The sequence below is a fragment of the Triturus cristatus genome, chromosome 5_1 (genome assembly GCF_964204655.1).
Source record: "Triturus cristatus chromosome 5_1, aTriCri1.1, whole genome shotgun sequence".
In the NCBI taxonomy this organism is placed as follows: domain Eukaryota; kingdom Metazoa; phylum Chordata; class Amphibia; order Caudata; family Salamandridae; genus Triturus; species Triturus cristatus.
The window spans coordinates 132,542,715-132,593,847 of NC_140587.1; the positions used below are offsets into that span (position 1 = coordinate 132,542,715).

At 53.0% G+C, this 51,133-nt stretch overlaps 4 protein-coding genes and 2 pseudogenes across 4 annotated transcripts; all 6 read right to left on the minus strand.

Moving 5' to 3' along the window:
• Positions 1 to 4,914: 4,914 nt before the first annotated feature.
• Positions 4,915 to 5,226, minus strand: LOC146830382 (histone H4). Its single transcript, XM_085603727.1, has one exon. It carries the CDS (start codon positions 5,224 to 5,226, stop codon positions 4,915 to 4,917), a length of 312 nt encoding a protein of 103 aa, XP_085459853.1.
• A 72-nt stretch (positions 5,227 to 5,298) lies between these two features.
• Positions 5,299 to 6,396, minus strand: LOC146830383 (histone H2A type 2-C-like; annotated as a pseudogene).
• An 11,110-nt stretch (positions 6,397 to 17,506) lies between these two features.
• Positions 17,507 to 17,818, minus strand: LOC146830384 (histone H4). Its single transcript, XM_085603728.1, has one exon. The coding sequence runs from the start codon at positions 17,816 to 17,818 to the stop codon at positions 17,507 to 17,509; it is 312 nt and encodes a 103-aa protein (XP_085459854.1).
• Positions 17,819 to 18,566: 748 nt separating this feature from the next.
• LOC146830385 (histone H2A type 2-C-like) lies at positions 18,567 to 18,965 on the minus strand. Its single transcript, XM_085603730.1, has one exon. The coding sequence runs from the start codon at positions 18,963 to 18,965 to the stop codon at positions 18,567 to 18,569; it is 399 nt and encodes a 132-aa protein (XP_085459856.1).
• Positions 18,966 to 43,575: 24,610 nt separating this feature from the next.
• Positions 43,576 to 43,887, minus strand: LOC146830386 (histone H4). The gene has a single exon (XM_085603731.1). The coding sequence runs from the start codon at positions 43,885 to 43,887 to the stop codon at positions 43,576 to 43,578; it is 312 nt and encodes a 103-aa protein (XP_085459857.1).
• Positions 43,888 to 43,959: 72 nt separating this feature from the next.
• On the minus strand, positions 43,960 to 45,057 carry LOC146830387 (histone H2A type 2-C-like; annotated as a pseudogene).
• Positions 45,058 to 51,133: the final 6,076 nt, after the last annotated feature.

The following is a 51,133-nucleotide window of genomic DNA, read 5'->3' on the forward strand; positions in this document are numbered from 1 at the left end:
ATCCCCTTGATGCCTAACACCTGCAAATGTCACAAGTATCAGTAAATTGGTGCCAGGAGGCTGGAAGTAGGCCCAAGGCCTTGCAGGCCTTATTCTGATACTGTAAAGGAGTTAAATACACTTTCCTGAGTATGTGATGTGTTTTATTTTCACTCCTCCAGCCTGGGGCGAAGCCTGAAATCTTACCCTGCGTGGAGCTCCATGACCCTGGGTAGAAGGTGCGACTTCATCCCCTTGAAGCCTAACACCTGCAAATGTCACAAGTATCAGTAAAACTGGTGCCAGGAGGCTGGAAGTAGTCCCAAGGCCTTGCAGGCCTTATTCTGATACTGTAAAGCAGCTAAATACTCTTTCCTGAGTATGTGAAGTGTTTTATGTTCACACTTCCATCCAGGGGTGAACCCTGAAATCTCACCCTGCGCGGAGCTCCATAACCCTGGGTAGAAGGTGCGACTTCATCCCCATGATGCCTCACACCTGCAAATGTCACAAGTATCAGTAAATTGGTGCCTGGAGGCTGGAAACACACCCAAGACCTTGCAGGCCTTGTTTTGATGCTGTGAAGGAGTTAAATACACTTTACTGAGTCTGTGAAGTGTTTTGTTTTCACACCTGCAGCCGGGGGTGAAACCTGAAATCTTACCCTGCGCGGAGCTCCATAAACCTGGGTAGAAGGTGCGACTTCATCCCCTTGAAGCCTAACACCTGCAAATGTCACAAGTATCAGTAAAACTGGTGCCAGGAGTCTGGAAGTAGGCCCAAGGCCTTGCAGGCCTCATTCTGATACTGTAAAGGAGCTAAATACACTTTCCTGAGTATGTGAAGTGTTTTATTTTCCCACCTGCAGCCAGGGGTGAACCCTGAAATCTCACCCTGCGCGGAGCTCCATGACCCTGGGTAGAAGGTGCGACTTCATCCCCTTGATGCCTAACACCTGCAAATGTCACAAGTATCAGTAAAACTGGTGCCAGGAGGCTGGAAGTAGGCCCAAGGCCTTGCATGCCTTATTCTGATACTGTAAAGCAGCTACATACACTTTCCTGAGTATGTGAAGTGTTTTATGTTCACACTTCCATCCAGGGGTAAACCCTGAAATCTCACCCTGCGCGGAGCTCCATAACCCTGGGTAGAAGGTGCGACTTCATCCCCTTGAAGCCTAACCCCTGCAAATGTCACAAGTATCAGTAAACTGGTGCCAGGAGGCTGGAAGTAGGCCCAAGGCCTTGCAGGCCTTATTCTGATACTGTAAAGCACCTAATACACTTTCCTGAGTATGTGAAGTGTTTTATTTTCACACTTCCATCCAGGGGTAAACCCTGAAATCTCACCCTGCGCGGAGCTCCATAACCCTGGGTAGAAGGTGCGACTTCATCCCCTTGAAGCCTAACCCCTGCAAATGTCACAAGTATCAGTAAAACTGGTGCCAGGAGTCTGGAAGTAGGCCCAAGGCCTTGCAGGCCTCATTCTGATACTGTAAAGGAGCTAAATACACTTTCCTGAGTATGTGAAGTGTTTTATTTTCCCACCTGCAGCCAGGGGTGAACCCTGAAATCTCACCCTGCGCGGAGCTCCATGACCCTGGGTAGAAGGTGCGACTTCATCCCCTTGATGCCTAACACCTGCAAATGTCACAAGTATCAGTAAAACTGGTGCCAGGAGGCTGGAAGTAGGCCCAAGGCCTTGCATGCCTTATTCTGATACTGTAAAGCAGCTACATACACTTTCCTGAGTATGTGAAGTGTTTTATGTTCACACTTCCATCCAGGGGTAAACCCTGAAATCTCACTCTGCGCGGAGCTCCATAACCCTGGGTAGAAGGTGCGGCTTCATCCCCTTGAAGCCTAACCCCTGCAAATGTCACAAGTATCAGTAAATTGGTGCCAGGAGGCTGGAAGTAGGCCCAAGGCCTTGCAGGCCTTGTTCTGATACTGTAAAGGAGTGAAATGCACTTTACTGAGTATGCGAAGTGTTTTGTTTTCACCCCTGCAGCCAGGGGTGAAACCTGAAATCTTACCCTGCGCGGAGCTCCATAACCCTGGGTAGAAGGTGCGACTTCATCCCCTTGATGCCTAACACCTGCAAATGTCACAAGTATCAGTAAATTGGTGCCTGGAGGCTGGAAACACACCCAAGGCCTTGCAGGCCTTGTTCTGATGCTGTGAAGGAGTTAAATACACTTTACTGAGTCTGTGAAGTGTTTTGTTTTCACCCCTGCAGCCAGGGGTGAAACCTGAAATCTTACCCTGCGCGGAGCTCCATGACCCTGGTTAGAAGGCGCGACTTCATCCCCTTGAAGCCTAACAACTACGAATGTCACAAGTATCAGTAAAACTGGTGCCAGGAGGCTGGATGTAGGCCCAAGGCCTTGCAGGCCTTATTCTGATACTGTAAAGGAGTTAAATACACTTTCCTGAGTATGTGATGTGTTTTATTTTCACTCCTCCAGCCTGGGGCGAAGCCTGAAATCTTACCCTGCGTGGAGCTCCATGACCCTGGGTAGAAGGTGCGACTTCATCCCCTTGAAGCCTAACACCTGCAAATGTCACAAGTATCAGTAAAACTGGTGCCAGGAGGCTGGAAGTAGTCCCAAGGCCTTGCAGGCCTTATTCTGATACTGTAAAGCAGCTAAATACTCTTTCCTGAGTATGTGAAGTGTTTTATGTTCACACTTCCATCCAGGGGTGAACCCTGAAATCTCACCCTGCGCGGAGCTCCATAACCCTGGGTAGAAGGTGCGACTTCATCCCCATGATGCCTCACACCTGCAAATGTCACAAGTATCAGTAAATTGGTGCCTGGAGGCTGGAAACACACCCAAGACCTTGCAGGCCTTATTCTGATACTGTAAAGCAGCTAAATACACTTTCCTGAGTATGTGAAGTGTTTTATTTTCACACTTCCATCCGGGGGTAAACCCTGAAATCTCACCCTGCGCGGAGCTCCATAACCCTGGGTAGAAGGTGCGGCTTCATCCCCTTGAAGCCTAACCCCTGCAAATGTCACAAGTATCAGTAAATTGGTGCCTGGAGGCTGGAAACACACCCAAGGCCTTGCAGGCCTTGTTCTGATGCTGTGAAGGAGTTAAATACACTTTACTGAGTCTGTGAAGTGTTTTGTTTTCACCCCTGCAGCCAGGGGTGAAACCTGAAATCTTACCCTGCGCGGAGCTCCATAACCCTGGGTAGAAGGTGCGACTTCATCCCCTTGAAGCCTAACACCTTTAAATGTCACAAGTATCAGTAAAACTGGTGCCAGGAGGCTGGAAGTAGGCCCAAGGCCTTGCAGGCCTTGTTCTGATACTGTTAAGGGTTAAATAGACTGTACTGAGTATGTGAAGTGTTTTATTTTCGCACCACAGCCAGGGGTGAATCCTGAAATCTTACCCTGCGCGGAGCTCCATAACCCTGGGTAGAAGGTGCGACTTCATCCCCTTGAAGCCTAACACCTGCAAATGTCACAAGTATCAGTAAAATTGGTGCCTGGAGGCTGGAGGTAGGCCCAAGGCCTTGTTCTGATACTGTAAAGGGGTTAAATACACTTTGCTGAGTATGTGAAGTGTTGCGTTTTCACATCTCCAGCCCGGGGCGAAACTTGAAATCTTACCCTGCGCGGAGCTCCATAGCCCTGGGTAGAACGAGCTACTGTGTCCCCATAAACCTGTAAATTTCAAAATGTCATAAAAAGAACAAAACAAGCGCCTGGAGGCTAGAAATGGGCCCGAGACACTGAAGTCTTGGATCTGATAATGTAAAGGGCTTTATGTACCCTTTGAGTGAAGTATTTTTCCCACCTCCAGTCGAGGGGTAAATCCTGAAATATTACCCCAATTGGAGCACCCTGTGTAGAAAAAGTGACTTCGTCCCATTTGACCTAAAATTTTAGTATTTTTATTTTTATTTTTTATTAAACATTGTTAAAGGGGTGACTGGAGGCTACAAAATGGACCAGATACTGTGAAGGACGTTATTTCATTTTTGGGTGAAAAAAAATAAAAATATATGTATTTTATTAGGATTACGATTTTTTTTTTTTTTGGGGGCCCATCTCCAGCTGAGGGGGAAAACCTGAAATGTTACCCGAAGTGGAGCTCCATTGCCCCGGGTAGAAGTAGTGCCGTGGTCCCCTTGAACCAAAATGTCAACAAAACAATAATAAAAAAAAAAAAGCACTAAAACAGGTGCTTAGAGTCCCGAAATCGGTCACAAAAAAAAATGAGGATCGCACACCCCATGGGCCTGCATGGGAACGCTCTATTTTACCGACTATTAAGCCCCCACGAAGTGGGGGCTTACAGCGCCCGAGCGAGAGACAAAAGTTAGAGGTAGCGCGGCCGTTCCGCCGCCCGGCCATCTGGTCGCGCAGCTCCGTGGGCCATCTGGTCGCGCAAATCGGCGACCAGATGGCCGGCCGCGCGGCCGCCGCCGCTAGCTCGAACCTTTGTCCCTCATTCGTGTTCTGTAAGCCCCCACTACGTGGGGGCTTAATAGTCGAGGGAAATGACCGGCCCTGGGCCGGGCCAAACTCGCCATGGGTCCCCAGTCCAGGGCTCCAGGATGGCGGGCCCCCGGGCCGGGCTATACCCGCCTTAGGTCCCAAGTACAGAGCTCCAGAATGGCGGGCCCCTGGGCCGGGCTATACCCGCCTTAGGTGGCTTCAGGACAGCGGGCCCCGTGGGCGGGACTAGGATGGACGCGGGGCTCCAGGAAGGTGCCCTGGCCCCAGGACAGTGCCTTGCATGGCGGTTTCGGAGAAATGCCCCCCTCACCCGACCGGCTGTGGGCCTACAAAGCAGGCCTGCCCTGCGGGATCCCTAGTGCATAGATACAGCTCTCCCATGACATCGTGGTCGGCTCTTAAAAGAGCCTTTGGGTTGGTGTTTTTTTTTCTCTTTCTTTCCGTGGGCAAGTCGAGAGTTTAACCGCCGAATCCGTAGAGGGTGCGGCCCTGGCGCTTCAGGGCGTAAACGACATCCATGGCGGTGACGGTCTTCCTCTTGGCGTGCTCGGTGTAGGTGACGGCGTCCCGGATCACATTCTCCAGGAAAACCTTCAGCACCCCGCGGGTCTCCTCGTAGATGAGGCCGGAGATGCGCTTGACCCCGCCACGGCGCGCCAGGCGGCGAATGGCCGGCTTGGTGATGCCCTGGATGTTGTCCCGGAGCACCTTGCGGTGCCTCTTGGCGCCGCCTTTGCCGAGCCCCTTCCCTCCTTTGCCGCGTCCAGACATGTTGTCCTGTCGGTACTGTGACTGAGCAGAAATGAGGAAACAGCCAGCGACGGCTGCTTATATGGAGGAGCTGCGGCGGACCGGCTAGGGCGCTCCAAGCGGCCCACGTGACTCAACGGAAGGCGAGGGGGAGCCCGCCCCTGGACCGCCCTCTGCAGGGAGCGGGGGGCTGGAGCGGCCGTTGCCGTTTGAAAAAGAGCGCGCTCCCAGCCGCCTCTTTGTCGTGGGCTCAGCAGCTGCCGCCGGGGCACGGATCACAGTCAAGCACACACACACGCCTCCCTTCCCGGCCCCCACTCATCACCGCGGCCCGCCTAACCCTGGCGCTCGGTGCCCGCTCCCACTATGAACAGCAGGCTCTGAAATGTTTTAATGGAGCCAACACATTAACGGCCTCACCGGCACCACCCCGCTGTGTGCGGCCGCCCGCAACCCCGTAACACTGTCCACAGGTCAGGCCCGGTCGTGGCAAGTCTGTAAACTGCCCCTATAAACACGTATTTATTTATTTTTACAAAAAGATTATTCTCGTCGGCCTCAAGCTCGGTTTTGGGACGGGGGCAGCATTTATGTGTCCGTCCGAGGGCTTGGGCATCCCTCCTATGTAGCGACGGTGCGGGCGCTGCCGCGACTATGAAGCCTGCCAGAGTAACACCTTGGCACGGATACGCTCTTTGATGGAGTCTGTGGTTGGCCCTGAAAAGAGCCTTTGTGTTTAGGGTGTGTTTCCACGGTGGTCTGCGGGCCTTTACTTGCTTGCTTTGCCCCCTGCCTTGTGGCTCTCGGTTTTCTTGGGCAGCAGCACGGCCTGGATGTTGGGCAGGACTCCTCCCTGGGCGATGGTGACTCGGCCCAGCAGCTTATTCAGCTCCTCGTCGTTGCGGATGGCCAGCTGGAGGTGTCTGGGGATGATGCGGGTCTTCTTGTTGTCACGGGCAGCGTTGCCGGCCAGCTCCAGGATCTCAGCGGTCAGGTACTCCAGGACTGCAGCCAAATAGACGGGGGGCACCGGCGCCCACCCTCTCGGCGTAGCTTCCCTTCCGGAGTAACCTGTGCACACGGCCCACGGGGAACTGGAGCCCGGCTCTGGAAGAGCGTGTCTTGGCCTTAGCGCGGGCCTTTCCTCCTTGCTTTCCGCGTCCAGACATGGCGATCGATGCAGGGGCTCACTCACACAACAGAGAGATTAGTACTGCTGTTCGGCTCGACTCCGGCGATATAAAGACTTCGGGTGCGTCTGATTGGTTGACAGCTAGGCGCTGATAGTACTTCTCATTGGAGGGAGGAGGGCTTCTGTTTCACCAATCAGAGACCCAGAACCGCAGTACACTAGGAGGTGGGGGGCTTGCCTTTGCCTGCCAATGAGAAGGGAGAGCAGAGAAGCAGCTACTTTACACGCCCAGCCTATAAATACAAGTGCCGGGCTCGCCTGGCCTTATTTCTCTCGGCTCCACAGGAAGCGGTGCAGATTGTCGACCATGCCTGAACCAGCCAAGTCCGCGCCGGCTCCCAAGAAGGGCTCCAAGAAAGCGCTCTCCAAGCCGCCCAAGAAGGACGGGAAGAAGCGCAAGAGGAGCAGGAAGGAAAGCTATGCAATCTACATTTACAAAGTGATGAAGCAGGTGCACCCGGACACCGGCATCTCCTCTAAGGCCATGGGCATCATGAACTCCTTCGTGAACGACATCTTCGAGCGCATCGCCGGGGAGGCTTCCCGCCTGGCCCACTACAACTCGCGGCGCACCATCACCTCCCGGGAGATCCAGACCGCAGTGCGTCTGCTGCTGCCCGGAGAGCTGGCCAAGCACGCCGTGTCGGAGGGCACCAAGGCCGTCACCAAGTACACCAGCGCCAAGTAAGGCTTCGAGGCGCATCCCCAACTAACACAACGGCTCTTTTAAGGGCCAACCACGTCCTCCCCTAAGAGCTAATGTGCTTCTATTATGACCGGAGAAATAAGTGTTTTAAAAGGTAATGTTGAGCGCACAAGACCCGCTCTCACGGGTCTTGCTGCAGACCGAGGGACGATGGAGCAGGCAACCCGTTTTTAATAAACATGTTTATATGAATGAGCCCTCTCTTTGGGACCAAGTCTCACGTAAGCACTGTAATGTAACGATGACGTTAAATGAGCGAGGGACGATGGAGCAGGCAACCCGTTTTGCCTGTTTAAATAAACCTGTTTATATGAATGAGCCCTCTCTTTGGTACCAAGTGTCACATAAGCACTGTAATGTAACGATGACGTTAAATGAGCCCACGGGCTTATTGTTTTCGGCGACCAGTTTTAGTGTGTGCGGGTGTCACGTTGTGTTTGTACTTTAAGACCAAGGGCAACGGCAATAATCCGCCCCTGGGCAAGCGCTCCCGAAATCGGACACATGAACCCGATGTACCGGGAGCACAGATGCCCCACAGCGCTGGCTTGTGACCAGCGGATCCCAACACAACCCTCCACCCAAACAAAGCTCTTTATTAAACGATGGACACATTGAAGATGCGATTGTGCACTGTGAACACGGAGTGCTCTGGTCACCCAGTGCCGGTATAAGTTACCCAGTACTCGTGGTACTCTCAGCCAGCCCACCCACCCTAACCTGTAGAACATGCCATGGCAGATAAGAGAAGCTCGTATGTGACAGGGTGGTGGCCCTTAAAAGAGCCGTTGTGGTGGTTGTTCGGGTCGGCGTGTCTCCTTAGGCCCTCTCGCCTCGGATACGACGGGCCAGCTGGATGTCCTTGGGCATGATGGTCACCCTCTTGGCGTGGATGGCGCACAGGTTGGTGTCCTCGAAGAGCCCCACCAGGTAGGCCTCGCTGGCCTCTTGCAGGGCCATGACGGCGGAGCTCTGGAAGCGCAGGTCGGTCTTGAAGTCCTGGGCGATCTCCCTCACCAAGCGCTGGAAGGGCAGCTTGCGGATGAGGAGCTCGGTGGACTTCTGGTAGCGGCGGATCTCGCGGAGAGCCACAGTGCCGGGTCGGTAGCGGTGAGGCTTCTTGACGCCGCCGGTGGCAGGCGCGCTCTTGCGGGCAGCCTTGGTGGCCAGCTGCTTGCGAGGCGCTTTGCCGCCGGTGGACTTGCGGGCTGTCTGCTTGGTGCGGGCCATGGCGGGAGCGGTCTCTCTCAGCGACAAGCGAGGAAGAATGGAGTTCAAGCAGGCAAGAGCCCTATTTATGCACTCGAAGACGGAGGGCTGCTCTGGTTGGCTGAAGCGACCGCCCCACGTTTGAAAATAGCCCGCGGTGTGCAATGATTGGCCAATGAACCGGAGGCTGCAGCCTGTCTCTCCAATGAGCTGTGGAGAAAAAGACACCCTCCGATTGGATGATGTACGTTGGAGCCGTAGCCCGCGCTTGGGTCAGCCTTTGTCTCCGTGTCCATCCATAGTCACACGAACCACTCGCCCCCGGTCAACTGGGCGAGGAGCCCAGGATTTTATAAGTGTACTGCCCTTGGTCACCCTGGAACACGCCGCCGTTAACTGCGCTCGATTTCACGTTCACAATCGTCTGCTTTATGCAGACACCACTTCGAATCTGCCCGGATACAGTGAAAGCACCAAGGCACACGTTATTTCACATTTATTATAAACGGAGGTCTAATAAACTCCCAGACCCCCTTCTTTATTTGGTACACAGATTTCAATCCACGCAGCACCAAAAGAGCCGTTTACATGACCAAGATCACACACGGCACTCGCGTGCGGAAAGGTGCGCTATGGATTTACTGTGCCGTTTATTATTATAGAGAAGTGTGCACGCGGGGTGCAAGGGTGGGGACGAACAAGCTCTCTTCTGGACCGGGTGGATGGCTCTTAAAAGAGCCGTTGTGTTTGCAGTGTCTTGGTGCAAGCCCTTACTTCTTCTTGGGCGCTGCCTTCTTGGGCTTGGCTGCTTTGGGCTTGGCTGCCTTGGGTTTGACTACCTTGGCAGGGCTTTTCTTGGCCACTTTGGGCTTCGCCGCCTTGGCTTTCGCTGGGCTCTTGGCAGCCTTCTTGGCGGGGGCAGCCTTGGGCTTCTTGGGGCTCTTTGCTGCCGCAGGCTTCTTGACCTTCTTCGGGCTCTTCTTGACCCCCGCGGGAGCCTTTTTGGGCTTCTTGGCGGCAGGGGCAGCTTTCTTGGCCGCTGGTTTCTTGGTCTTGGCGGCCGCCTTCTTGGCCGCCTTCTTGCCCTCCAGCTGCTTCTTGTTCACCTTGAAGGATCCGGAGGCCCCGGTGCCCTTCAGCTGGGCCAGGGCGCCTTTGCTGACCAGGCTCTTGAGGGAGGCCTTGACCCGGCTCTTGTTCTTGTCCACATCGTAGCCCTCGGCGACCAGCCCCTTCTTCATGGCCGACAGGGAGACTCCCTTCCTCTCGGCAGAGGCGGTCACCACCTTCAGGATCAGATCGGCCACGCTGGGGCCGGAAGGCTTCTTGGCCTTGGAGGCCCCCGCTGTCTTCTTCTGCTGCTTTTTCTTGGGGGCGACCTCAGCGGGAGGCGCCGCGGCGGCTGGAGCGGTTTCGGCCATTGTAATGCGAGTCTCGGCGCGGGCGCTGTCACTGAACAGAAATGTCCCTCCCAAACCCGAGCCCCGTGAATATATACAGGGAGGAGCCGGCCTCTGATTGGTCCCGAGCAGACAGGGCTGTGCGAGGCACACTCGGCTCTTTGCTCCCAGCTGACTTTTGTGTTTCCTACCTTCGGATTATCCACGTTTTAAAACACAATCAGTTAAACACGCGCTTCCACGCATACATGACCAGGAGCCCAGCTTCGGCCCTCTCCCGGGCCTGCCCCCGTTTCGGATCCACCCCTCATCCCTGGCTTGTGATCCGCGGGGAGACTCGGCGCTCCCCCGACGGCGGGCGCCTCCATGCCTGAAATCCCGGGCTCCGGACCCCTTTTCCCCGGTCCTCTCTCGACTCCTGCGGCCGGGAGCGGCGGCCCGCGGGAGGGAGGGGGCTCCTGCAGGGAGCGGGCCCTGTGGCGTCACAGTGGGGCTGCGGGGGCCGCGGGGAGCGCGTTCTGGAACGGGCCGAAGTAACACAGGGCTCCGCCGGCCGAGCGCGGGGTGGAAACAATGCCAGGGAGCCCCTGGCACGGGGGCCAGGGGGCCCTCCCCGCGCGCCTGCACCCTCGGCTGTGGCACCCTCGGCTCGGGGCTTACAAGCAGCGGGGCACGGCCCTGGCTCCAGCCTCGCACGCATCACCAGGCGGCCGTGTGCTGGCAGCTTCACATGCAGGCAGAGAGCATTCACTGCCGAGCGCCGAGCCAGAGGAGGCGGGTGCAGACTCAATACAATAAATACACAGTGACACAATGAAGGAAGGCGGCCGAGTTAGGCCTACATGTTTTAAGACACCCCAAGTGAGAGCAGAGGGTGTGAATGCACCTGAAATGGTGACCCCAGTACCGGCATGGAGGCACTCTGCTGAGCTGATTTTTACAGCTGGAGCTAGGTGTACCTCTGAGGTGACATCTGTAGACAGAGTGAGTTACTGTATGTCAGACGCTGAGCCTATGACCGGGGAGGCCCACTGCGGAACTGAATAGTACAGTACAGAGTGAGGCCTGTGACTACCACTGTTCTACTGAGCCCTATCGCTGGAGTGGGGACCACTCCTGAATCCAATGGTATGTCACGAGGGAGACCTGAGACCAGAAATCATATTCTGCGCACTGTAGCCTGATCGAGGCCTGCTGCTAATTTGGATGGAGGTAGGGGAAGAAAACAAAACACTTCACAAAGTCCAGAACGCACATGAACACCATTCACAGTATCAGATCTTAGCCTTCAGGATCTCCGGCCCATCCCTAGCTTCCAGGTACATGTTTTAGTAATATTTGTGACATTTGGAGGTTTACAGCTTCAAGGGGATGAAGTCGCACCTTCTACCCAGGGTTATGGAGCTCCGCGCAGGGTGAGATTTCAGGGTTCACCCCTGGCTGGAGGTGTGAAAACAAAACAATCCACATAGTCACACCTCCAGCCAGGGGTGAACCCTGAAATCTCACCCTGCGCATAGCTCCATAACCCTGGGTAGAAGGTGCAACTACGTCCCCTTGAAGCTTATCTCCTCCAAAGGTCACAAAGTATCAGTAAAACTGGTGCCTGGAGGCTAGAAACACACCCAAGGCCATGCAGGTCTTGTTCTGATACTGTAACGGAGTTCACACCTCCAAACCTGAAATCGTACCCTGCGCGGAGCTCCATGACCCTGGGTACAAGGTGCGACTTCATCCCCTTGAAGCCTAACACCTTAAAATGTCACAAAGTATCAGTAATACTGGTGCCTGGAGGCTGGAAGTAGGCCCAAGGCCTTGCAGGCCTTATTCTGATACTGTAAAGGAGTTAAATACACTTTCCTGAGTATGTGAAGTGTTTTATTTTCACTCCTCCAGCCTGGGGTGAAGCCTGAAATCTTACCCTGCGCGGAGCTCCATGACACTGGGTACAAGGTGTGACTTCATCCCCTTGAAGCTTAACACCTTAAAATGTCACAAAGTATCAGTAATACTGGTGCCTGGAGGCTGGAAGTAGGCCCAAGGCCTTGCAGGCCTTATTCTGATACGGTAAAGGAGTTAATTACACTTTCCGGAGTATGTGAAGTGTTTTATTGTCACACCTCAAGCCTGGGGTGAACCCTGAAATCTCACCCTGCGCGGAGCTCCATGACCCTGGGTAGAAGGTGCAACTTCATCCCCTTGAAGCCTAACACCTGCAAATGTCACAAGTATCAGTAAAACTGGTGCCAGGAGGCTCGAAGTAGGCCCAAGGACTTGCAGGCCTTATTCTGATACTGTAAAGGAGATAAATACACTTTCCTGAGTATGTGAAGTGTTTTATTTTCACTCCTCCAGCCTGGGGTAAACCCTGAAATCTCACTCTGCGCGGAGCTCCATAACCCTGGGTAGAAGGTGCGGCTTCATCCCCTTGAAGCCTAACCCCTGCAAATGTCACAAGTATCAGTAAATTGGTGCCAGGAGGCTGGAAGTAGGCCCAAGGCCTTGCAGGCCTTGTTCTGATACTGTAAAGGAGTGAAATGCACTTTACTGAGTATGCGAAGTGTTTTGTTTTCACCCCTGCAGCCAGGGGTGAAACCTGAAATCTTACCCTGCGCGGAGCTCCATAACCCTGGGTAGAAGGTGCGACTTCATCCCCTTGATGCCTAACACCTGCAAATGTCACAAGTATCAGTAAATTGGTGCCTGGAGGCTGGAAACACACCCAAGGCCTTGCAGGCCTTGTTCTGATGCTGTGAAGGAGTTAAATACACTTTACTGAGTCTGTGAAGTGTTTTGTTTTCACCCCTGCAGCCAGGGGTGAAACCTGAAATCTTACCCTGCGCGGAGCTCCATGACCCTGGGTAGAAGGCGCGACTTCATCCCCTTGAAGCCTAACAACTACAAATGTCACAAGTATCAGTAAAACTGGTGCCAGGAGGCTGGATGTAGGCCCAAGGCCTTGCAGGCCTTATTCTGATACTGTAAAGGAGTTAAATACACTTTCCTGAGTATGTGATGTGTTTTATTTTCACTCCTCCAGCCTGGGGCGAAGCCTGAAATCTTACCCTGCGTGGAGCTCCATGACCCTGGGTAGAAGGTGCGACTTCATCCCCTTGAAGCCTAACACCTGCAAATGTCACAAGTATCAGTAAAACTGGTGCCAGGAGGCTGGAAGTAGTCCCAAGGCCTTGCAGGCCTTATTCTGATACTGTAAAGCAGCTAAATACTCTTTCCTGAGTATGTGAAGTGTTTTATGTTCACACTTCCATCCAGGGGTGAACCCTGAAATCTCACCCTGCGCGGAGCTCCATAACCCTGGGTAGAAGGTGCGACTTCATCCCCATGATGCCTCACACCTTCAAATGTCACAAGTATCAGTAAATTGGTGCCTGGAGGCTGGAAACACACCCAAGACCTTGCAGGCCTTGTTTTGATGCTGTGAAGGAGTTAAATACACTTTACTGAGTCTGTGAAGTGTTTTGTTTTCACACCTGCAGCCGGGGGTGAAACCTGAAATCTTACCCTGCGCGGAGCTCCATAAACCTGGGTAGAAGGTGCGACTTCATCCCCTTGAAGCCTAACACCTGCAAATGTCACAAGTATCAGTAAAACTGGTGCCAGGAGTCTGGAAGTAGGCCCAAGGCCTTGCAGGCCTCATTCTGATACTGTAAAGGAGCTAAATACACTTTCCTGAGTATGTGAAGTGTTTTATTTTCCCACCTGCAGCCAGGGGTGAACCCTGAAATCTCACCCTGCGCGGAGCTCCATGACCCTGGGTAGAAGGTGCGACTTCATCCCCTTGATGCCTAACACCTGCAAATGTCACAAGTATCAGTAAAACTGGTGCCAGGAGGCTGGAAGTAGGCCCAAGGCCTTGCATGCCTTATTCTGATACTGTAAAGCAGCTACATACACTTTCCTGAGTATGTGAAGTGTTTTATGTTCACACTTCCATCCAGGGGTAAACCCTGAAATCTCACCCTGCGCGGAGCTCCATAACCCTGGGTAGAAGGTGCGACTTCATCCCCTTGAAGCCTAACCCCTGCAAATGTCACAAGTATCAGTAAACTGGTGCCAGGAGGCTGGAAGTAGGCCCAAGGCCTTGCAGGCCTTATTCTGATACTGTAAAGCACCTAATACACTTTCCTGAGTATGTGAAGTGTTTTATTTTCACACTTCCATCCAGGGGTAAACCCTGAAATCTCACCCTGCGCGGAGCTCCATAACCCTGGGTAGAAGGTGCGACTTCATCCCCTTGAAGCCTAACCCCTGCAAATGTCACAAGTATCAGTAAAACTGGTGCCAGGAGTCTGGAAGTAGGCCCAAGGCCTTGCAGGCCTCATTCTGATACTGTAAAGGAGCTAAATACACTTTCCTGAGTATGTGAAGTGTTTTATTTTCCCACCTGCAGCCAGGGGTGAACCCTGAAATCTCACCCTGCGCGGAGCTCCATGACCCTGGGTAGAAGGTGCGACTTCATCCCCTTGATGCCTAACACCTGCAAATGTCACAAGTATCAGTAAAACTGGTGCCAGGAGGCTGGAAGTAGGCCCAAGGCCTTGCATGCCTTATTCTGATACTGTAAAGCAGCTACATACACTTTCCTGAGTATGTGAAGTGTTTTATGTTCACACTTCCATCCAGGGGTAAACCCTGAAATCTCACTCTGCGCGGAGCTCCATAACCCTGGGTAGAAGGTGCGGCTTCATCCCCTTGAAGCCTAACCCCTGCAAATGTCACAAGTATCAGTAAATTGGTGCCAGGAGGCTGGAAGTAGGCCCAAGGCCTTGCAGGCCTTGTTCTGATACTGTAAAGGAGTGAAATGCACTTTACTGAGTATGCGAAGTGTTTTGTTTTCACCCCTGCAGCCAGGGGTGAAACCTGAAATCTTACCCTGCGCGGAGCTCCATAACCCTGGGTAGAAGGTGCGACTTCATCCCCTTGATGCCTAACACCTGCAAATGTCACAAGTATCAGTAAATTGGTGCCTGGAGGCTGGAAACACACCCAAGGCCTTGCAGGCCTTGTTCTGATGCTGTGAAGGAGTTAAATACACTTTACTGAGTCTGTGAAGTGTTTTGTTTTCACCCCTGCAGCCAGGGGTGAAACCTGAAATCTTACCCTGCGCGGAGCTCCATGACCCTGGTTAGAAGGCGCGACTTCATCCCCTTGAAGCCTAACAACTACGAATGTCACAAGTATCAGTAAAACTGGTGCCAGGAGGCTGGATGTAGGCCCAAGGCCTTGCAGGCCTTATTCTGATACTGTAAAGGAGTTAAATACACTTTCCTGAGTATGTGATGTGTTTTATTTTCACTCCTCCAGCCTGGGGCGAAGCCTGAAATCTTACCCTGCGTGGAGCTCCATGACCCTGGGTAGAAGGTGCGACTTCATCCCCTTGAAGCCTAACACCTGCAAATGTCACAAGTATCAGTAAAACTGGTGCCAGGAGGCTGGAAGTAGTCCCAAGGCCTTGCAGGCCTTATTCTGATACTGTAAAGCAGCTAAATACTCTTTCCTGAGTATGTGAAGTGTTTTATGTTCACACTTCCATCCAGGGGTGAACCCTGAAATCTCACCCTGCGCGGAGCTCCATAACCCTGGGTAGAAGGTGCGACTTCATCCCCATGATGCCTCACACCTGCAAATGTCACAAGTATCAGTAAATTGGTGCCTGGAGGCTGGAAACACACCCAAGACCTTGCAGGCCTTATTCTGATACTGTAAAGCAGCTAAATACACTTTCCTGAGTATGTGAAGTGTTTTATTTTCACACTTCCATCCGGGGGTAAACCCTGAAATCTCACCCTGCGCGGAGCTCCATAACCCTGGGTAGAAGGTGCGGCTTCATCCCCTTGAAGCCTAACCCCTGCAAATGTCACAAGTATCAGTAAATTGGTGCCTGGAGGCTGGAAACACACCCAAGGCCTTGCAGGCCTTGTTCTGATGCTGTGAAGGAGTTAAATACACTTTACTGAGTCTGTGAAGTGTTTTGTTTTCACCCCTGCAGCCAGGGGTGAAACCTGAAATCTTACCCTGCGCGGAGCTCCATAACCCTGGGTAGAAGGTGCGACTTCATCCCCTTGAAGCCTAACACCTTTAAATGTCACAAGTATCAGTAAAACTGGTGCCAGGAGGCTGGAAGTAGGCCCAAGGCCTTGCAGGCCTTGTTCTGATACTGTTAAGGGTTAAATAGACTTTACTGAGTATGTGAAGTGTTTTATTTTCGCACCACAGCCAGGGGTGAATCCTGAAATCTTACCCTGCGCGGAGCTCCATAACCCTGGGTAGAAGGTGCGACTTCATCCCCTTGAAGCCTAACACCTGCAAATGTCACAAGTATCAGTAAAATTGGTGCCTGGAGGCTGGAGGTAGGCCCAAGGCCTTGTTCTGATACTGTAAAGGGGTTAAATACACTTTGCTGAGTATGTGAAGTGTTGCGTTTTCACATCTCCAGCCCGGGGCGAAACTTGAAATCTTACCCTGCGCGGAGCTCCATAGCCCTGGGTAGAACGAGCTACTGTGTCCCCATAAACCTGTAAATTTCAAAATGTCATAAAAAGAACAAAACAAGCGCCTGGAGGCTAGAAATGGGCCCGAGACACTGAAGTCTTGGATCTGATAATGTAAAGGGCTTTATGTACCCTTTGAGTGAAGTATTTTTCCCACCTCCAGTCGAGGGGTAAATCCTGAAATATTACCCCAATTGGAGCACCCTGTGTAGAAAAAGTGACTTCGTCCCATTTGACCTAAAATTTTAGTATTTTTATTTTTATTTTTTATTAAACATTGTTAAAGGGGTGACTGGAGGCTACAAAATGGACCAGATACTGTGAAGGACGTTATTTCATTTTTGGGTGAAAAAAAATAAAAATATATGTATTTTATTAGGATTACGATTTTTTTTTTTTTTGGGGGCCCATCTCCAGCTGAGGGGGAAAACCTGAAATGTTACCCGAAGTGGAGCTCCATTGCCCCGGGTAGAAGTAGTGCCGTGGTCCCCTTGAACCAAAATGTCAACAAAACAATAATAAAAAAAAAAAAAGCACTAAAACAGGTGCTTAGAGTCCCGAAATCGGTCACAAAAAAAAATGAGGATCGCACACCCCATGGGCCTGCATGGGAACGCTCTATTTTACCGACTATTAAGCCCCCACGAAGTGGGGGCTTACAGCGCCCGAGCGAGAGACAAAAGTTAGAGGTAGCGCGGCCGTTCCGCCGCCCGGCCATCTGGTCGCGCAGCTCCGTGGGCCATCTGGTCGCGCAAATCGGCGACCAGATGGCCGGCCGCGCGGCCGCCGCCGCTAGCTCGAACCTTTGTCCCTCATTCGTGTTCTGTAAGCCCCCACTACGTGGGGGCTTAATAGTCGAGGGAAATGACCGGCCCTGGGCCGGGCCAAACTCGCCATGGGTCCCCAGTCCAGGGCTCCAGGATGGCGGGCCCCCGGGCCGGGCTATACCCGCCTTAGGTCCCAAGTACAGAGCTCCAGAATGGCGGGCCCCTGGGCCGGGCTATACCCGCCTTAGGTGGCTTCAGGACAGCGGGCCCCGTGGGCGGGACTAGGATGGACGCGGGGCTCCAGGAAGGTGCCCTGGCCCCAGGACAGTGCCTTGCATGGCGGTTTCGGAGAAATGCCCCCCTCACCCGACCGGCTGTGGGCCTACAAAGCAGGCCTGCCCTGCGGGATCCCTAGTGCATAGATACAGCTCTCCCATGACATCGTGGTCGGCTCTTAAAAGAGCCTTTGGGTTGGTGTTTTTTTTTCTCTTTCTTTCCGTGGGCAAGTCGAGAGTTTAACCGCCGAATCCGTAGAGGGTGCGGCCCTGGCGCTTCAGGGCGTAAACGACATCCATGGCGGTGACGGTCTTCCTCTTGGCGTGCTCGGTGTAGGTGACGGCGTCCCGGATCACATTCTCCAGGAAAACCTTCAGCACCCCGCGGGTCTCCTCGTAGATGAGGCCGGAGATGCGCTTGACCCCGCCACGGCGCGCCAGGCGGCGAATGGCCGGCTTGGTGATGCCCTGGATGTTGTCCCGGAGCACCTTGCGGTGCCTCTTGGCGCCGCCTTTGCCGAGCCCCTTCCCTCCTTTGCCGCGTCCAGACATGTTGTCCTGTCGGTACTGTGACTGAGCAGAAATGAGGAAACAGCCAGCGACGGCTGCTTATATGGAGGAGCTGCGGCGGACCGGCTAGGGCGCTCCAAGCGGCCCACGTGACTCAACGGAAGGCGAGGGGGAGCCCGCCCCTGGACCGCCCTCTGCAGGGAGCGGGGGGCTGGAGCGGCCGTTGCCGTTTGAAAAAGAGCGCGCTCCCAGCCGCCTCTTTGTCGTGGGCTCAGCAGCTGCCGCCGGGGCACGGATCACAGTCAAGCACACACACACGCCTCCCTTCCCGGCCCCCACTCATCACCGCGGCCCGCCTAACCCTGGCGCTCGGTGCCCGCTCCCACTATGAACAGCAGGCTCTGAAATGTTTTAATGGAGCCAACACATTAACGGCCTCACCGGCACCACCCCGCTGTGTGCGGCCGCCCGCAACCCCGTAACACTGTCCACAGGTCAGGCCCGGTCGTGGCAAGTCTGTAAACTGCCCCTATAAACACGTATTTATTTATTTTTACAAAAAGATTATTCTCGTCGGCCTCAAGCTCGGTTTTGGGACGGGGGCAGCATTTATGTGTCCGTCCGAGGGCTTGGGCATCCCTCCTATGTAGCGACGGTGCGGGCGCTGCCGCGACTATGAAGCCTGCCAGAGTAACACCTTGGCACGGATACGCTCTTTGATGGAGTCTGTGGTTGGCCCTGAAAAGAGCCTTTGTGTTTAGGGTGTGTTTCCACGGTGGTCTGCGGGCCTTTACTTGCTTGCTTTGCCCCCTGCCTTGTGGCTCTCGGTTTTCTTGGGCAGCAGCACGGCCTGGATGTTGGGCAGGACTCCTCCCTGGGCGATGGTGACTCGGCCCAGCAGCTTATTCAGCTCCTCGTCGTTGCGGATGGCCAGCTGGAGGTGTCTGGGGATGATGCGGGTCTTCTTGTTGTCACGGGCAGCGTTGCCGGCCAGCTCCAGGATCTCAGCGGTCAGGTACTCCAGGACTGCAGCCAAATAGACGGGGGCACCGGCGCCCACCCTCTCGGCGTAGCTTCCCTTCCGGAGTAACCTGTGCACACGGCCCACGGGGAACTGGAGCCCGGCTCTGGAAGAGCGTGTCTTGGCCTTAGCGCGGGCCTTTCCTCCTTGCTTTCCGCGTCCAGACATGGCGATCGATGCAGGGGCTCACTCACACAACAGAGAGATTAGTACTGCTGTTCGGCTCGACTCCGGCGATATAAAGACTTCGGGTGCGTCTAATTGGTTGACAGCTAGGCGCTGATAGTACTTCTCATTGGAGGGAGGAGGGCTTCTGTTTCACCAATCAGAGACCCAGAACCGCAGTACACTAGGAGGTGGGGGGCTTGCCTTTGCCTGCCAATGAGAAGGGAGAGCAGAGAAGCAGCTACTTTACACGCCCAGCCTATAAATACAAGTGCCGGGCTCGCCTGGCCTTATTTCTCTCGGCTCCACAGGAAGCGGTGCAGATTGTCGACCATGCCTGAACCAGCCAAGTCCGCGCCGGCTCCCAAGAAGGGCTCCAAGAAAGCGCTCTCCAAGCCGCCCAAGAAGGACGGGAAGAAGCGCAAGAGGAGCAGGAAGGAAAGCTATGCAATCTACATTTACAAAGTGATGAAGCAGGTGCACCCGGACACCGGCATCTCCTCTAAGGCCATGGGCATCATGAACTCCTTCGTGAACGACATCTTCGAGCGCATCGCCGGGGAGGCTTCCCGCCTGGCCCACTACAACTCGCGGCGCACCATCACCTCCCGGGAGATCCAGACCGCAGTGCGTCTGCTGCTGCCCGGAGAGCTGGCCAAGCACGCCGTGTCGGAGGGCACCAAGGCCGTCACCAAGTACACCAGCGCCAAGTAAGGCTTCGAGGCGCATCCCCAACTAACACAACGGCTCTTTTAAGGGCCAACCACGTCCTCCCCTAAGAGCTAATGTGCTTCTATTATGACCGGAGAAATAAGTGTTTTAAAAGGTAATGTTGAGCGCACAAGACCCGCTCTCACGGGTCTTGCTGCAGACCGAGGGACGATGGAGCAGGCAACCCGTTTTTAATAAACATGTTTATATGAATGAGCCCTCTCTTTGGGACCAAGTCTCACGTAAGCACTGTAATGTAACGATGACGTTAAATGAGCGAGGGACGATGGAGCAGGCAACCCGTTTTGCCTGTTTAAATAAACCTGTTTATATGAATGAGCCCTCTCTTTGGTACCAAGTGTCACATAAGCACTGTAATGTAACGATGACGTTAAATGAGCCCACGGGCTTATTGTTTTCGGCGACCAGTTTTAGTGTGTGCGGGTGTCACGTTGTGTTTGTACTTTAAGACCAAGGGCAACGGCAATAATCCGCCCCTGGGCAAGCGCTCCCGAAATCGGACACATGAACCCGATGTACCGGGAGCACAGATGCTCCACAGCGCTGGCTTGTGACCAGCGGATCCCAACACAACCCTCCACCCAAACAAAGCTCTTTATTAAACGATGGACACATTGAAGATGCGATTGTGCACTGTGAACACGGAGTGCTCTGGTCACCCAGTGCCGGTATAAGTTACCCAGTACTCGTGGTACTCTCAGCCAGCCCACCCACCCTAACCTGTAGAACATGCCATGGCAGATAAGAGAAGCTCGTATGTGACAGGGTGGTGGCCCTTAAAAGAGCCGTTGTGGTGGTTGTTCGGGTCGGCGTGTCTCCTTAGGCCCTCTCGCCTCGGATACGACGGGCCAGCTGGATGTCCTTGGGCATGATGGTCACCCTCTTGGCGTGGATGGCGCACAGGTTGGTGTCCTCGAAGAGCCCCACCAGGTAGGCCTCGCTGGCCTCTTGCAGGGCCATGACGGCGGAGCTCTGGAAGCGCAGGTCGGTCTTGAAGTCCTGGGCGATCTCCCTCACCAAGCGCTGGAAGGGCAGCTTGCGGATGAGGAGCTCGGTGGACTTCTGGTAGCGGCGGATCTCGCGGAGAGCCACAGTGCCGGGTCGGTAGCGGTGAGGCTTCTTGACGCCGCCGGTGGCAGGCGCGCTCTTGCGGGCAGCCTTGGTGGCCAGCTGCTTGCGAGGCGCTTTGCCGCCGGTGGACTTGCGGGCTGTCTGCTTGGTGCGGGCCATGGCGGGAGCGGTCTCTCTCAGCGACAAGCGAGGAAGAATGGAGTTCAAGCAGGCAAGAGCCCTATTTATGCACTCGAAGACGGAGGGCTGCTCTGGTTGGCTGAAGCGACCGCCCCACGTTTGAAAATAGCCCGCGGTGTGCAATGATTGGCCAATGAACCGGAGGCTGCAGCCTGTCTCTCCAATGAGCTGTGGAGAAAAAGACACCCTCCGATTGGATGATGTACGTTGGAGCCGTAGCCCGCGCTTGGGTCAGCCTTTGTCTCCGTGTCCATCCATAGTCACACGAACCACTCGCCCCCGGTCAACTGGGCGAGGAGCCCAGGATTTTATAAGTGTACTGCCCTTGGTCACCCTGGAACACGCCGCCGTTAACTGCGCTCGATTTCACGTTCACAATCGTCTGCTTTATGCAGACACCACTTCGAATCTGCCCGGATACAGTGAAAGCACCAAGGCACACGTTATTTCACATTTATTATAAACGGAGGTCTAATAAACTCCCAGACCCCCTTCTTTATTTGGTACACAGATTTCAATCCACGCAGCACCAAAAGAGCCGTTTACATGACCAAGATCACACACGGCACTCGCGTGCGGAAAGGTGCGCTATGGATTTACTGTGCCGTTTATTATTATAGAGAAGTGTGCACGCGGGGTGCAAGGGTGGGGACGAACAAGCTCTCTTCTGGACCGGGTGGATGGCTCTTAAAAGAGCCGTTGTGTTTGCAGTGTCTTGGTGCAAGCCCTTACTTCTTCTTGGGCGCTGCCTTCTTGGGCTTGGCTGCTTTGGGCTTGGCTGCCTTGGGTTTGACTACCTTGGCAGGGCTTTTCTTGGCCACTTTGGGCTTCGCCGCCTTGGCTTTCGCTGGGCTCTTGGCAGCCTTCTTGGCGGGGGCAGCCTTGGGCTTCTTGGGGCTCTTTGCTGCCGCAGGCTTCTTGACCTTCTTCGGGCTCTTCTTGACCCCCGCGGGAGCCTTTTTGGGCTTCTTGGCGGCAGGGGCAGCTTTCTTGGCCGCTGGTTTCTTGGTCTTGGCGGCCGCCTTCTTGGCCGCCTTCTTGCCCTCCAGCTGCTTCTTGTTCACCTTGAAGGATCCGGAGGCCCCGGTGCCCTTCAGCTGGGCCAGGGCGCCTTTGCTGACCAGGCTCTTGAGGGAGGCCTTGACCCGGCTCTTGTTCTTGTCCACATCGTAGCCCTCGGCGACCAGCCCCTTCTTCATGGCCGACAGGGAGACTCCCTTCCTCTCGGCAGAGGCGGTCACCACCTTCAGGATCAGATCGGCCACGCTGGGGCCGGAAGGCTTCTTGGCCTTGGAGGCCCCCGCTGTCTTCTTCTGCTGCTTTTTCTTGGGGGCGACCTCAGCGGGAGGCGCCGCGGCGGCTGGAGCGGTTTCGGCCATTGTAATGCGAGTCTCGGCGCGGGCGCTGTCACTGAACAGAAATGTCCCTCCCAAACCCGAGCCCCGTGAATATATACAGGGAGGAGCCGGCCTCTGATTGGTCCCGAGCAGACAGGGCTGTGCGAGGCACACTCGGCTCTTTGCTCCCAGCTGACTTTTGTGTTTCCTACCTTCGGATTATCCACGTTTTAAAACACAATCAGTTAAACACGCGCTTCCACGCATACATGACCAGGAGCCCAGCTTCGGCCCTCTCCCGGGCCTGCCCCCGTTTCGGATCCACCCCTCATCCCTGGCTTGTGATCCGCGGGGAGACTCGGCGCTCCCCCGACGGCGGGCGCCTCCATGCCTGAAATCCCGGGCTCCGGACCCCTTTTCCCCGGTCCTCTCTCGACTCCTGCGGCCGGGAGCGGCGGCCCGCGGGAGGGAGGGGGCTCCTGCAGGGAGCGGGCCCTGTGGCGTCACAGTGGGGCTGCGGGGGCCGCGGGGAGCGCGTTCTGGAACGGGCCGAAGTAACACAGGGCTCCGCCGGCCGAGCGCGGGGTGGAAACAATGCCAGGGAGCCCCTGGCACGGGGGCCAGGGGGCCCTCCCCGCGCGCCTGCACCCTCGGCTGTGGCACCCTCGGCTCGGGGCTTACAAGCAGCGGGGCACGGCCCTGGCTCCAGCCTCGCACGCATCACCAGGCGGCCGTGTGCTGGCAGCTTCACATGCAGGCAGAGAGCATTCACTGCCGAGCGCCGAGCCAGAGGAGGCGGGTGCAGACTCAATACAATAAATACACAGTGACACAATGAAGGAAGGCGGCCGAGTTAGGCCTACATGTTTTAAGACACCCCAAGTGAGAGCAGAGGGTGTGAATGCACCTGAAATGGTGACCCCAGTACCGGCATGGAGGCACTCTGCTGAGCTGATTTTTACAGCTGGAGCTAGGTGTACCTCTGAGGTGACATCTGTAGACAGAGTGAGTTACTGTATGTCAGACGCTGAGCCTATGACCGGGGAGGCCCACTGCGGAACTGAATAGTACAGTACAGAGTGAGGCCTGTGACTACCACTGTTCTACTGAGCCCTATCGCTGGAGTGGGGACCACTCCTGAATCCAATGGTATGTCACGAGGGAGACCTGAGACCAGAAATCATATTCTGCGCACTGTAGCCTGATCGAGGCCTGCTGCTAATTTGGATGGAGGTAGGGGAAGAAAACAAAACACTTCACAAAGTCCAGAACGCACATGAACACCATTCACAGTATCAGATCTTAGCCTTCAGGATCTCCGGCCCATCCCTAGCTTCCAGGTACATGTTTTAGTAATATTTGTGACATTTGGAGGTTTACAGCTTCAAGGGGATGAAGTCGCACCTTCTACCCAGGGTTATGGAGCTCCGCGCAGGGTGAGATTTCAGGGTTCACCCCTGGCTGGAGGTGTGAAAACAAAACAATCCACATAGTCACACCTCCAGCCAGGGGTGAACCCTGAAATCTCACCCTGCGCATAGCTCCATAACCCTGGGTAGAAGGTGCAACTACGTCCCCTTGAAGCTTATCTCCTCCAAAGGTCACAAAGTATCAGTAAAACTGGTGCCTGGAGGCTAGAAACACACCCAAGGCCATGCAGGTCTTGTTCTGATACTGTAACGGAGTTCACACCTCCAAACCTGAAATCGTACCCTGCGCGGAGCTCCATGACCCTGGGTACAAGGTGCGACTTCATCCCCTTGAAGCCTAACACCTTAAAATGTCACAAAGTATCAGTAATACTGGTGCCTGGAGGCTGGAAGTAGGCCCAAGGCCTTGCAGGCCTTATTCTGATACTGTAAAGGAGTTAAATACACTTTCCTGAGTATGTGAAGTGTTTTATTTTCACTCCTCCAGCCTGGGGTGAAGCCTGAAATCTTACCCTGCGCGGAGCTCCATGACACTGGGTACAAGGTGTGACTTCATCCCCTTGAAGCTTAACACCTTAAAATGTCACAAAGTATCAGTAATACTGGTGCCTGGAGGCTGGAAGTAGGCCCAAGGCCTTGCAGGCCTTATTCTGATACGGTAAAGGAGTTAATTACACTTTCCGGAGTATGTGAAGTGTTTTATTGTCACACCTCAAGCCTGGGGTGAACCCTGAAATCTCACCCTGCGCGGAGCTCCATGACCCTGGGTAGAAGGTGCAACTTCATCCCCTTGAAGCCTAACACCTGCAAATGTCACAAGTATCAGTAAAACTGGTGCCAGGAGGCTCGAAGTAGGCCCAAGGACTTGCAGGCCTTATTCTGATACTGTAAAGGAGATAAATACACTTTCCTGAGTATGTGAAGTGTTTTATTTTCACTCCTCCAGCCTGGGGTAAACCCTGAAATCTCACTCTGCGCGGAGCTCCATAACCCTGGGTAGAAGGTGCGGCTTCATCCCCTTGAAGCCTAACCCCTGCAAATGTCACAAGTATCAGTAAATTGGTGCCAGGAGGCTGGAAGTAGGCCCAAGGCCTTGCAGGCCTTGTTCTGATACTGTAAAGGAGTGAAATGCACTTTACTGAGTATGCGAAGTGTTTTGTTTTCACCCCTGCAGCCAGGGGTGAAACCTGAAATCTTACCCTGCGCGGAGCTCCATAACCCTGGGTAGAAGGTGCGACTTCATCCCCTTGATGCCTAACACCTGCAAATGTCACAAGTATCAGTAAATTGGTGCCTGGAGGCTGGAAACACACCCAAGGCCTTGCAGGCCTTGTTCTGATGCTGTGAAGGAGTTAAATACACTTTACTGAGTCTGTGAAGTGTTTTGTTTTCACCCCTGCAGCCAGGGGTGAAACCTGAAATCTTACCCTGCGCGGAGCTCCATGACCCTGGGTAGAAGGCGCGACTTCATCCCCTTGAAGCCTAACAACTACAAATGTCACAAGTATCAGTAAAACTGGTGCCAGGAGGCTGGATGTAGGCCCAAGGCCTTGCAGGCCTTATTCTGATACTGTAAAGGAGTTAAATACACTTTCCTGAGTATGTGATGTGTTTTATTTTCACTCCTCCAGCCTGGGGCGAAGCCTGAAATCTTACCCTGCGTGGAGCTCCATGACCCTGGGTAGAAGGTGCGACTTCATCCCCTTGAAGCCTAACACCTGCAAATGTCACAAGTATCAGTAAAACTGGTGCCAGGAGGCTGGAAGTAGTCCCAAGGCCTTGCAGGCCTTATTCTGATACTGTAAAGCAGCTAAATACTCTTTCCTGAGTATGTGAAGTGTTTTATGTTCACACTTCCATCCAGGGGTGAACCCTGAAATCTCACCCTGCGCGGAGCTCCATAACCCTGGGTAGAAGGTGCGACTTCATCCCCATGATGCCTCACACCTGCAAATGTCACAAGTATCAGTAAATTGGTGCCTGGAGGCTGGAAACACACCCAAGACCTTGCAGGCCTTGTTTTGATGCTGTGAAGGAGTTAAATACACTTTACTGAGTCTGTGAAGTGTTTTATTCTCACACTTCCATCCAGGGGTGAACCCTGAAATCTCACCATGCGCGGAGCTCCATAACCCTGGGTAGAAGGTGCGACTTCATCCCCTTGAAGCCTAACACCTGCAAATGTCACAAGTATCAGTAAAACTGGTGCCAGGAGTCTGGAAGTAGGCCCAAGGCCTTGCAGGCCTCATTCTGATACTGTAAAGGAGCTAAATACACTTTCCTGAGTATGTGAAGTGTTTTATTTTCCCACCTGCAGCCAGGGGTGAACCCTGAAATCTCACCCTACGCGGAGCTCCATGACCCTGGGTAGAAGGTGCGACTTCATCCCCTTGATGCCTAACACCTGCAAATGTCACAAGTATCAGTAAAACTGGTGCCAGGAGGCTGGAAGTAGGCCCAAGGCCTTGCATGCCTTATTCTGATACTGTAAAGCAGCTACATACACTTTCCTGAGTATGTGAAGTGTTTTATGTTCACACTTCCATCCAGGGGTAAACCCTGAAATCTCACCCTGCGCGGAGCTCCATAACCCTGGGTAGAAGGTGCGACTTCATCCCCTTGAAGCCTAACCCCTGCAAATGTCACAAGTATCAGTAAACTGGTGCCAGGAGGCTGGAAGTAGGCCCAAGGCCTTGCAGGCCTTATTCTGATACTGTAAAGCACCTAATACACTTTCCTGAGTATGTGAAGTGTTTTATTTTCACACTTCCATCCAGGGGTAAACCCTGAAATCTCACCCTGCGCGGAGCTCCATAACCCTGGGTAGAAGGTGCGACTTCATCCCCTTGAAGCCTAACCCCTGCAAATGTCACAAGTATCAGTAAAACTGGTGCCAGGAGTCTGGAAGTAGGCCCAAGGCCTTGCAGGCCTCATTCTGATACTGTAAAGGAGCTAAATACACTTTCCTGAGTATGTGAAGTGTTTTATTTTCCCACCTGCAGCCAGGGGTGAACCCTGAAATCTCACCCTGCGCGGAGCTCCATGACCCTGGGTAGAAGGTGCGACTTCATCCCCTTGATGCCTAACACCTGCAAATGTCACAAGTATCAGTAAAACTGGTGCCAGGAGGCTGGAAGTAGGCCCAAGGCCTTGCATGCCTTATTCTGATACTGTAAAGCAGCTACATACACTTTCCTGAGTATGTGAAGTGTTTTATGTTCACACTTCCATCCAGGGGTAAACCCTGAAATCTCACTCTGCGCGGAGCTCCATAACCCTGGGTAGAAGGTGCGGCTTCATCCCCTTGAAGCCTAACCCCTGCAAATGTCACAAGTATCAGTAAATTGGTGCCAGGAGGCTGGAAGTAGGCCCAAGGCCTTGCAGGCCTTGTTCTGATACTGTAAAGGAGTGAAATGCACTTTACTGAGTATGCGAAGTGTTTTGTTTTCACCCCTGCAGCCAGGGGTGAAACCTGAAATCTTACCCTGCGCGGAGCTCCATAACCCTGGGTAGAAGGTGCGACTTCATCCCCTTGATGCCTAACACCTGCAAATGTCACAAGTATCAGTAAATTGGTGCCTGGAGGCTGGAAACACACCCAAGGCCTTGCAGGCCTTGTTCTGATGCTGTGAAGGAGTTAAATACACTTTACTGAGTCTGTGAAGTGTTTTGTTTTCACCCCTGCAGCCAGGGGTGAAACCTGAAATCTTACCCTGCGCGGAGCTCCATGACCCTGGGTAGAAGGCGCGACTTCATCCCCTTGAAGCCTAACACCTGCAAATGTCACAAGTATCAGAAAAACTGGTGCCAGGAGGCTGGAAGTAGGCCCAAGGCCTTGCAGGCCCTATTCTGATACTGGAAAGGAGATAAAAACACTTTCCTGAGAATGTGAAGTGTTTTATTTTCTCAGCTCAAGCCTGGGGTGAACCCTGAAATCTTACCCTGCGCGGAGCTCCATAAACCTGGGTAGAAGGTGCGACTTCATCCCCTTGAAGCCTAAAACCTGCAAATGTCACAAAGTATCAGTAAAACTAGTGCCAGGATGCTGGAAACACACACACGGCCTTGCAGGCCTTATTCTGATACTGTAAAGGAGTTAAATACACTTTCCTGAGTATGTGAAGTGTTTTATTTTCACTCCTCGAGCCTGGGGTGAAGCCTGAAATCTTACCCTGCGCGGAGCTCCATGACCCTGGGTACAAGGTGTGACTTCATCCCCTTGAAGCTTAACACCTTAAAATGTCACAAGTATCAGTAAATTGGTGCCTGGAGGCTGGAAACACACACACAGCCTTGCAGGCCTTATTCTGATACTGTAAAGGAGTTAAATACACTTTACTGAGTCTGTGAAGTGTTTTGTTTTCACCCCTGCAGCCAGGGGTGAAACCTGAAATCTTACCCTGCGCGGAGCTCCATAACCCTGGGTAGAAGGTGCGACTTCATCCCCATGATGCCTCACACCTGCAAATGTCACAAGTATCAGTAAATTGGTGCCTGGAGGCTGGAAACACACCCAAGACCTTGCAGGCCTTGTTCTGATGCTGTGAAGGAGTTAAATACACTTTACTGAGTCTGTGAAGTGTTTTGTTTTCACACCTGCAGCCGGGGGTGAAACCTGAAATCTTACCCTGCGCGGAGCTCCATAAACCTGGGTAGAAGGTGCGACTTCATCCCCTTGAAGCCTAACACCTGCAAATGTCACAAGTATCAGTAAAACTGGTGCCAGGAGTCTGGAAGTAGGCCCAAGGCCTTGCAGGCCTCATTCTGATACTGTAAAGGAGCTAAATACACTTTCCTGAGTATGTGAAGTGTTTTATTTTCCTACCTGCAGCCAGGGGTGAACCCTGAAATCTCACCCTGCGCGGAGCTCCATGACCCTGGGTAGAAGGTGCGCCTTCATCCCCTTGATGCCTAACACCTGCAAATGTCACAAGTATCAGTAAAACTGGTGCCAGGAGGCTGGAAGTAGGCCCAAGGCCTTGCATGCCTTATTCTGATACTGTAAAGCAGCTACATACACTTTCCTGAGTATGTGAAGTGTTTTATGTTCACACTTCCATCCAGGGGTAAACCCTGAAATCTCACCCTGCGCGGAGCTCCATAACCCTGGGTAGAAGGTGCGACTTCATCCCCTTGAAGCCTAACCCCTGAAAATGTCACAAGTATCAGTAAATTGGTGCCAGGAGGCTGGAAGTAGGCCCAAGGCCTTGCAGGCCTTGTTCTGATACTGTAAAGGAGTGAAATGCACTTTACTGAGTATGCGAAGTGTTTTGTTTTCACCCCTGCAGCCAGGGGTGAAACCGGAAATCTTACCCTGCGCGGAGCTCCATAACCCTGGGTAGAAGGTGCGACTTCATCCCCTTGATGCCTAACACCTGCAAATGTCACAAGTATCAGTAAATTGGTGCCTGGAGTCTGGAAACACACCCAAGACCTTGCAGGCCTTGTTCTGATGCTGTGAAGGAGTTAAATACACTTTACTGAGTCTGTGAAGTGTTTTGTTTTCACCCCTGCAGCCAGGGGTGAAACCTGAAATCTTACCCTGCGCGGAGCTCCATAACCCTGGGTAGAAGGTGCGACTTCATCCCCATGATGCCTCACACCTGCAAATGTCACAAGTATCAGTAAATTGGTGCCTGGAGGCTGGAAACACACCCAAGACCTTGCAGGCCTTGTTCTGATGCTGTGAAGGAGTTAAATACACTTTACTGAGTCTGTGAAGTGTTTTGTTTTCACACCTGCAGCCGGGGGTGAAACCTGAAATCTTACCCTGCGCGGAGCTCCATAAACCTGGGTAGAAGGTGCGACTTCATCCCCTTGAAGCCTAACACCTGCAAATGTCACAAGTATCAGTAAAACTGGTGCCAGGAGTCTGGAAGTAGGCCCAAGGCCTTGCAGGCCTCATTCTGATACTGTAAAGGAGCTAAATACACTTTCCTGAGTATGTGAAGTGTTTTATTTTCCCACCTGCAGCCAGGGGTGAACCCTGAAATCTCACCCTGCGCGGAGCTCCATGACCCTGGGTAGAAGGTGCGCCTTCATCCCCTTGATGCCTAACACCTGCAAATGTCACAAGTATCAGTAAAACTGGTGCCAGGAGGCTGGAAGTAGGCCCAAGGCCTTGCATGCCTTATTCTGATACTGTAAAGCAGCTACATACACTTTCCTGAGTATGTGAAGTGTTTTATGTTCACACTTCCATCCAGGGGTAAACCCTGAAATCTCACCCTGCGCGGAGCTCCATAACCCTGGGTAGAAGGTGCGACTTCATCCCCTTGAAGCCTAACCCCTGCAAATGTCACAAGTATCAGTAAATTGGTGCCAGGAGGCTGGAAGTAGGCCCAAGGCCTTGCAGGCCTTGTTCTGATACTGTAAAGGAGTGAAATGCACTTTACTGAGTATGCGAAGTGTTTTGTTTTCACCCCTGCAGTCAGGGGTGAAACCGGAAATCTTACCCTGCGCGGAGCTCCATAACCCTGGGTAGAAGGTGCGACTTCATCCCCTTGATGCCTAACACCTGCAAATGTCACAAGTATCAGTAAATTGGTGCCTGGAGTCTGGAAACACACCCAAGACCTTGCAGGCCTTGTTCTGATGCTGTGAAGGAGTTAAATACACTTTACTGAGTCTGTGAAGTGTTTTGTTTTCACCCCTGCAGCCAGGGGTGAAACCTGAAATCTTACCCTGCGAGGAGCTCCATAACCCTGGGTAGAAGGTGCGACTTCATCCCCTTGAAGCTTAACACCTTAAAATGTCACAAGTATCAGTAAATTGGTGCCTTGAGGCTGGAAACACACCCAAGACCTTGCAGGCCTTGTTCTGATGCTGTGAAGGAGTTAAATACACTTTCCTGAGTCTGTGAAGTGTTTTGTTTTCACCCCTGCAGCCAGGGGTGAAACCTGTAATCTTACCCTGCGCGGAGCTCCATAACCCTGGGTAGAAGGTGCGACTTCATCCCCTTGATGCCTAACACCTGCAAATGTCACAAGTATCAGTAAATTGGTGCCTGGAGGCTGGAAACACACCCAAGACCTTGCAGGCCTTGTTCTGATGCTGTGAAGGAGTTAAATACACTTTACTGAGTCTGTGAAGTGTTTTGTTTTCACACCTGCAGCCAGGGGTGAAACATGAAACCTTACCCTGCGCGGAGCTCCATAACCCTGGGTAGAAGGTGCGACTTCATCCCCTCACAGCTTAACACCTTAAAATGTCACAAGTATCAGTAAATTGGTGCCTGGAGGCTGGAAACACACCCAAGACCTTGCAGGCCTTGTTCTGATGCTGTGAAGGAGTTAAATACACTTTACTGAGTCTGTGAAGTGTTTTGTTTTCACACCTGCAGCCAGGGGTGAAACATGAAACCTTACCCTGCGCGGAGCTCCATAACCCTGGGTAGAAGGTGCGACTTCATCCCCTCACAGCTTAACACCTTAAAATGTCACAAGTATCAGTAAATTGGTGCCTGGAGGCTGGAAACACACCCAAGACCTTGCAGGCCTTGTTCTGATGCTGTGAAGGAGTTAAATACACTTTCCTGAGTCTGTGAAGTGTTTTGTTTTCACCCCTGCAGCCAAGGGTGAAACCTGTAATCTTACCCTGCGCGGAGCTCCATAACCCTGGGTAGAAGGTGCGACTTCATCCCCTTGATGCCTAACACCTGCAAAATGTCACAAGTTTCAGTACAACTGGTGCCAGGAGGCTGAAAAGAGGCCCACGGACTTGCAGGCCTTATTCTGATACTGTAAAGCAGCTAAATACACTTTCCTGAGTATGTGAAGTGTTTTATGTTCACACTTCCATCCAGGGGTAAACCCTGAAATCTCACCCTGCGCGGAGCTCCATAACCCTGGGTAGCAGGTGCGACTTCATCCCCATGATGCCTCACACCTGCAAATGTCACAAGTATCAGTAAATTGGTGCCTGGAGGCTGGAAACACACCCAAGACTAACCCCGGGCGTAGCACTACGCTTCGCCCACGTAGTGTACGTAGCGCTGCCTGCTTCGCACTTTCCGAAGTAGGCGAAGCAGGGCAGCGCTACGCACACGCCGAGGGCGAAGCGTAGCTGCTTGCCACCCGCCACCCACCTCCCGCCCGCCCTTCTTTTAAATATATGAGCAATGAAAAATAAAGTAAAGTAAGTCGACTTACCCGTAAGCGCGGCGTCTCCGGGGCTCCCTCTTTCAGTTTCTAATTTCTTCTGGCAAATGCGCATGCGCGGACACCCGCGCATGCGCATTTCTCGCGAGAAATGCGCATGCGCGGGCGTCCGCGCATGCGCATTTGCCAGAAGAAATTAGAAACTGAAAGAGGGAGCCCCGGAGACGCCGCGCTTACGGGTAAGTCGACTTACTTTTACTTTATTTTTCATTGCTTATAATATTTAAAAGAATGGCGGGTGGGAGGTGGGTGGCACGTAGTGGGGCTACGCGAAGCGCGTAGTGTGCGTAGATTTGGGCACACTACGTGCTGCTTCACGTAGCCCCACTACGCCCACTACGCCCACCCTTACCCAAGACCTTGCAGGCCTTGTTTTGATGCTGTGAAGGAGTTAAATACACTTTACTGAGTCTGTGAAGTGTTTTGTTTTCACACCTGCAGCCGGGGGTGAAACCTGAAATCTTACCCTGCGCGGAGCTCCATAAACCTGGGTAGAAGGTGCGACTTCATCCCCTTGAAGCCTAACACCTGCAAATGTCACAAGTATCAGTAAAACGGGTGCCAGGAGTCTGGAAGTAGGCCCAAGGCCTTGCAGGCCTCATTCTGATACTGTAAAGGAGCTAAATACACTTTCCTGAGTATGTGAAGTGTTTTATGTTCACACTTCCATCCAGGGGTAAACCCTGAAATCTCACCCTGCGCGGAGCTCCATAACCCTGGGTAGAAGGTGCGACTTCATCCCCTTGAAGCCTAACCCCTGCAAATGTCACAAGTATCAGTAAAACTGGTGCCAGGAGGCTGGAAGTAGTCCCAAGGCCTTGCAGGCCTTATTCTGATACTGTAAAGCAGCTAAATACTCTTTCCTGAGTATGTGAAGTGTTTTATGTTCACACTTCCATCCAGGGGTGAACCCTGAAATCTCACCCTGCGCGGAGTTCCATAACCCTGGATAGAAGGTGCGACTTCATCCCCTTGAAGCCTAACCCTGCAAATGTCACAAGTATCAGTAAATTGGTGCCAGGAGGCTGGAAGTAGGCCCAAGGCCTTGCAGGCCTTGTTCTGATACTGTAAAGGAGTGAAATGCACTTTACTGAGTATGTGAAGTGTTTTGTTTTCACCCCTGCAGCCAGGGGTGAAACCTGAAATCTTACCCTGCGCGGAGCTCCATAACCCTGGGTAGAAGGTGCGACTTCATCCCCTTGATGCCTAACACCTGCAAATGTCACAAGTATCAGTAAATTGGTGCCTGGAGGCTGGAAACACACCCAAGACCTTGCAGGCCTTGTTCTGATACTGTAAAGTAGCTAAATACACTTTACTGAGTCTGTGAAGTGTTTTGTTTTCACCCCTGCAGCCAGGGGTGAAACCTGAAATCTTACCCTGCGAGGAGCTCCATAACCCTGGGTAGAAGGTGCGACTTCATCCCCTTGAAGCTTAACACCTTAAAATGTCACAAGTATCAGTAAATTGGTGCCTGGAGGCTGGAAACACACCCAAGACCTTGCAGGCCTTGTTCTGATGCTGTGAAGGAGTTAAATACACTTTCCTGAGTCTGTGAAGTGTTTTGTTTTCACCCCTGCAGCCAGGGGTGAAACCTGTAATCTTACCCTGCGCGGAGCTCCATAACCCTGGGTAGAAGGTGCGACTTCATCCCCTTGATGCCTAACACCTGCAAATGTCACAAGTATCAGTAAATTGGTGCCTGGAGGCTGGAAACACACCCAAGACCTTGCAGGCCTTGTTCTGATGCTGTGAAGGAGTTAAATACACTTTACTGAGTCTGTGAAGTGTTTTGTTTTCACACCTGCAGCCAGGGGTGAAACATGAAACCTTACCCTGCGCGGAGCTCCATAACCCTGGGTAGAAGGTGCGACTTCATCCCCTCACAGCTTAACACCTTAAAATGTCACAAGTATCAGTAAATTGGTGCCTGGAGGCTGGAAACACACCCAAGACCTTGCAGGCCTTGTTCTGATGCTGTGAAGGAGTTAAATACACTTTCCTGAGTCTGTGAAGTGTTTTGTTTTCACCCCTGCAGCCAAGGGTGAAACCTGTAATCTTACCCTGCGCGGAGCTCCATAACCCTGGGTAGAAGGTGCGACTTCATCCCCTTGATGCCTAACACCTGCAAAATGTCACAAGTTTCAGTACAACTGGTGCCAGGAGGCTGAAAAGAGGCCCACGGCCTTGCAGGCCTTATTCTGATACTGTAAAGCAGCTAAATACACTTTCCTGAGTATGTGAAGTGTTTTATGTTCACACTTCCATCCAGGGGTAAACCCTGAAATCTCACCCTGCGCGGAGCTCCATAACCCTGGGTAGCAGGTGCGACTTCATCCCCATGATGCCTCACACCTGCAAATGTCACAAGTATCAGTAAATTGGTGCCTGGAGGCTGGAAACACACCCAAGACTAACCCCGGGCGTAGCACTACGCTTCGCCCACGTAGTGTACGTAGCGCTGCCTGCTTCGCACTTTCCGAAGTAGGCGAAGCAGGGCAGCGCTACGCACACGCCGAGGGCGAAGCGTAGCTGCTTGCCACCCGCCACCCACCTCCCTCCCGCCCTTCTTTTAAATATATGAGCAATGAAAAATAAAGTAAAGTAAGTCGACTTACCCGTAAGCGCGGCGTCTCCGGGGCTCCCTCTTTCAGTTTCTAATTTCTTCTGGCAAATGCGCATGCGCGGACACCCGCGCATGCGCATTTCTCGCGAGAAATGCGCATGCGCGGGCGTCCGCGCATGCGCATTTGCCAGAAGAAATTAGAAACTGAAAGAGGGAGCCCCGGAGACGCCGCGCTTACGGGTAAGTCGACTTACTTTTACTTTATTTTTCATTGCTTATAATATTTAAAAGAATGGCGGGTGGGAGGTGGGTGGCACGTAGTGGGGCTACGCGAAGCGCGTAGTGTGCGTAGATTTGGGCACACTACGTGCTGCTTCACGTAGCCCCACTACGCCCACTACGCCCACCCTTACCCAAGACCTTGCAGGCCTTGTTTTGATGCTGTGAAGGAGTTAAATACACTTTACTGAGTCTGTGAAGTGTTTTGTTTTCACACCTGCAGCCGGGGGTGAAACCTGAAATCTTACCCTGCGCGGAGCTCCATAAACCTGGGTAGAAGGTGCGACTTCATCCCCTTGAAGCCTAACACCTGCAAATGTCACAAGTATCAGTAAAACGGGTGCCAGGAGTCTGGAAGTAGGCCCAAGGCCTTGCAGGCCTCATTCTGATACTGTAAAGGAGCTAAATACACTTTCCTGAGTATGTGAAGTGTTTTATGTTCACACTTCCATCCAGGGGTAAACCCTGAAATCTCACCCTGCGCGGAGCTCCATAACCCTGGGTAGAAGGTGCGACTTCATCCCCTTGAAGCCTAACCCCTGCAAATGTCACAAGTATCAGTAAAACTGGTGCCAGGAGGCTGGAAGTAGTCCCAAGGCCTTGCAGGCCTTATTCTGATACTGTAAAGCAGCTAAATACTCTTTCCTGAGTATGTGAAGTGTTTTATGTTCACACTTCCATCCAGGGGTGAACCCTGAAATCTCACCCTGCGCGGAGTTCCATAACCCTGGATAGAAGGTGCGACTTCATCCCCTTGAAGCCTAACCCTGCAAATGTCACAAGTATCAGTAAATTGGTGCCAGGAGGCTGGAAGTAGGCCCAAGGCCTTGCAGGCCTTGTTCTGATACTGTAAAGGAGTGAAATGCACTTTACTGAGTATGTGAAGTGTTTTGTTTTCACCCCTGCAGCCAGGGGTGAAACCTGAAATCTTACCCTGCGCGGAGCTCCATAACCCTGGGTAGAAGGTGCGACTTCATCCCCTTGATGCCTAACACCTGCAAATGTCACAAGTATCAGTAAATTGGTGCCTGGAGGCTGGAAACACACCCAAGACCTTGCAGGCCTTGTTCTGATGCTGTGAAGGAGTTAAATACACTTTACTGAGTCTGTGAAGTGTTTTGTTTTCACCCCTGCAGCCAGGGGTGAAACCTGAAATCTTACCCTGCGCGGAGCTCCATGACCCTGGGTAGAAGGCGCGACTTCATCCCCTTGAAGCCTAACAACTACAAATGTCACAAGTATCAGTAAAACTGGTGCCAGGAGGCTGGATGTAGGCCCAAGGCCTTGCAGGCCTTATTCTGATACTGTAAAGGAGTTAAATACACTTTCCTGAGTATGTGATGTGTTTTCTTTTCACTCCTCCAGCCTGGGGCGAAGCCTGAAATCTTACCCTGCGTGGAGCTCCATGACCCTGGGTAGAAGGTGCGACTTCATCCCCTTGAAGCCTAACACCTGCAAATGTCACAAGTATCAGTAAAACTGGTGCCAGGAGGCTGGAAGTAGTCCCAAGGCCTTGCAGGCCTTATTCTGATACTGTAAAGCAGCTAAATACTCTTTCCTGAGTATGTGAAGTGTTTTATGTTCACACTTCCATCCAGGGGTGAACCCTGAAATCTCACCCTGCGCGGAGCTCCATAACCCTGGGTAGAAGGTGCGACTTCATCCCCATGATGCCTCACACCTGCAAATGTCACAAGTATCAGTAAATTGGTGCCTGGAGGCTGGAAACACACCCAAGACCTTGCAGGCCTTGTTCTGATGCTGTGAAGGAGTTAAATACACTTTACTGAGTCTGTGAAGTGTTTTGTTTTCACCCCTGCAGCCAGGGGTGAAACCTGAAATCTTACCCTGCGCGGAGCTCCATGACCCTGGGTAGAAGGCGCGACTTCATCCCCTTGAAGCCTAACAACTACAAATGTCACAAGTATCAGTAAAACTGGTGCCAGGAGGCTGGATGTAGGCCCAAGGCCTTGCAGGCCTTATTCTGATACTGTAAAGGAGTTAAATACACTTTCCTGAGTATGTGATGTGTTTTATTTTCACTCCTCCAGCCTGGGGCGAAGCCTGAAATCTTACCCTGCGTGGAGCTCCATGACCCTGGGTAGAAGGTGCGACTTCATCCCCTTGAAGCCTAACACCTGCAAATGTCACAAGTATCAGTAAAACTGGTGCCAGGAGGCTGGAAGTAGTCCCAAGGCCTTGCAGGCCTTATTCTGATACTGTAAAGCAGCTAAATACTCTTTCCCGAGTATGTGAAGTGTTTTATGTTCACACTTCCATCCAGGGGTGAACCCTGAAATCTCACCCTGCGCGGAGCTCCATAACCCTGGGTAGAAGGTGCGACTTCATCCCCATGATGCCTCACACCTGCAAATGTCACAAGTATCAGTAAATTGGTGCCTGGAGGCTGGAAACACACCCAAGACCTTGCAGGCCTTATTCTGATACTGTAAAGCAGCTAAATACACTTTCCTGAGTATGTGAAGTGTTTTATTTTCACACTTCCATCCGGGGGTAAACCCTGAAATCTCACCCTGCGCGGAGCTCCATAACCCTGGGTAGAAGGTGCGACTTCATCCCCTTGAAGCCTAACCCCTGCAAATGTCACAAGTATCAGTAAACTGGTGCCAGGAGGCTGGAAGTAGGCCCAAGGCCTTGCAGGCCTTATTCTGATACTGTAAAGCACCTAATACACTTTCCTGAGTATGTGAAGTGTTTTATTTTCACACTTCCATCCAGGGGTAAACCCTGAAATCTTACCCTGCGCGGAGCTCCATAACCCTGGGTAGAAGGTGCGACTTCATCCCCTTGATGCCTAACACCTGCAAATGTCACAAGTATCAGTAAATTGGTGCCTGGAGGCTGGAAACACACCCAAGGCCTTGCAGGCCTTGTTCTGATGCTGTGAAAGAGTTAAATACACTTTACTGAGTCTGTGAAGTGTTTTGTTTTCACCCCTGCAGCCAGGGGTGAAACCTGAAATCTTACCCTGCGCGGAGCTCCATGACCCTGGGTAGAAGGTGCTACTTCATCCCCTTGAAGCCTAACACCTGCAAATGTCACAAGTATCAGTAAAACTGGTGCCAGGAGTCTGGAAGTAGGCCCAAGGCCTTGCAGGCCTCATTCTGATACTGTAAAGGAGCTAAATACACTTTCCTGAGTATGTGAAGTGTTTTATTTTCCCACCTGCAGCCAGGGGTGAACCCTGAAATCTCACCCTGCGCGGAGCTCCATGACCCTGGGTAGAAGGTGCGACTTCATCCCCTTGATGCCTAACACCTGCAAATGTCACAAGTATCAGTAAAACTGGTGCCAGGAGGCTGGAAGTAGTCCCAAGGCCTTGCAGGCCTTATTCTGATACTGTAAAGCAGCTACATACACTTTCCTGAGTATGTGAAGTGTTTTATGTTCACACTTCCATCCAGGGGTAAACCCTGAAATCTCACTCTGCGCGGAGCTCCATAACCCTGGGTAGAAGGTGCGGCTTCATCCCCTTGAAGCCTAACCCCTGCAAATGTCACAAGTATCAGTAAATTGGTGCCAGGAGGCTGGAAGTAGGCCCAAGGCCTTGCAGGCCTTGTTCTGATACTGTAAAGGAGTGAAATGCACTTTACTGAGTATGCGAAGTGTTTTGTTTTCACCCCTGCAGCCAGGGGTGAAACCTGAAATCTTACCCTGCGCGGAGCTCCATAACCCTGGGTAGAAGGTGCGACTTCATCCCCTTGATGCCTAACACCTGCAAATGTCACAAGTATCAGTAAATTGGTGCCTGGAGGCTGGAAACACACCCAAGGCCTTGCAGGCCTTGTTCTGATGCTGTGAAGGAGTTAAATACACTTTACTGAGTCTGTGAAGTGTTTTGTTTTCACCCCTGCAGCCAGGGGTGAAACCTGAAATCTTACCCTGCGCGGAGCTCCATGACCCTGGGTAGAAGGCGCGACTTCATCCCCTTGAAGCCTAACAACTACAAATGTCACAAGTATCAGTAAAACTGGTGCCAGGAGGCTGGATGTAGGCCCAAGGCCTTGCAGGCCTTATTCTGATACTGTAAAGGAGTTAAATACACTTTCCTGAGTATGTGATGTGTTTTATTTTCACTCCTCCAGCCTGGGGCGAAGCCTGAAATCTTACCCTGCGTGGAGCTCCATGACCCTGGGTAGAAGGTGCGACTTCATCCCCTTGAAGCCTAACACCTGCAAATGTCACAAGTATCAGTAAAACTGGTGCCAGGAGGCTGGAAGTAGTCCCAAGGCCTTGCAGGCCTTATTCTGATACTGTAAAGCAGCTAAATACTCTTTCCTGAGTATGTGAAGTGTTTTATGTTCACACTTCCATCCAGGGGTGAACCCTGAAATCTCACCCTGCGCGGAGCTCCATAACCCTGGGTAGAAGGTGCGACTTCATCCCCATGATGCCTCACACCTGCAAATGTCACAAGTATCAGTAAATTGGTGCCTGGAGGCTGGAAACACACCCAAGACCTTGCAGGCCTTGTTTTGATGCTGTGAAGGAGTTAAATACACTTTACTGAGTCTGTGAAGTGTTTTGTTTTCACACCTGCAGCCGGGGGTGAAACCTGAAATCTTACCCTGCGCGGAGCTCCATAAACCTGGGTAGAAGGTGCGACTTCATCCCCTTGAAGCCTAACACCTGCAAATGTCACAAGTATCAGTAAAACTGGTGCCAGGAGTCTGGAAGTAGGCCCAAGGCCTTGCAGGCCTCATTCTGATACTGTAAAGGAGCTAAATACACTTTCCTGAGTATGTGAAGTGTTTTATTTTCCCACCTGCAGCCAGGGGTGAACCCTGAAATCTCACCCTGCGCGGAGCTCCATGACCCTGGGTAGAAGGTGCGACTTCATCCCCTTGATGCCTAACACCTGCAAATGTCACAAGTATCAGTAAAACTGGTGCCAGGAGGCTGGAAGTAGGCCCAAGGCCTTGCATGCCTTATTCTGATACTGTAAAGCAGCTACATACACTTTCCTGAGTATGTGAAGTGTTTTATGTTCACACTTCCATCCAGGGGTAAACCCTGAAATCTCACCCTGCGCGGAGCTCCATAACCCTGGGTAGAAGGTGCGACTTCATCCCCTTGAAGCCTAACCCCTGCAAATGTCACAAGTATCAGTAAACTGGTGCCAGGAGGCTGGAAGTAGGCCCAAGGCCTTGCAGGCCTTATTCTGATACTGTAAAGCACCTAATACACTTTCCTGAGTATGTGAAGTGTTTTATTTTCACACTTCCATCCAGGGGTAAACCCTGAAATCTCACCCTGCGCGGAGCTCCATAACCCTGGGTAGAAGGTGCGACTTCATCCCCTTGAAGCCTAACCCCTGCAAATGTCACAAGTATCAGTAAAACTGGTGCCAGGAGTCTGGAAGTAGGCCCAAGGCCTTGCAGGCCTCATTCTGATACTGTAAAGGAGCTAAATACACTTTCCTGAGTATGTGAAGTGTTTTATTTTCCCACCTGCAGCCAGGGGTGAACCCTGAAATCTCACCCTGCGCGGAGCTCCATGACCCTGGGTAGAAGGTGCGACTTCATCCCCTTGATGCCTAACACCTGCAAATGTCACAAGTATCAGTAAAACTGGTGCCAGGAGGCTGGAAGTAGGCCCAAGGCCTTGCATGCCTTATTCTGATACTGTAAAGCAGCTACATACACTTTCCTGAGTATGTGAAGTGTTTTATGTTCACACTTCCATCCAGGGGTAAACCCTGAAATCTCACTCTGCGCGGAGCTCCATAACCCTGGGTAGAAGGTGCGGCTTCATCCCCTTGAAGCCTAACCCCTGCAAATGTCACAAGTATCAGTAAATTGGTGCCAGGAGGCTGGAAGTAGGCCCAAGGCCTTGCAGGCCTTGTTCTGATACTGTAAAGGAGTGAAATGCACTTTACTGAGTATGCGAAGTGTTTTGTTTTCACCCCTGCAGCCAGGGGTGAAACCTGAAATCTTACCCTGCGCGGAGCTCCATAACCCTGGGTAGAAGGTGCGACTTCATCCCCTTGATGCCTAACACCTGCAAATGTCACAAGTATCAGTAAATTGGTGCCTGGAGGCTGGAAACACACCCAAGGCCTTGCAGGCCTTGTTCTGATGCTGTGAAGGAGTTAAATACACTTTACTGAGTCTGTGAAGTGTTTTGTTTTCACCCCTGCAGCCAGGGGTGAAACCTGAAATCTTACCCTGCGCGGAGCTCCATGACCCTGGTTAGAAGGCGCGACTTCATCCCCTTGAAGCCTAACAACTACGAATGTCACAAGTATCAGTAAAACTGGTGCCAGGAGGCTGGATGTAGGCCCAAGGCCTTGCAGGCCTTATTCTGATACTGTAAAGGAGTTAAATACACTTTCCTGAGTATGTGATGTGTTTTATTTTCACTCCTCCAGCCTGGGGCGAAGCCTGAAATCTTACCCTGCGTGGAGCTCCATGACCCTGGGTAGAAGGTGCGACTTCATCCCCTTGAAGCCTAACACCTGCAAATGTCACAAGTATCAGTAAAACTGGTGCCAGGAGGCTGGAAGTAGTCCCAAGGCCTTGCAGGCCTTATTCTGATACTGTAAAGCAGCTAAATACTCTTTCCTGAGTATGTGAAGTGTTTTATGTTCACACTTCCATCCAGGGGTGAACCCTGAAATCTCACCCTGCGCGGAGCTCCATAACCCTGGGTAGAAGGTGCGACTTCATCCCCATGATGCCTCACACCTGCAAATGTCACAAGTATCAGTAAATTGGTGCCTGGAGGCTGGAAACACACCCAAGACCTTGCAGGCCTTATTCTGATACTGTAAAGCAGCTAAATACACTTTCCTGAGTATGTGAAGTGTTTTATTTTCACACTTCCATCCGGGGGTAAACCCTGAAATCTCACCCTGCGCGGAGCTCCATAACCCTGGGTAGAAGGTGCGGCTTCATCCCCTTGAAGCCTAACCCCTGCAAATGTCACAAGTATCAGTAAATTGGTGCCTGGAGGCTGGAAACACACCCAAGGCCTTGCAGGCCTTGTTCTGATGCTGTGAAGGAGTTAAATACACTTTACTGAGTCTGTGAAGTGTTTTGTTTTCACCCCTGCAGCCAGGGGTGAAACCTGAAATCTTACCCTGCGCGGAGCTCCATAACCCTGGGTAGAAGGTGCGACTTCATCCCCTTGAAGCCTAACACCTTTAAATGTCACAAGTATCAGTAAAACTGGTGCCAGGAGGCTGGAAGTAGGCCCAAGGCCTTGCAGGCCTTGTTCTGATACTGTTAAGGGTTAAATAGACTGTACTGAGTATGTGAAGTGTTTTATTTTCGCACCACAGCCAGGGGTGAATCCTGAAATCTTACCCTGCGCGGAGCTCCATAACCCTGGGTAGAAGGTGCGACTTCATCCCCTTGAAGCCTAACACCTGCAAATGTCACAAGTATCAGTAAAATTGGTGCCTGGAGGCTGGAGGTAGGCCCAAGGCCTTGTTCTGATACTGTAAAGGGGTTAAATACACTTTGCTGAGTATGTGAAGTGTTGCGTTTTCACATCTCCAGCCCGGGGCGAAACTTGAAATCTTACCCTGCGCGGAGCTCCATAGCCCTGGGTAGAACGAGCTACTGTGTCCCCATAAACCTGTAAATTTCAAAATGTCATAAAAAGAACAAAACAAGCGCCTGGAGGCTAGAAATGGGCCCGAGACACTGAAGTCTTGGATCTGATAATGTAAAGGGCTTTATGTACCCTTTGAGTGAAGTATTTTTCCCACCTCCAGTCGAGGGGTAAATCCTGAAATATTACCCCAATTGGAGCACCCTGTGTAGAAAAAGTGACTTCGTCCCATTTGACCTAAAATTTTAGTATTTTTATTTTTATTTTTTATTAAACATTGTTAAAGGGGTGACTGGAGGCTACAAAATGGACCAGATACTGTGAAGGACGTTATTTCATTTTTGGGTGAAAAAAAATAAAAATATATGTATTTTATTAGGATTACGATTTTTTTTTTTTTTGGGGGCCCATCTCCAGCTGAGGGGGAAAACCTGAAATGTTACCCGAAGTGGAGCTCCATTGCCCCGGGTAGAAGTAGTGCCGTGGTCCCCTTGAACCAAAATGTCAACAAAACAATAATAAAAAAAAAAAAGCACTAAAACAGGTGCTTAGAGTCCCGAAATCGGTCACAAAAAAAAATGAGGATCGCACACCCCATGGGCCTGCATGGGAACGCTCTATTTTACCGACTATTAAGCCCCCACGAAGTGGGGGCTTACAGCGCCCGAGCGAGAGACAAAAGTTAGAGGTAGCGCGGCCGTTCCGCCGCCCGGCCATCTGGTCGCGCAGCTCCGTGGGCCATCTGGTCGCGCAAATCGGCGACCAGATGGCCGGCCGCGCGGCCGCCGCCGCTAGCTCGAACCTTTGTCCCTCATTCGTGTTCTGTAAGCCCCCACTACGTGGGGGCTTAATAGTCGAGGGAAATGACCGGCCCTGGGCCGGGCCAAACTCGCCATGGGTCCCCAGTCCAGGGCTCCAGGATGGCGGGCCCCCGGGCCGGGCTATACCCGCCTTAGGTCCCAAGTACAGAGCTCCAGAATGGCGGGCCCCTGGGCCGGGCTATACCCGCCTTAGGTGGCTTCAGGACAGCGGGCCCCGTGGGCGGGACTAGGATGGACGCGGGGCTCCAGGAAGGTGCCCTGGCCCCAGGACAGTGCCTTGCATGGCGGTTTCGGAGAAATGCCCCCCTCACCCGACCGGCTGTGGGCCTACAAAGCAGGCCTGCCCTGCGGGATCCCTAGTGCATAGATACAGCTCTCCCATGACATCGTGGTCGGCTCTTAAAAGAGCCTTTGGGTTGGTGTTTTTTTTTCTCTTTCTTTCCGTGGGCAAGTCGAGAGTTTAACCGCCGAATCCGTAGAGGGTGCGGCCCTGGCGCTTCAGGGCGTAAACGACATCCATGGCGGTGACGGTCTTCCTCTTGGCGTGCTCGGTGTAGGTGACGGCGTCCCGGATCACATTCTCCAGGAAAACCTTCAGCACCCCGCGGGTCTCCTCGTAGATGAGGCCGGAGATGCGCTTGACCCCGCCACGGCGCGCCAGGCGGCGAATGGCCGGCTTGGTGATGCCCTGGATGTTGTCCCGGAGCACCTTGCGGTGCCTCTTGGCGCCGCCTTTGCCGAGCCCCTTCCCTCCTTTGCCGCGTCCAGACATGTTGTCCTGTCGGTACTGTGACTGAGCAGAAATGAGGAAACAGCCAGCGACGGCTGCTTATATGGAGGAGCTGCGGCGGACCGGCTAGGGCGCTCCAAGCGGCCCACGTGACTCAACGGAAGGCGAGGGGGAGCCCGCCCCTGGACCGCCCTCTGCAGGGAGCGGGGGGCTGGAGCGGCCGTTGCCGTTTGAAAAAGAGCGCGCTCCCAGCCGCCTCTTTGTCGTGGGCTCAGCAGCTGCCGCCGGGGCACGGATCACAGTCAAGCACACACACACGCCTCCCTTCCCGGCCCCCACTCATCACCGCGGCCCGCCTAACCCTGGCGCTCGGTGCCCGCTCCCACTATGAACAGCAGGCTCTGAAATGTTTTAATGGAGCCAACACATTAACGGCCTCACCGGCACCACCCCGCTGTGTGCGGCCGCCCGCAACCCCGTAACACTGTCCACAGGTCAGGCCCGGTCGTGGCAAGTCTGTAAACTGCCCCTATAAACACGTATTTATTTATTTTTACAAAAAGATTATTCTCGTCGGCCTCAAGCTCGGTTTTGGGACGGGGGCAGCATTTATGTGTCCGTCCGAGGGCTTGGGCATCCCTCCTATGTAGCGACGGTGCGGGCGCTGCCGCGACTATGAAGCCTGCCAGAGTAACACCTTGGCACGGATACGCTCTTTGATGGAGTCTGTGGTTGGCCCTGAAAAGAGCCTTTGTGTTTAGGGTGTGTTTCCACGGTGGTCTGCGGGCCTTTACTTGCTTGCTTTGCCCCCTGCCTTGTGGCTCTCGGTTTTCTTGGGCAGCAGCACGGCCTGGATGTTGGGCAGGACTCCTCCCTGGGCGATGGTGACTCGGCCCAGCAGCTTATTCAGCTCCTCGTCGTTGCGGATGGCCAGCTGGAGGTGTCTGGGGATGATGCGGGTCTTCTTGTTGTCACGGGCAGCGTTGCCGGCCAGCTCCAGGATCTCAGCGGTCAGGTACTCCAGGACTGCAGCCAAATAGACGGGGGGCACCGGCGCCCACCCTCTCGGCGTAGCTTCCCTTCCGGAGTAACCTGTGCACACGGCCCACGGGGAACTGGAGCCCGGCTCTGGAAGAGCGTGTCTTGGCCTTAGCGCGGGCCTTTCCTCCTTGCTTTCCGCGTCCAGACATGGCGATCGATGCAGGGGCTCACTCACACAACAGAGAGATTAGTACTGCTGTTCGGCTCGACTCCGGCGATATAAAGACTTCGGGTGCGTCTGATTGGTTGACAGCTAGGCGCTGATAGTACTTCTCATTGGAGGGAGGAGGGCTTCTGTTTCACCAATCAGAGACCCAGAACCGCAGTACACTAGGAGGTGGGGGGCTTGCCTTTGCCTGCCAATGAGAAGGGAGAGCAGAGAAGCAGCTACTTTACACGCCCAGCCTATAAATACAAGTGCCGGGCTCGCCTGGCCTTATTTCTCTCGGCTCCACAGGAAGCGGTGCAGATTGTCGACCATGCCTGAACCAGCCAAGTCCGCGCCGGCTCCCAAGAAGGGCTCCAAGAAAGCGCTCTCCAAGCCGCCCAAGAAGGACGGGAAGAAGCGCAAGAGGAGCAGGAAGGAAAGCTATGCAATCTACATTTACAAAGTGATGAAGCAGGTGCACCCGGACACCGGCATCTCCTCTAAGGCCATGGGCATCATGAACTCCTTCGTGAACGACATCTTCGAGCGCATCGCCGGGGAGGCTTCCCGCCTGGCCCACTACAACTCGCGGCGCACCATCACCTCCCGGGAGATCCAGACCGCAGTGCGTCTGCTGCTGCCCGGAGAGCTGGCCAAGCACGCCGTGTCGGAGGGCACCAAGGCCGTCACCAAGTACACCAGCGCCAAGTAAGGCTTCGAGGCGCATCCCCAACTAACACAACGGCTCTTTTAAGGGCCAACCACGTCCTCCCCTAAGAGCTAATGTGCTTCTATTATGACCGGAGAAATAAGTGTTTTAAAAGGTAATGTTGAGCGCACAAGACCCGCTCTCACGGGTCTTGCTGCAGACCGAGGGACGATGGAGCAGGCAACCCGTTTTTAATAAACATGTTTATATGAATGAGCCCTCTCTTTGGGACCAAGTCTCACGTAAGCACTGTAATGTAACGATGACGTTAAATGAGCGAGGGACGATGGAGCAGGCAACCCGTTTTGCCTGTTTAAATAAACCTGTTTATATGAATGAGCCCTCTCTTTGGTACCAAGTGTCACATAAGCACTGTAATGTAACGATGACGTTAAATGAGCCCACGGGCTTATTGTTTTCGGCGACCAGTTTTAGTGTGTGCGGGTGTCACGTTGTGTTTGTACTTTAAGACCAAGGGCAACGGCAATAATCCGCCCCTGGGCAAGCGCTCCCGAAATCGGACACATGAACCCGATGTACCGGGAGCACAGATGCCCCACAGCGCTGGCTTGTGACCAGCGGATCCCAACACAACCCTCCACCCAAACAAAGCTCTTTATTAAACGATGGACACATTGAAGATGCGATTGTGCACTGTGAACACGGAGTGCTCTGGTCACCCAGTGCCGGTATAAGTTACCCAGTACTCGTGGTACTCTCAGCCAGCCCACCCACCCTAACCTGTAGAACATGCCATGGCAGATAAGAGAAGCTCGTATGTGACAGGGTGGTGGCCCTTAAAAGAGCCGTTGTGGTGGTTGTTCGGGTCGGCGTGTCTCCTTAGGCCCTCTCGCCTCGGATACGACGGGCCAGCTGGATGTCCTTGGGCATGATGGTCACCCTCTTGGCGTGGATGGCGCACAGGTTGGTGTCCTCGAAGAGCCCCACCAGGTAGGCCTCGCTGGCCTCTTGCAGGGCCATGACGGCGGAGCTCTGGAAGCGCAGGTCGGTCTTGAAGTCCTGGGCGATCTCCCTCACCAAGCGCTGGAAGGGCAGCTTGCGGATGAGGAGCTCGGTGGACTTCTGGTAGCGGCGGATCTCGCGGAGAGCCACAGTGCCGGGTCGGTAGCGGTGAGGCTTCTTGACGCCGCCGGTGGCAGGCGCGCTCTTGCGGGCAGCCTTGGTGGCCAGCTGCTTGCGAGGCGCTTTGCCGCCGGTGGACTTGCGGGCTGTCTGCTTGGTGCGGGCCATGGCGGGAGCGGTCTCTCTCAGCGACAAGCGAGGAAGAATGGAGTTCAAGCAGGCAAGAGCCCTATTTATGCACTCGAAGACGGAGGGCTGCTCTGGTTGGCTGAAGCGACCGCCCCACGTTTGAAAATAGCCCGCGGTGTGCAATGATTGGCCAATGAACCGGAGGCTGCAGCCTGTCTCTCCAATGAGCTGTGGAGAAAAAGACACCCTCCGATTGGATGATGTACGTTGGAGCCGTAGCCGGCGCTTGGGTCAGCCTTTGTCTCCGTGTCCATCCATAGTCACACGAACCACTCGCCCCCGGTCAACTGGGCGAGGAGCCCAGGATTTTATAAGTGTACTGCCCTTGGTCACCCTGGAACACGCCGCCGTTAACTGCGCTCGATTTCACGTTCACAATCGTCTGCTTTATGCAGACACCACTTCGAATCTGCCCGGATACAGTGAAAGCACCAAGGCACACGTTATTTCACATTTATTATAAACGGAGGTCTAATAAACTCCCAGACCCCCTTCTTTATTTGGTACACAGATTTCAATCCACGCAGCACCAAAAGAGCCGTTTACATGACCAAGATCACACACGGCACTCGCGTGCGGAAAGGTGCGCTATGGATTTACTGTGCCGTTTATTATTATAGAGAAGTGTGCACGCGGGGTGCAAGGGTGGGGACGAACAAGCTCTCTTCTGGACCGGGTGGATGGCTCTTAAAAGAGCCGTTGTGTTTGCAGTGTCTTGGTGCAAGCCCTTACTTCTTCTTGGGCTTGGCTGCTTTGGGCTTGGCTGCCTTGGGTTTGACTACCTTGGCAGGGCTTTTCTTGGCCACTTTGGGCTTCGCCGCCTTGGCTTTCGCTGGGCTCTTGGCAGCCTTCTTGGCGGGGGCAGCCTTGGGCTTCTTGGGGCTCTTTGCTGCCGCAGGCTTCTTGACCTTCTTCGGGCTCTTCTTGACCCCCGCGGGAGCCTTTTTGGGCTTCTTGGCGGCAGGGGCAGCTTTCTTGGCCGCTGGTTTCTTGGTCTTGGCGGCCGCCTTCTTGGCCGCCTTCTTGCCCTCCAGCTGCTTCTTGTTCACCTTGAAGGATCCGGAGGCCCCGGTGCCCTTCAGCTGGGCCAGGGCGCCTTTGCTGACCAGGCTCTTGAGGGAGGCCTTGACCCGGCTCTTGTTCTTGTCCACATCGTAGCCCTCGGCGACCAGCCCCTTCTTCATGGCCGACAGGGAGACTCCCTTCCTCTCGGCAGAGGCGGTCACCACCTTCAGGATCAGATCGGCCACGCTGGGGCCGGAAGGCTTCTTGGCCTTGGAGGCCCCCGCTGTCTTCTTCTGCTGCTTTTTCTTGGGGGCGACCTCAGCGGGAGGCGCCGCGGCGGCTGGAGCGGTTTCGGCCATTGTAATGCGAGTCTCGGCGCGGGCGCTGTCACTGAACAGAAATGTCCCTCCCAAACCCGAGCCCCGTGAATATATACAGGGAGGAGCCGGCCTCTGATTGGTCCCGAGCAGACAGGGCTGTGCGAGGCACACTCGGCTCTTTGCTCCCAGCTGACTTTTGTGTTTCCTACCTTCGGATTATCCACGTTTTAAAACACAATCAGTTAAACACGCGCTTCCACGCATACATGACCAGGAGCCCAGCTTCGGCCCTCTCCCGGGCCTGCCCCCGTTTCGGATCCACCCCTCATCCCTGGCTTGTGATCCGCGGGGAGACTCGGCGCTCCCCCGACGGCGGGCGCCTCCATGCCTGAAATCCCGGGCTCCGGACCCCTTTTCCCCGGTCCTCTCTCGACTCCTGCGGCCGGGAGCGGCGGCCCGCGGGAGGGAGGGGGCTCCTGCAGGGAGCGGGCCCTGTGGCGTCACAGTGGGGCTGCGGGGGCCGCGGGGAGCGCGTTCTGGAACGGGCCGAAGTAACACAGGGCTCCGCCGGCCGAGCGCGGGGTGGAAACAATGCCAGGGAGCCCCTGGCACGGGGGCCAGGGGGCCCTCCCCGCGCGCCTGCACCCTCGGCTGTGGCACCCTCGGCTCGGGGCTTACAAGCAGCGGGGCACGGCCCTGGCTCCAGCCTCGCACGCATCACCAGGCGGCCGTGTGCTGGCAGCTTCACATGCAGGCAGAGAGCATTCACTGCCGAGCGCCGAGCCAGAGGAGGCGGGTGCAGACTCAATACAATAAATACACAGTGACACAATGAAGGAAGGCGGCCGAGTTAGGCCTACATGTTTTAAGACACCCCAAGTGAGAGCAGAGGGTGTGAATGCACCTGAAATGGTGACCCCAGTACCGGCATGGAGGCACTCTGCTGAGCTGATTTTTACAGCTGGAGCTAGGTGTACCTCTGAGGTGACATCTGTAGACAGAGTGAGTTACTGTATGTCAGACGCTGAGCCTATGACCGGGGAGGCCCACTGCGGAACTGAATAGTACAGTACAGAGTGAGGCCTGTGACTACCACTGTTCTACTGAGCCCTATCGCTGGAGTGGGGACCACTCCTGAATCCAATGGTATGTCACGAGGGAGACCTGAGACCAGAAATCATATTCTGCGCACTGTAGCCTGATCGAGGCCTGCTGCTAATTTGGATGGAGGTAGGGGAAGAAAACAAAACACTTCACAAAGTCCAGAACGCACATGAACACCATTCACAGTATCAGATCTTAGCCTTCAGGATCTCCGGCCCATCCCTAGCTTCCAGGTACATGTTTTAGTAATATTTGTGACATTTGGAGGTTTACAGCTTCAAGGGGATGAAGTCGCACCTTCTACCCAGGGTTATGGAGCTCCGCGCAGGGTGAGATTTCAGGGTTCACCCCTGGCTGGAGGTGTGAAAACAAAACAATCCACATAGTCACACCTCCAGCCAGGGGTGAACCCTGAAATCTCACCCTGCGCATAGCTCCATAACCCTGGGTAGAAGGTGCAACTACGTCCCCTTGAAGCTTATCTCCTCCAAAGGTCACAAAGTATCAGTAAAACTGGTGCCTGGAGGCTAGAAACACACCCAAGGCCATGCAGGTCTTGTTCTGATACTGTAACGGAGTTCACACCTCCAAACCTGAAATCGTACCCTGCGCGGAGCTCCATGACCCTGGGTACAAGGTGCGACTTCATCCCCTTGAAGCCTAACACCTTAAAATGTCACAAAGTATCAGTAATACTGGTGCCTGGAGGCTGGAAGTAGGCCCAAGGCCTTGCAGGCCTTATTCTGATACTGTAAAGGAGTTAAATACACTTTCCTGAGTATGTGAAGTGTTTTATTTTCACTCCTCCAGCCTGGGGTGAAGCCTGAAATCTTACCCTGCGCGGAGCTCCATGACACTGGGTACAAGGTGTGACTTCATCCCCTTGAAGCTTAACACCTTAAAATGTCACAAAGTATCAGTAATACTGGTGCCTGGAGGCTGGAAGTAGGCCCAAGGCCTTGCAGGCCTTATTCTGATACGGTAAAGGAGTTAATTACACTTTCCGGAGTATGTGAAGTGTTTTATTGTCACACCTCAAGCCTGGGGTGAACCCTGAAATCTCACCCTGCGCGGAGCTCCATGACCCTGGGTAGAAGGTGCAACTTCATCCCCTTGAAGCCTAACACCTGCAAATGTCACAAGTATCAGTAAAACTGGTGCCAGGAGGCTCGAAGTAGGCCCAAGGACTTGCAGGCCTTATTCTGATACTGTAAAGGAGATAAATACACTTTCCTGAGTATGTGAAGTGTTTTATTTTCACTCCTCCAGCCTGGGGTAAACCCTGAAATCTCACTCTGCGCGGAGCTCCATAACCCTGGGTAGAAGGTGCGGCTTCATCCCCTTGAAGCCTAACCCCTGCAAATGTCACAAGTATCAGTAAATTGGTGCCAGGAGGCTGGAAGTAGGCCCAAGGCCTTGCAGGCCTTGTTCTGATACTGTAAAGGAGTGAAATGCACTTTACTGAGTATGCGAAGTGTTTTGTTTTCACCCCTGCAGCCAGGGGTGAAACCTGAAATCTTACCCTGCGCGGAGCTCCATAACCCTGGGTAGAAGGTGCGACTTCATCCCCTTGATGCCTAACACCTGCAAATGTCACAAGTATCAGTAAATTGGTGCCTGGAGGCTGGAAACACACCCAAGGCCTTGCAGGCCTTGTTCTGATGCTGTGAAGGAGTTAAATACACTTTA

Excerpts from the sequence above, each read along its gene's own strand:
- LOC146830384 (XM_085603728.1), bottom strand. The coding sequence starts at position 17,818 with ATGTCTGGACGCGGCAAAGGAGGGAAGGGGCTCGGCAAAGGCGGCGCC.
- LOC146830382 (XM_085603727.1), bottom strand. The coding sequence starts at position 5,226 with ATGTCTGGACGCGGCAAAGGAGGGAAGGGGCTCGGCAAAGGCGGCGCC.
- LOC146830385 (XM_085603730.1), bottom strand. The coding sequence starts at position 18,965 with ATGTCTGGACGCGGAAAGCAAGGAGGAAAGGCCCGCGCTAAGGCCAAG.
- LOC146830386 (XM_085603731.1), bottom strand. The coding sequence starts at position 43,887 with ATGTCTGGACGCGGCAAAGGAGGGAAGGGGCTCGGCAAAGGCGGCGCC.